This window comes from Bombina bombina, chromosome 9 (genome assembly GCF_027579735.1).
Source record: "Bombina bombina isolate aBomBom1 chromosome 9, aBomBom1.pri, whole genome shotgun sequence".
In the NCBI taxonomy this organism is placed as follows: Eukaryota; Metazoa; Chordata; class Amphibia; order Anura; family Bombinatoridae; genus Bombina; species Bombina bombina.
In genome coordinates this window covers 129,653,315-129,725,403 of record NC_069507.1, presented here as the reverse complement: position 1 = coordinate 129,725,403, position 72,089 = coordinate 129,653,315, and positions in this window count along the sequence as shown.

Below are 72,089 nucleotides of genomic sequence, written 5' to 3'. Positions count from 1 at the left end.
GAGCCACGAACTGATAATATTTGTCCAGAAAGGCGAACCTTAGGAACTGATGATGATCTTTGTGGATAGGAATATGTAGATACGCATCCTTTAAATCCACAGTAGTCATATATTGACCCTCCTGGATTGTAGGTAAAATTGTTCGAATGGTTTCCATTTTGAACGATGGAACTCTGAGAAATTTGTTTAGAATTTTTAAATCCAGAATTGGTCTGAAAGTTCCCTCTTCTTTGGGAACTACAAACAGATTTGAGTAAAAACCCCTGACCTTGTTCCACAGTTGGAACTGGGTGTATCACTCCCATCTTTAACATGTATTCTACACAATGTAAGAATGCCTGTCTACTTATTTGGTTTGAAGATAAGCGAGAAATGTGGAACCTTCCCCTTGTGGGTAGTTCCCTGAATTCTAGAAGATAACCCTGAGAGACTATTTCTAGTGTCCAGGGATCCTGAACATCTCTTGCCCTGAGCAAAGAGAGAGAGTCTGTCCCCTACTAGATCCGGTCCCGGATCAGGGGCTACCCCTTCATGCTGTCTTGGTAGCAGCAGCAGGCTTCTTGGCCTGTTTACCCTTATTCCAGCCTTGCATTGGTTTCCAAGCTGGTTTAGTCTGGGAAGCGTTACCCTCTTGTCTAGAGGTTGCAGAGTTGGAGGCCGGTCCGTTCCTGAAATTGCGAAAGGAACGAAAATTGGACTTATTCTTGGCCTTGAAAGGCCTATCTTGTGGGAGGGCGTGGCCCTTTCCCCCAGTGATGTCTGAAACAATTTCTTTCAATTCTGGCCCCAAAAAGGGTCTTACCTTTGAAAGGGATATTAAGCAATTTTGTCTTGGAAGATACATCCCCCGACCAAGACTTTAGCCAGAGCGCTCTGCGCGCCACAATTGCAAACCCTGAATTTTTCGCCGCTAATCTCGCTAACTGCAAAGCGGCGTCTAAAATAAAGGAATTAGCTAACTTAAGTGCGTGAATTCTGTCCATGACTTCCTCATACGGAGTCTCCCTACTGAGCGACTTTTCCAGTTCCTCGAACCAGAACCACGCCGCTGTAGTGACAGGAATAATGCACAAAATAGGTTGAAGGAGGTAACCTTGCTGTACAAAAATCTTTTTAAGCAAACCCTCCAATTTTTATCCATAGGATCTTTGAAAACACAATTGTCCTCAATGGGAATGGTTGTGCGTTTGGCTAGTGTAGAAACCGCCCCCTCGACCTTAGGGACTGTTTGCCATATGTCCTTCCGGGGGCCGACCATAGGGAACAATTTCTTAAATATAGGAGGAGGGACAAAAAGGTATGCCTGGCTTCTCCCACTCCTTATTCACTATGTCTGCCACCCGTTTAGGTATCGGAAAGGCATCAGGGTGCACCGGGACCTCTAGGAACTTGTCCATCTTGCACAAGTTTTCTGGGATGACCAGATTGTCACAATCATCCAGAGTAGATAGCACCTCCTTAAGTAATGCGCGGAGATGCTCTGATTTAAATTTAAATGTCACAACATCAGGTTCTGCCTGCTGAGAAATTCTTCCTGTATCAGAAATTTCTCCATCTGAGAAACCCTCCCTCACTGCCACTTCAGACTGGTGTGAGGGTATGACAGAAAAATTATCATCAGCGCCCTCCTGCTCTACAGTGTTTAAAACAGAGCAATCGCGCTTTCTCTGAAATGCTGGCATTTTGGCTAAAATATTAGCTATGGAGTTATCCATTACTGCCGTCAATTGTTGCATAGTAACAAGCATTGGCGCGCTAGAAGTACTAGGGGTCGCCTGCGCGGGCATAACTGGTATAGACACAGAAGGAGAAGATGTAGAACTATCTCTACTTCCTTCATCTGAGGAATCATCCTGGGCAACCTTACGATTTGTGACAATACTGTCCTTACTGTGTTTGGACGCTATGGCACAATTATCACATATAATTGAAGGGGGAACCACATTGGCTTCCATACATACAGAACATGATCTATCAGAAGGTACAGACATGTTTAACAGGCTTAAACTGGTTAATAAAGTACAAAAACCGTTTTAAAACAAAACCGTTACTGTCTCTTTAAATGTTAAACAGGGCACACTTTATTACTGAATATGTGAAAAACTATGAAGGAATTATCCAATCTTTACCAAATTCACCACAGTGTCTTAATGCATTCAAAGTACTGCACTCCAATTTTCAAGCTGTTAACCCTTAAAATGTGGAAACCGGAGCCATTTGCAATTTTAACCCCACTACAGTCCCAGCCACAGCCTTTGTTGTGACTTCAACTATTCCAGGGGGGTATTTCAAGCCTTCTAGGAACTTTTTCAGTTGACACCAGACCCTCTCACATGCATCTGCATGCACTGTACTTAAAAGAAACTGTGCAAAAATGGCGCGAAAATGAGGCTCTGCCTAATACAGTGAAAGGCCCTTCCTGACTGGGAAGGTGTCTTAACTAGTGCCTGGCGATAAAAAACGTTCCCCAAATAATAAAAGTGTGAAATCCACTTCAAACTTTAAATAAAAACTTAAATAAACAATCGATTTAGCCCTTAAGAGTGTCCACCAGTTAATAGCCCATAATAAGCCCTTTATTCTATCTGAGTCTAAGAAAATGGCTTACTGATCCCCATGAGGGAAAAATGACAGCCTTCCAGCATTACAGTCTTGTTAGAAAATGGCTAGTCATACCTTGAGCAGAAAAGTCTGCAAACTGTTCCCCCCAACTGAAGTTCTCTCATCTCAACAGTCCTGTGTGGGAACAGCAATCGATTTTAGTTACTGCTGCTAAAATCACACTCCTCTTTTAAACAGAACTCTTCATCTCTTTCTGTTTCAGAGTAAATAGTACATACCAGAATTTTTTTATAATAAACTCTTGATAGAAGAAATAAAAAACTACAACTAACACCACAAACTCCTCACCATCCCCGTGGAGATGCTACTTGTTCAGAGCGGCAAGGAGAATGACTGGGGGGCGGAGCCAGAGGGGGAGCTATATGGACAGCTCTTGCTGTGTGCTCTCCTTGCCTTTTCCTGTAGGGGAGGAGAATATCCCACAAGTAATGGATGACGCCGTGGACCGGACACACCAATGTTGGAGAAATAGGGGGGGGGGGGAACAAAAGGGACACCTGGTCTATCCCACTCCCTAGTAACAATATCCGCAACCCTTTTGGGGATCGGAAACGCATCAGTGTACACAGGGACCTCTTGGTACTTGTCCATTTTACACAATTTCTCTGGGACCACCATAGGGTCACAATCATCCAGAGTGGCTAATACCTCCCTGAGCAATACGCGGAGGTGTTCCAGTTTAAATTTAAACGCAAATGAATCCGACTCTGCCTGATGAGCAATCTTTCCTAAGTCGGAAATTTCTCCCTCAGACATCAAATCCCTCACCCCCACTTCGGAGTGTTGTGAGGGTACATTAGATAAGGCTACCAAAGCTTCAGACTGCTCATAATCTGTTCTTAAAACAGAGCTATCGCGCTTTGCAGGAAAAACTGGCAGTTTGGATAGAAAGGCCGCAAGGGAATTATCCATGACTGTCGCTAGTTGTTGCAATGTAATAGGGGCAGACGCACTAGAGGTACTAGGCATCGCTTGAGCGGGCGTAACTGGTTGTGACACATGGGGAGAGGTAGGCAGACTACCCTCATTACCTTCAGTCTGAGAATCATCTAGGGCCACACTTAAGTGCAACAATATGATCTTTAAAGTGTATAGACGTATTAGTGCAATTGGGACACATTCTGAGAGGGGGTTCCACCATAGCCTCTAAACAAATTGAACAAGGATTTTCCTTAGTGTCAGACGTGTATACTACTAGTCTGTTAAACATAAGCAAGCTTGGAAAACACTTTAATCAAATAAAAAACACAATTTGAAAAAAACGTTACTGTGCCTTTAAGAAAAGAGCACACAATTTTACAAAACAGTGAAAAATGCACCAATCTTTTTGAAATGTTCACAGTATGTACCCAAGCCTGTAATATGATGGCACCACAAGTTTCAGAAAGATTAACCCCTTAATGCCCAAACCGGAGCCGCCTAAAGCCAACCACCGTTTAATTAACTACAGCACCTTGCCACAGCTTAGTGCTGTGGCCCTACCTGCTCTTAGGGATCAGATTTGGGGGAATAAAGCTTCTTTTAGGCCCTCAATCAGCAGCTGGACCCTCCATGTGAAGCAGCATGAACAGTCTTTCAATTCTAACTGCGCATCTGAGGCGCGAAATTAGGCCCCTCCCACTCCAGAGTTGTGAGGCCTACAAAAAACATAATTTATGTAAGAACTTACCTGATAAATTCATTTCTTTCATATTAGCAAGAGTCCATGAGCTAGTGACGTATGGGATATACATTCCTACCAGGAGGGGCAAAGTTTCCCAAACCTCAAAATGCCTATAAATACACCCCTCACCACACCCACAATTCAGTTTAACGAATAGCCAAGAAGTGGGGTGATAAAAAAGTGCGAAAGCATATAAAATAAGGAATTGGAATAATTGTGCTTTATACAAAAATCATAACCACCCCAAAAAAAGGGCGGGCCTCATGGACTCTTGCTAATATGAAAGAAATGAATTTATCAGGTAAGTTCTTACATAAATTATGTTTTCTTTCATGTAATTAGCAAAAGTCCATGAGCTAGTGACGTATGGGATAATGTCTACCCAAGATGTGGATCTTTCCACGCAAGAGTCACTAGAGAGGGAGGGATAAAATAAAGGCAGCCAATTCCTGCTGAAAATAATCCACACCCAAAATAAAGTTTAATGAAAAACATAAGCAGAAGATTCAAACTGAAACCGCTGCCTGAAGTACTTTTCTACCAAAAACTGCTTCAGAAGAAGAAAATACATCAAAATGGTAGAATTTAGTAAAGGTATGCAAAGAGGACCAAGTTGCTGCTTTGCAAATCTGATCAATCGAAGCTTCATTCCTAAACGCCCAGGAAGTAGAAACTGACCTAGTAGAATGAGCTGTAATCCTTTGAGGCGGAGTTTTACCCGACTCAACATAGGCAAGATGAATTAAAGATTTCAACCAAGATGCTAAAGAAATGGCAGAAGCTTTCTGGCCTTTTCTAGAACCGGAAAAGATAACAAATAAACTAGAAGTCTTTCGGAAAGACTTAGTAGCTTCAACATAATATTTCAAAGCTCTAACAACATCCAAAGAATGCAATGATTTCTCCTTAGAATTCTTAGGATTAGGACATAATGAAGGAACCACAATTTCTCTACTAATGTTGTTAGAATTCACAACTTTAGGTAAAAATTCAAAAGAAGTTCGCAACACCGCCTTATCCTGATGAAAAATCAGAAAAGGAGACTCACAAGAAAGAGCAGATAATTCAGAAACTCTTCTAGCAGAAGAGATTGCCAAAAGGAACAAAACTTTCCAAGAAAGTAATTTAATGTCCAATGAATGCATAGGTTCAAACGGAGGAGCTTGAAGAGCCCCCAGAACCAAATTCAAACTCCAAGGAGGAGAAATTGACTTAATGACAGGTTTTATACGAACCAAAGCTTGTACAAAACAATGATTATCAGGAAGATTAGCAATCTTTCTGTGAAAAAGAACAGAAAGAGCAGATTTGTCCTTTCAAAGAACTTGCGGATAAACCTTTATCTAAACCATCCTGAAGAAACTGTAAAATTCTCGGAATTCTAAAAGAATGCCAAGAAAAATGATGAGAAAGACACCAAGAAATATAAGTCTTCCAGACTCTATAATATATCTCTCTGGATACAGATTTACGAGTCTGTAACATAGTATTAATCACAGAGTCAGAGAAACCTCTTTGACCAAGAATCAAGCGTTCAATCTCCATACCTTTAAATTTAAGGATTTGAGATCCTGATGGAAAAAAGGACCTTGCGACAGAAGGTCTGGTCGTAGCGGAAGAGTCCATGGATGGCAAGAGGCCATCCGGACAAGATCCGCATACCAAAACCTGTGAGGCCATGCCGGAGCTACCAGCAGAACAAACAAGCATTCCTTCAGAATCTTGGAGATTACTCTTGGAAGAAGAACTAGAGGCGGAAAGATATAAGCAGGATGATACTTCCAAGGAAGTGATAATGCATCCACTGCTTCCGCCTGAGGATCCCTGGATCTGGACAGATACCTGGGAAGTTTCTTGTTTAGATGAGACGCCATCAGATCTATTTCTGGAAGCTCCCACATTTGAACAATCTGAAGAAATACCTCTGGGTGAAGAGACCATTCGCACGGATGCAACGTTTGGCGACTGAGATAATCCGCTTCCCAATTGTCTATACCTGGGATATGAACCGCAGATATTAGACAGGAGCTGGATTCCGCCCAAACCAGAATTCGAGATACTTCTTTCATAGCCAGAGGACTGAGTCCCTCTTTGATGATTGATGTATGCCACAGTAGTGACATTGTCTGTCTGAAAACAAATGAACGATTCTCTCTTCAGAAGAGGCCAAGACTGAAGAGCTCTGAAAATTGCACGGAGTTCCAAAATATTGATCGGTAATCTCACCTCCTGAGATTCCCAAACTCCTTGTGCCGTCAGAGATCCCCACACAGCTCCCCAACCTGTGAGACTTGCATCTGTTGAAATTACAGTCCAGGTCGGAAGCACAAAAGAAGCCCCCTGAATTAAACGATGGTGATCTGTCCACCACGTTAGAGAGTGTCGTACAATCGGTTTTAAAGATATTAATTGAGATATCTTTGTGTAATCCTTGCACCATTGATTCAGCATACAGAGCTGAAGAGGTCGCATGTGAAAACGAGCAAAGGGGATCGCGTCCGATGCAGCAGTCATAAGACCTAGAATTTCCATGCATAAGGCTACCGAAGGGAATGATTGTGACTGAAGGTTTCGACAAGCTGAAATCAATTTTAGACGTCTCTTGTCTGTTAAAGACAGAGTCATGGACACTGAATCTATCTGGAAACCCAGAAAGGTTACCCTTGTCTGAGGAATCAATGAACTTTTTGGTGAATTGATCCTCCAACCATGATCTTGAAGAAACACCACAAGTCGATTCGTATGAGATTCTGCTAAATGTAAAGACTGAGCAAGTACCAAGATATCGTCCAAATAAGGAAATACCACAATACCCTGTTCTCTGATTACAGACAGAAGGGCACCGAGAACCTTTGTAAAAATTCTTGGAGCTGTAGCTAGGCCAAACGGCAGAGCCACAAACTGGTAATGCTTGTCCAGAAAAGAGAATCTCAGGAACTGATAATGATCTGGATGAATTGGAATATGCAGATATGCATCCTGTAAATCTATTGTGGACATATAATGCCCTTGCTGAACAAAAGGCAAGATAGTCCTTACAGTTACCATTTTGAACGTTTGTATCCTTACATAACGATTCAATATTTTTAGATCCAGAACTGGTCTGAAGGAATTCTCCTTCTTTGGTACAATGAAGAGATTTGAATAAAACCCCATCCCCTGTTCCAGAACTGGAACTGGCATAACTACTCCAGCCAACTCTAGATCTGAAACAATTCAGAAATGCTTGAGCTTTCACTGGATTTACTGGGACACAGGAAAGAAAAAATCTCTTTGCAGGAGGTCTCATCTTGAAACCAATTCTGTACCCTTCTGAAACAATGTTCTGAATCCAAAGATTGTGAACAGAATTTATCCAAATTTCTTTGAAAAAACGTAACCTGCCCCCTACCAGCTGAGCTGGAATGAGGGCCGCACCTTCATGTGGACTTAGAAGCAGGCTTTGCCTTTCTAGAAGGCTTGGATTTATTCCAGACTGGAGATGGTTTCCAAACTGAAACTGCTCCTGAGGATGAAGGATCAGGCTTTTGTTCTTTGTTGAAACGAAAGGAACGAAAACGATTATTAGCCCTGTTTTTACCCTTAGATTTTTTATCCTGTGGTAAAAAAGTTCCTTTCCCACCAGTAACAGTTGAGATAATAGAATCCAACTGAGAACCAAATAATTTGTTACCCTGGAAAGAAATGGAAAGTAGAGTTGATTTAGAAGCCATATCAGCATTCCAAGTTTTAAGCCATAAAGCTCTTCTAGCTAAAATAGCTAGAGACATAAACCTGACATCAACTCTGATAATATCAAAAATGGCATCACAGATAAAATTATTAGCATGCTGATGAAGAATAATAATATTATGAGAATCATGATCTGTTACTTGTTGCGCTAAAGTCTCCAACCAAAAAGTTGAAGCTGCAGCAACATCAGCCAATGATATAGCAGGTCTAAGAAGATTACCTGAACACAGATAAGCTTTTCTTAGAAAGGATTCAATTTTCCTATCTAAAGGATCTTTAAACGAAGTACCATCTGACGTAGGAATAGTAGTACGTTTAGCAAGGGTAGAAATAGCCCCATCGACTTTAGGGATTTTGTCCCAAAATTCTAATCTGTCAGACGGCACAGGATATAATTGCTTAAAACGTTTAGAAGGAGTAAATGAATTACCCAATTTATCCCATTCTCTGGAAATTACTTCAGAAATAGCATTAGGAACAGGAAAAACTTCTGGAATAACCACAGGAGATTTAAATACCTTATCTAAACGTTTAGAATTAGTATCAAGAGGACCAGACTCCTCTATTTCTAAAGCAATTAGTACTTCTTTAAAGGGACACAGAAAAGATTTTTTTGCGCCAAAAAAGTCCGCGCCAAGAATGACTCAATAAAATGAAGCATTTTCAGCCCCCGCGAGCCTAACAGCCCACAGGGAAAAAAGAGTCAAATTTTAAGGTAAGAAAAAAAGATTGATTCAAATGCATTATCCCAAATATGAAACTGACTGTCTGAAAATAAGGAATGTTGAACATCCTGAGTCAAGGCAAATAAATGTTTGAATACATATATTTAGAACTTTATAAATGAAGTGCCCAACCATAGCTTAGAGTGTCACAGAAAATAAGATTTACTTACCCCAGGACACTCATCTACATGTTTGTAGAAAGCCAAACCAGTACTGAAACGAAAATCAGCAGAGGTAATGGTATATAAATAAGAGTATATCGTCGATCTGAAAAGGGAGGTAAGAGATGAATCTCTACAACCGATAACAGAGAACCTATGAAATAGACCCCGTAGAAGGAGATCACTGCACGCTGAGAGGAAAACCAGGCTCCAACTTGCTGCGGAGCGCATATCAACGTAGAATCTAGCACAAACTTACTTCACCACCTCCATAGGAGGCAAAGTTTGTAAAACTGAATTGTGGGTGTGGTGAGGGGTGTATTTATAGGCATTTTGAGGTTTGGGAAACTTTGCCCCTCCTGGTAGGAATGTATATCCCATACGTCACTAGCTCATGGACTCTTGCTAATTACATGAAAGAAATCACTTCTAAGTGACTAAATTTATGCCATGTGGATAATAACCCCAGTAAAACACTCCAAAGTGCTTAAAAAAGTGTCACCAACGAGTATTTCTTAAATAAATAATCGATTGCCCTGCATTAGTGTCAACCAGCCTGTTTAGCCCTGTTATGTAAGCATTCAATTCTATACTAAGTCTCAGAACATAGCTTACCCTCCCCACATGGGGATCTTGTCAGTCTTCTAGCATTATCTCAGTCTTGTCTAGAAATAATTGACTGAACCTACCTCATTGCAGTCAAGCCTGCAAACTGTTCCTCCCAACTGACGTTTTCTGGTACTCCTCAGTCCTGTGTGGGAACAGCAGTGGATTTTAGTTACAACATGCTAAAATCATTTTCCTCTCAGCAGAATTCTTCATCACTTTTCTGCTAGAGAGTAAATAGTACAAACCGGTACCATTTAAAAATAAACTCTTGATTGAAGATATAAAACTACAATTCTAACACCACATTCACTTTACCCTCCCGTAGAGAGACCCTAGTGCTTAGAGCTGGCAAAGAGAATGACTGGGGGGTGGAGCTAGCGGGGGAGCTATATGGACAGCTTTGCTGTGTGCTCTCTTTGCCACTTCCTGTAGGGAATGAGAATATCCCACAAGTAAAGGATGAATCCGTGGACTGGATACACCTTGCAAGAGAAATCCAGACCCTGTTCCAGAATTGGAACTGGTACAATTACTCCTGAAATCTCTAGATCTGAAACAAACTTCAGAAAAGCCTGAGCTTTCACAGGATTTGTTGGAACGCGAGAGAGAGAAAAATCTTCTCACAGGAGGTCTTATTCTGAAACCTAAGGTATTCATATGAGCCTCCCACAAATAAGAACTATTAAACTACATATAGGATGTAACATCACCAACAGCAATTCTTGGGAATTAGACATTTAAGCATTATTTTATTTCTACTTAATATTAAGATAGTATCATAGTCATCCCAAGAATATGTCTGATCAATAGCACTATTAATAACTATTATTGAGGGCACTTATATGGATGAATATTCATTATAATATCCATCCCCCCTTTTTGGAATGACGGAAATATTTTTTTATATATTTTTTATGTATCCAACCTGACAAAATGGAATCCACTGGTAAGTCCGGTGGATTTACCTTTGACAATGAATTTATCACACTTTGGTTTAGGTTTTAGGGTATAGCACTTATAAGATATTGTGACTACGGGCACACACCCATTCACACTTATGTACATTATCCAAGATATTATAGAGCATGATCTAGGAAACAGATCTGCTATTTCACGAATACAAATAACATTTTTATTTTATTCATATATATTTTTTCCAACACTATTTGTAACTTATCGAGTAACACCAGGATATCCTTCCATTATTTCCACTTAGTCATCACCAAATCTCACTACGTATAATATGACTATACATTTTAATTTTATTTTTCATACAATTCACACACACTGATTGCACAGTGGTTTTATATATTTTTCACACTTTTCATTAGCATTTTCACAACACATTCAGATAACACTTTTAATACATGAGAGAGATATAATGTAGGTATTCACATACACGTAAGATTTATGTAATCATTTTACTACATTCCATAGTACTTTATTTCAAGCTTATTCAATAGATTTTTATAAAGTCAATATTTATACATTTATTACCAACATTGAGTATGTTACTGGAATTAGAATATCAATTTTAATTTACAGATCCCACGCTATTGCCATATATATGGCCGTACTCATATTTACGGACTTAAGAAGCAAGCCAATTCTGATAGATTGATATACATTTACTTCTTTCTTTGCTTCACGATAATTGATTTTAATACTAATAATTCTCAAGTATCTTGATGGTTAATATATTGTCAGGCTTATTCCAAGCCACGAACCTGAGTACTAGACTTTGGTCCTTACAGATGCTTAATACAAAAATTTTTTTATTGACGTTCTCATAACCTATATCAATATTGAGTATGTTACTGGAATTAGAATATCAATTTTATTTTACTGATCTCATGCTATTGCCATATAAATGGCCGTACTGATCATATTTACTGACTTAAGAGACAAGTCATTTCTGATAGATTGACATACATTCACTTTTTTGCTTCACGATAATTGATTTCAATACTAATAATCCTCAAGCAGCCTGATCCCCAATAAGATACTGGTAGGCTTACTTGAATCTACGAATTTAACTACCAGACATTGGTCCTTACAGATGTCCATCCCATATTTTCTATTGACGTTCTCATAACCTATTAGGACGGAGCTAGGGTGGGACTTCCGGTTCACAGGATATATATTCCCAAAGATCCGGAGGCTCGCTGCCTTTGATAAAGCCCAATTGGGCGAAACGCGTCAGGGGAGAATAGTGAATACGTTCACACTCTGTCTTTATGTTATTTTATTAGCCCGGTATGATTAATATGTTTTCCGCACTAAACACACAATTATAGTTAACATGTTTATGGCCTGGGTTGTGCCAGACCTAGCATAGCTGATTCATACACTCTTATGACTAAACCGGTGACTGAGTTTGGTAATGCCTCAGAGGTCTCATACTTCTAACCTGTCATAACATAGGGTTGCAATCGACTCGCTGACACTGTGTGCATGAATAGTGACTTTAGCCTAACAGCTTAGACTGTGTTAATTTGGAAATAATGTGTATAATACTTTCTGTGTTGAGATAGAAGCATTAATACGCTACATTGTTACTATTGGATACTTGAATGAAAGCGCTGCTTTATTAAACACCTAGAGTTAATGTGCCCACAGTCTGGGTTGTGCCAGACTTAATAGAGCCGGTATGAATGAGTGACCGCAGATCATATGCTAATGCCGTGGGGTATTATTAAATGATTCCAGCTTGAACCCTTAATTTAGAATGAGAAGTAATATTACGTCTGCACCAAGACTCAAGCTCAGCATACTTCACTTTTACTCAGATACTATATTGCAACAGAATTGAATACGCTAACCGATGTGATTTACTTTTGGAACAATTTATTCCAATATCGGTATATTTAATTCACTCCCATAGCGGTGGTTATTGTACCTCCGATTACGGAGCAGTGCTACCAGAGGGCTCTATATCCAAACCTCTTAGACGTCATATGCAGAGACATTTAATGGGTTATTTTGCTGAGTTAGATATCTATTGTGAATAAATCATTTATAATAAGACAGCATTTACCTATGTTTGGCCTAATTAACCCTTTACCTGAATGGTGCTTAGATTAATTTATTCACATCTATATTCACAACATTTACTCAGCCCCTTTGCCTTCAGACTGATTGGAAGGAACACGTTGATTGTAGACAGACTAACTACTTAGTAAATAATCCTTGATCTAGGACGTTCCTAACACAGGACAAGTGACACAAGTGACACTTGGGCTATAGCCCCTAATGCGCTATACTGTTACCATCTGACAAATTTGAATGAATGCACTGTCCTATTACACACTGGGAGTTAATTTGCTCACGTTCTGGGTTGCGCCAAACTTAACATAGCCTAGCTATTTGCATAATCCAGCTTCTACCAACGATATAAATGATCGCAGCTCATATGTTGATGCCGAATAATATTATAATTGAGTATTTGAAGACATATCACGTCTGCATATAGACTCAAGCATAATACATGCCACATCACTTCTACTAAGATACCATATTGTAGCTGAGTGCAATACGCCAATTTATTGAATCCATAATTGGAGCATTCCATTTAATACCGATTTATTTAGTTTACCTCTATAGCGTTGCTTACTATACTCCGATTAAATAGAAGAGTTATTAGACGATCTTATACTCTAGTCGTACAGACGTCATAGGTAGAGGTATCTAAGGGGTCATTTTTGTTGAGTCAGATATAAGTACTACCTATAATATATCAAACAGATAGTATCAATTTATATTTGGGCCAACTAACCCTTTATTAATAAGGTGCCCAGAACTTTTTACCTGCATCTGTAATAACGGCATCTATTTAGTTTAATACACCCTATATAAGTATTACATAATTTTGTAATTTAACCCTGGGGATTACACATCTCAGACCAGAACCTTGAGATCTTTACAACATTTAATAGAGCTTTCAGCAGAATTATTTGTTGGAATACTACATTACTGGGGAAATTTCTTTCCCTTATCTATCCTGTGTGTTTTAGTTATATGAATTGGAAATTAGAATTTATATTTAGATCACTATTACCATGTAGATATATAGGCCTAATCCTAGTATTGAGTGATCTAATTTATTCAGCACATCTTATAATTTTACCGGTGCAATTTTTATTTTGTATTTCACTCAACCAAACGATTTTGGTTTTTTAAATTCATTAATAAAAGTTATATTTTATTTATCCTGTTCGTGCAAATCCCACCATTTAGTCAGGGCACAGAGTGCTCTCTATGCATACTTTTGGAATATGGTTACTCCCTTATAACCATTTTCCTATGTGTCAGTGTCTTATTCTGAAACCTATTCAATACTCCTGAGAGACAATATTCTGAATCCAATTATTCTGAATGGAACCTGCCCAAACGTCTTGAAATAATTTCAATCTGCCCCCCACCAGCAGAACTGGATCACGGGCCGCACCTTCATGCAGTCTTGGGGGCTGGCTTTGTTTTTTTTATAAGGCTTGGATTTAGTCCAACTCGAGGATGGCTTCCAATTGGAGACAGTCTTTAGGGGAAAACAGAATTTATGTTTACCTGATAAATTACTTTCTCCAACGGTGTGTCCGGTCCACGGCGTCATCCTTACTTGTGGGATATTCTCTTCCCCAACAGGAAATGGCAAAGAGCCCAGCAAAGCTGGTCACATGATCCCTCCTAGGCTCCGCCTACCCCAGTCATTCGACCGACGTTAAGGAGGAATATTTGCATAGGAGAAACCATATGTTACCGTGGTGACTGTAGTTAAAGAAAATAAATTATCAGACCTGATTAAAAAAACCAGGGCGGGCCGTGGACCGGACACACCGTTGGAGAAAGTAATTTATCAGGTAAACATAAATTCTGTTTTCTCCAACATAGGTGTGTCCGGTCCACGGCGTCATCCTTACTTGTGGGAACCAATACCAAAGCTTTAGGACACGGATGAAGGGAGGGAGCAAATCAGGTCACCTAAATGGAAGGCACCACGGCTTGCAAAACCTTTCTCCCAAAAATAGCCTCAGAAGAAGCAAAAGTATCAAAGTTGTAAAATTTAGAAAAAGTGTGCAGTGAAGACCAAGTCGCTGCCTTACATATCTGATCAACAGAAGCCTCGTTCTTGAAGGCCCATGTGGAAGCCACAGCCCTAGTGGAGTGAGCTGTGATTCTTTCAGGAGGCTGCCGTCCGGCAGTCTCATAAGCCAATCGGATAATGCTTTTAATCCAGAAGGAGAGAGAGGTAGAAGTTGCTTTTTGACCTCTCCGTTTACCAGAATAAACAACAAACAAAGACGAAGTTTGTCTGAAATCCTTAGTAGCTGCTAAGTAAAATTTGAGAGCACGAACTACATCCAAGTTGTGCAACAAACGTTCCTTCTTTGAAACTGGATTAGGACACAAAGAAGGCACAACTATCTCCTGGTTAATGTTTTTGTTAGAAACAACTTTTGGAAGAAAACCAGGTTTAGTACGCAAAACCACCTTATCTGCATGGAACACCAGATAAGGAGAAGAACACTGCAGAGCAGATAATTCTGAAACTCTTCTAGCAGAAGAAAATGCAACCAAAAACAAAACTTTCCAAGATAATAACTTAATATCAACGGAATGTAAGGGTTCAAACGGAACCCCCTGAAGAACTGAAAGAACTAGGTTGAGACTCCAAGGAGGAGTCAAAATTTTGTAAACAGGCTTGATTCTAACCAGAGCCTGAACAAAGGCTAGAACATCTGGCACAGCTGCCAGCTTTTTGTGAAGTAACACAGACAAGGCAGAAATCTGTCCCATCAAGGAACTTGCAGATAATCCTTTTTCCAATCCTTCTCGAAGGAAGGATAGACTCTTAACCTTGTCCCAAGGGAATCCTGCAGATTCACACCAACAGGTATACCAAATTATGTGGTAATTTTTCTGGTTACAGGCTTTCAGGCCTGAACAAGAGTATTAATAACAGAATCTGAGAACCCTCGCTTTGATAAGATCAAGCGTTCAATCTCCAAGCAGTCAGCTGGAGTGGGTCGAACGGACCTAGAACAAGAAGGTCTCGTCTCAAAGGTAGCTTCCATGGTGGAGCCGATGACATATTCACCAGATCTGCATACCAAGTCCTGCGTGGCCACGCAGGAGCTATCAAAATCACCGACGCCCTCTCCTGATTGATCCTGGCTACCAGCCTGGGGATGAGAGGAAACGGCGGGAACACATAAGCTAGTTTGAAGGTCCAAGGTGCTACTAGTGCATCCACTAGAGCCGCCTTGGGATCCCTGGATCTGTACCCGTAGTAAGGAACTCTGAAGTTCTGACGAGAGGCCATCAGATCCATGTCTGGAATGCCCCACGGTTGAGTGACTTGGGCAAAGATTTCCGGATGGAGTTCCCACTCCCCCGGATGCAATGTCTGACGACTCAGAAAATCCGCTTCCCAATTTTCCACTCCTGGGATGTGGATAGCAGACAGGTGGCAGGAGTGAGACTCCGCCCATAGAATGATTTTGGTCACTTCTTCCATCGCTAGGGAACTCCTTGTTCCCCCCTGATGGTTGATGTATGAACTTGGCCCTCGCTAGCTGAGGCCAAGCTTTGAGAGCATTGAATATCGCTCTCAGTTCCAGAATATTTATCGGTAGAAGAGATTCTACCCGAGACCAAAGACCCTGAGCTTTCAGGGATCCCCAGACCGCGCCCCAGCCCATCAGACTGGCGTCGGTCGTGACAATGACCCACTCTGGTCTGCGGAAGGTCATCCCTTGTGACAGGTTGTCCAGGGACAGCCACCAACGGAATGAGTCTCTGGTCCTCTGATTTACTTGTATCTTCGGAGACAAGTCTGAATAGTCCCCTGAGCATGAACAATTGTAATGGTTTTAGATGAATGCGCACAAAAGGAACTATGTCCATTGCCGCTACCATCAAACCTATCACTTCCATGCACTGCGCTATGGAAGGAAGAGGAACGGAATGAAGTATCCGACAAGAGTCTAGAAGTTTTGTTTTTCTGGCTTCTGTCAGAAAAATCCTCATTTCTAAGGAGTCTATTATAGTTCCCAAGAAGGGAACCCTCGTTGACGGAGATAGAGAACTCTTTTCCACGTTCACTTTCCATCCGTGAGATCTGAGAAAGGCCAGGACAATGTCCGTGTGAGCCTTTACTTGAGGAAGGGACGACGCTCGAATCAGAATGTCGTCCAAGTAAGGTACTACAGCAATGCCCCTTGGTCTTAGCACCGCCAGAAGGGACCCTAGTACCTATGAGAAAATCCTAGGAGCAGTGGCTAATCCGAAAGAAAACGCCACGAACTGGAAATGCTTGTCCAGGAATGCAAACCTTAGGAACCGATGATGTTCCTTGTGGATAGGAATATGTAGATACGCATCCTTGAAATCCACCTTGGTCATGAATTGACCTTCCTGGATGGAAGGAAGAAGTGTTCGAATGGTTTCCATCTTGAACGATGGAACCTTGAGAAACTTGTTCAAGATCTTGAGATCTAAGATTGGTCTGAACGTTCCCTCTTTTTTGGGAACTATGAACAGATTGGAGTAGAACCCCATCCCTTGTTCTCCTAATGGAACAGGATGAATCACTCCCATTTTTAGCAGGTCTTCTACCCAATGTAAGAATGCCTGTCTTCTTATGTGGTCTGAAGACAACTGAGACCTGTGGAACCTCCCCCTTGGAGGAAGCCCCTTGAACTCCAGAGAATAACCTTGGGAGACTATTTCTAGCGCCCAAGGATCCAGAACATCTCTTGCCCAAGCCTGAGCGAAGAGAGAGAGTCTGCCCCCCACCAGATCCGGTCCCGGATCGGGGGCCCGCATTTCATGCTGTCTTGGTAGCAGTGGCAGGTTTCCTGGCCTGCTTTCCTTTGTTCCAGCCTTGCATAGGTCTCCAGGCTGGATTGGCTTGAGAAGTATTACCTTCCTGCTTAGAGGACGTAGCCCTTGGGGCTGATCCGTTTCTGCGAAAGGGACGAAACTTAGGTTGAAAAGACCTATCCTGAGGAAGGGCGTGGCCCTTGCCCCCAGTGATATCAGAGATAATCTCTTTCAAGTCAGGGCCAAAGAGTGTTTTCCCCTTGAAAGGAATGTCAAGCAATTGTTCTTGGAAGACGCATCCGCTGCCCAAGATTTTAACCAAAGCGCTCTGCGCCACAATAGCAAACCCAGAATTTTTTCGCCGCTAACCTAGCCAATTGCAAGGTGGCGTCTAGGGTGAAAGAATTAGCCAATTTAAGAGCACGAATTCTGTCCATAATCTCCTCATAAGAAGAAGAATTACTAATAATCGCCTTTCCTAGCTCATCAAACTAGAAACACGCGGCTGCAGTGACAGGGACAATGCATGCAATTGGTTGTAGAAGGGAACCTTGCTGAACAAACATCTTTTTTAGCAGACCTTCTAATTTTTTATCCATAGGATCTTGGAAAGCACAACTATCTTCTATGGTATAGTGGCGCGCTTGTGTAGAGTAGAAACCGCCCCCTCGACCTTGGGGACTGTCTGCCATCAGTCCTTTCTGGGGTCGACTATAGGAAAACAATTTTTTAAATATGGGGGGAGGTACTAAAGGTATACCGGGCCTGTCCCATTCTTTACTAACAATGTACGCCACCCGCTTGGATATAGGAAAAGCTTCGGGGGGCCCCGGGGCCACTAAGAACTTTTCCATTTTACATAATGGTTCTGGAATGACCAGATAATCCCAATCATCCAAATTGGATAACACCTCCTTAAGCAGAGCGCGGAGATGTTCCAACTTAAATTTAAAAGTAATCACATCAGGTTCAGCTTGTTGAGAAATGTTTCCTGAATCTGAAATTTCTCCCTCAGACAAAACCTCCCTGGCCCCCTCAGACTGGTGTAGGGGCCCTTCAGAAACCATATCATCAGCGTTCTCATGCTCTACAGAATTTTCTAAAACAGAGCAGTCGCGCTTTCGCTGATAAGTGGGCATATTGGCTAAAATGTTTTTGATAGAATTATCCATTACAGCCGTTAAATGTTGCATAGTAAGGAGTATTGGCGCACTAGATGTACTAGGGGCCTCCTGTATGGGCAAGACTGGTGTAGACGAAGGAGGGGATGATGCAGTACCATGCTTACTCCCCTCACTTGAGGAATCATCTTGGGCATCATTTTTACTAAATTTTTTTATGACATAAAATACATATAGTTAAATGAGAAGGAACCTTGGTTTCCCCACAGTCAGAACACAATCTATCTGGTAGTTCAGACATGTTAAACAGGCATAAACTTGATAACAAAGCACAAAAAACGTTTTAAAATAAAACCGTTACTGTCACTTTAAATTTTAAACTAAACACACTTTATTACTGCAATTGCGAAAAAGTATGAAGGAATTGTTCAAAATTCACCAAAATTTCACCACAGTGTCTTAAAGCCTTAAAAGTATTGCACACCAAATTTGGAAGCTTTAACCCTTAAAATAACGGAACCGGAGCCGTTTTTATATTTAACCCCTTTACAGTCCCTGGAATCTGCTTTGCTGAGACCCAACCAAGCCCAAAGGGGAATACGATACCAAATGATGCCTTCAGAAAGACTTTTCTATGTATCAGAGCTCCACACACATGCAGCTGCATGCCATGCTGTCCTCAAAAACAAGTGCGCCATACCGGCGCGAAAATGAGGCTCTGACTATGATTAGGGAAAGCCCCTAAAGAATAAGGTGTCTAAAACAGTGCCTGCCGATATAATCATATCAAAATACCCAGAATAAATGATTCCTCAAGGCTAAATATGTGTTAATAATGAATCGATTTAGCCCAGAAAAAGTCTACAGTCTTAATAAGCCCTTGTGAAGCCCTTATTTACTATCTTAATAAACATGGCTTACCGGATCCCATAGGGAAAATGACAGCTTCCAGCATTACATCGTCTTGTTAGAATGTGTCATACCTCAAGCAGTAAGAGACTGCACACTGTTCCCCCAACTGAAGTTAATTGCTCTCAACAGTCCTGTGTGGAACAGCCATGGATTTTAGTTACGGTGCTAAAATCATTTTCCTCATACAAACAGAAATCTTCATCTCTTTTCTGTTTCTGAGTAAATAGTACATACCAGCACTATTTTAAAATAACAAACTCTTGATTGAATAAGAAAAACTACAGTTAAACACTAAAAAACTCTAAGCCATCTCCGTGGAGATGTTGCCTGTACAACGGCAAAGAGAATGACTGGGGTAGGCGGAGCCTAGGAGGGATCATGTGACCAGCTTTGCTGGGCTCTTTGCCATTTCCTGTTGGGGAAGAGAATATCCCACAAGTAAGGATGACGCCGTGGACCGGACACACCTATGTTGGAGAAAGAGTGGTTTCCTGTTCTCTATTCTGACGAAAGGAACAAAACCCGATTAGAAGCTTTAGATTTGCCCTTAGACTTTTTATCTTAAAGCAAAAAAAAAAAACTCCCTTCCCCCAGTAATAGTGGAAATAATAGAATCCAATTGGGAACCAAACAAATTTTTACCCTGGAATGATAGAGATAGTAACCTAGATTTAGATACCATGTCAGCATTCCATGATTTGAGCCATAAAGCTCTTCTAGCTAAAATAGCCAAAGACCGATTTAACATTAATCTTGATATCAAATATAGCATCACAAATAAAATGAGTAGCATGTTGAAGCAAACAATGCTATGCAAATGAGAGTCTTTTTCTCATTGTGCTAAGCTATCCAACCAAAACGTTGATGCAGCTGCAACATCAGCCATAGAAATGGCAGGTCTGGGAATATAGTCAGAATGCAAATTAGCTTTCCTTAGATAAGATTCAATCTTCCTATCTAAAGGATCCTTAAAATAAGTACTATCTTCCATAGGAATAGTAGTATGTTTAGCAAGAGTAGAAATAGCCCCATCAACCTTAGGGACTTTTTCCCAAAAATCTAATTTAGCCACTGGCAAAGGATACAACTTTTTAAACCTTGAAGAAGGAACAAAAGAAGTACCAGGCTTAGACCATTCCTTAGATATAACATCAGAAATAGCATCAGGAACAGGAATAACCTCAGGAGTAGTCACAGGAGGTTCGTAGACAGAATTTAAACATTTACTGGATTTATTATCAAGAGGATCAGACTCCTCAATATCCAACGTTATCAACACTTCTTTTAACAAAGAAAGAATATATTCAATCTTAAAAAGATAAGATGATTTATCAGTGTCAATGCCTGAAGTAGGATCTTCTGAATCAGAGAGATTCTCATCAGAGGAGGATATATCAGTATGTTGTTGGTCATTACAAATTTCATCAGTATTATGAGAAGTTTTAAAAATACCTTTTACATTTATTTGAAGGCGGTATAACAGCCATGGCCTTCTGTATCGCATCAGCAATATCATTTTTCATATCAACAGGGATATCATGTACTTTAGATGTTGAATGAACAACAGATACTGTACTAGCACTAATAGAAACCTTTTCTGCATGCAAAAGCTTATCATGATTAATGTTACACACTACAGCTGGAGATATAATCTCCAGTAGCTTACAACAGATGCACTTAGCTTTGGTAAGACTGTTCAAGCAGCATGTTTCCTACAGCAACTTGTGAGACAGGATCAGATTGAGACATCTTGTAAAATGTAAAAAAGAAAAATAACATTTAAACAAAAATATCTTATTTCCACATATAGCAATTTCAGGATTTAGGAAAAAAAAGCAAATGCTAAAATTGGCAAAAAAAAAGAAAATAGCATAGCCCTCTGAGCATAAAGAAGGCAAGGAGCATATAGGAAGTGAGGTAAAATAAAACAATTTTTTGAAAACAAGTATGACGCAAAAGGAAGTTGGATTTTTTTTGCGCCAAACACACGGAAATGATGCAACTCGCGTTATAACAAACAATTTTTCGCCAAACAACCTAGCTTCAACTAAGACGCAGGAAATGACGAACATGCGTCATTACAGACGCACATTCGCGCCAAAATTTTTTTATTGCGCCAAGAATGACGCAATAAAGAGCATTTTGCGCCCTCGCAAGCCTAATGTGCACGCAAGTTTAACAAGTCAAAGTGAAAAAAAAAAAAAAAAAGACTATACCCCAGGTAAGACAAACTTCCTAAAACATGATCCCCATAACGAAACTGCTAGACTGCAAAGGGAAATACACATAGACCCAACTCATGGCAAATATAAAATACATATATTTAAAACTTTATAATAATACATAAAGCACCAAACCATAGCTGAGAGTGTCTTAAATAATGATACATACTTACTGAAAGACACCCATCCACATATAGAAGATAGCCAAACCAGTACTGAAAACTATCAGCAGAGGTAATGGTATAAGAGTATATCGTCGATCTGAAAAGGGAGGTAGGAGATGAATCCCTACGACCGATAACAGAGAACCCTTGAAAAAATTTCCTGCGAGGGAAACCATAAAATCAAATAGGCAATACTCACTCTGACAAACACTGTAATAAGAGGAATTGGGCTTCAGAATGCTTAGAAGCGCTTATCATAGAAAAAAAATCATAAAAATCAAGCACAAACTTACTTCACCACCTCCAAAAAAGAGACAAAGTTTGTAAAACTGAATTGTGGGTGTGGTGAGGGGTGTACTTACAGGCATTTTGAGGTTCGGGAAACTGTGCCCCTCCTGGTAGGATTGTATATCCCATACGTCACTAGCTCATGGACTCTTGCCAATTACATGAAAGAAATTGATCATCCAACCATGCTGTTGAAAAAACAATTTATGCTTACCAGATAAATTCCTTTCCTTCCTGGCAGGGAGAGTCCACAACTTCATTCCTTACTGTTTGGAAAAACAACACCTGGCCACAAGGAGGCGGCAAAGACCCCACAGCCAAAGGCTTAAATATCCCTCCCACTTCCCCTATCCCCCCAGTCATTCTGCCAAGGGAACAAGGAAAAGTAGGAGAAACATCAGGGTATAAAAGTGCCAGAAGAAATATATAAAGGGAGCCACCCACCAAAAAATAAATTACAGGGCCTGGTCGTGGACTCTCCCTGCCAGGAAGGAAAGACATTTATCTGGTAAGCATAAATCTGTTGGGAAAACTATACCCAAGCTCCAGAGGGCACTGAAGGAATAATGGGAGGGAACAAAAAGAGGCGGACCCTATTCTGAGGGCACCACAGCCTGCAAAATTTTTCTCCCGAAAGCTGCTTCAGCTGAAGCAAACACATCAAAACTTGTAAAATTTAGAAAAAGTGTGTAAGGAGGATCAGGTAGCCGCCTTACAAATCTGATCCATAGATGCTTTGTTCTTAAAAGCCCAGGAGGAAGCCACTGCTCTAGTGGAATGAGCCGTCCCAGGAGGCTGTCTCCCCATTGTCTCTTAAGCTAAGCGGATGACACTCCTCAACCAGAAAGATAGGAAAGTCGTAGTAGCCTTCTGCCCCTTATAGATGTCAAAGAGGAAGATTGTCTGAATTCCTTAGTAGCCTGAATATAGAACTACAAGGTACGAACCACATCTAGATTGTGAAGCAAACTGAAGAAGGATTAGGACACAAGGAAGGAACAACAATTTCTTGATTAATGTTACGATCCGACACCACCCTAATTTAATGCGTAAAACCGCCTTAGCATGGAAAACAAGATAACGGGGGTCACATTGCAAAGTAGAAATCTCAGAAACTCTGCGCACAGAGGCAATAGCCAACAAAGCCAACTTCCAAGCTAACAATTTAATGTCAACAGTATGCATAGGCTCAAACGGAGCCTGCTGCAAAACACTAAGAACAAGATTGAGGTTCCAAGGTGGAGCCCCAGCTCTAAACACAGGTCTGATCCTAGTCAGAGCCTTAAAAAAGGACTGAACATCTGGAAGCTCAGCCAATCTCTAGTGCAGTAACACCGACAGGGACGATATCTGTCCCTTCAGGGAACTAGCAGATATGCCCTTCTCCAGTCCATCCTGGAGAAAAAGTAAATTTATGCTTACCTGATAAATTAATTTCTTTTACGATATGACGAGTCCATGGATTTCATCCTTACTTGTGGGATATTAACCTCCTGCTAACAGGAAGTGGCAAAGAGCACCACAGCAGAGCTGTATATATAGCCCATCCCTTCCCCTCAACCCTCAGTCATTTGGCCGAAGGTATAGGAAGAGAAAAGGAAAGGCTAAAAAAGGTGCAGAGGTGACTGAGGTTTACAAAAAATATAAAGAAAAAAAAAAATCTATGCTTACCTGATAAATTTCTCTCTTTTGCGATGTACCGAGTCCACGGTTTCATCCTTACTTGTGGGATATTATCCTTCCTAACAAAAAGTGGCAAAGAGAGCACCCACAGCAGAGCTGTCTATATAGCTCCCCCCTTAACTCCACCCCCAGTCATTCGACCGAAGGCCAAGGAAGAAAAAGGAGAAACTATAAGGTGCAGAGATGATTGAAGTTTTCAACAAAAAATACTATCTGTCTTGAATAGACAGGGCGGGCCGTGGACTCGGTACATCGCAAAAGAAAGAAATTTATCAGGTAAGCATAAATTTTGTTTTCTTTTGCAAGATGTACCAAGTCCACGGTTTCATCCTTACTTGTGGGATACCAATACCAAAGCTTTAGGACACGGATGAAGGGAGGGACAAGACAGGAACCTAAATGGAAGGCACCACTGCTTGCAAAACCTCTCCCCCAAAAATAGCCTCCGAAGAAGCAAAAGTATCAAATTTGTAAAATTTGGAAAAAGTATGAAGCGAAGACCAAGTCGCAGCCTTACAAATCTGTTCAACAGAAGCATTTTTAAAAGCCCATGTGGAAGCCACCTCTAGTAGAGTGAGCAGCAGTCTCATAAGCCAAACGGATGACGCTTTTCAACCAAAAGGAAAGAGAGGTAGCCGTAGCCTTTTGACCCCTACGCTTTCCAGAATAGACAACAAACAGAGAAGATGTTTGACGAAAATCTTTGGTTGCCTGCAAATAAAACTTCAAAGCACGAACCACATCTAAGTTGTGCAACAAACGTTCCTTCTTAGAAGAAGGATTAGGGCACAAAGAAGGAACAACAATATCCTGATTGATATTCCTGTTAGTAACAACCTTAGGGAGGAACCCAGGTTTGGTACGCAAAACCACCTTATCAGCATGGAAAACAAGATAAGGCGAATCACATTGTAATGCAGATAGTTCAGAAACTCTTCGAGCTGAAGAGATAGCAACTAGAAACAGAACTTTCCAAGATAGAAGCTTAATATCTATGGAATGCATGGGTTCAAACAGAACCCCCTGAAGAACTCTAAGAACTAAATTTAAACTCCATGGCGGAGCAACAGGTTTAAACACAGGCTTGATTCTAACTAAAGCCTGACAAAAAGCCTGAACGTCTGGAACATCTGCCAGACGCTTGTGCAATAGAATAGACAAAGCAGATATCTGTCCTTTTAAGGAACTAGCTGACAATCCTTTTTCCAATCCCTCTTGGAGAAATGACAAAATCCTAGGAATCCTGATCTTACTCCATGAGTAGCCTTTGGATTCGCACCAAAAAAACAGAATTTATGCTTATCTGATAAATTACTTTCTCTTGTGATGTATCGAGTCCACGGATTCATCCTTTACTTGTGGGATATTCTCCTTCCCAACAGGAAGTAGCAAAGAGAGCACACAGCAAAGCTGTCCATATAGCTCCCCCTCTAGCTCCACCCCCCAGTCATTCGACCGAAGGTTAGGAAGAAAAAGGAGAAACCATAGGGTGCAGTGGTGACTGTAGTTTAAACAAAAAAGCTACCTGACAATAGCCAGGGCGGGCCGTGGACTCGATACATCACAAGAGAAAGTAATTTATCAGGTAAGCATAAATTCTGTTTTCTCTTGTAAGATGTATCCAGTCCACGGGTTCATCCATTACTTGTGGGATACCAATACCAAAGCTTTAGGACACGGATGAAGGGAGGGACAAGAGAGGTACCTTAAACGGAAGGCACCACTGCTTGTAGAACCTTTCTCCCAAAAATAGCCTCCGAAGAAGCAAAAGTATCATATTTTTAAAATTTGGAAAAAGTATGAAGCGAAGACCAAGTCGCCGCCTTACAAATCTGTTCAACAGAAGCCACTGCTCTGGTAGAATGAGCAGTAATTGTTTCGGGAGGCTGCTGGCCAGCAGTCTCATAGGCCAAACGGATTATGCTTTTCAGCCAAAAGGAAAGAGAGGTAGCAGTCGCCTTCTGACCTCTCCTCTTACCAGAATAGATAACAAACAAAGAAGATGTTTGTCTGAAATCCTTAGTTGCTTGTAAATAGAACTTTAAAGCACGAACCACATCAAGATTGTGTAACAGACGTTCCTTCTTCGAATGAACAACAATATTCTTATTAGACACAACCTTAGGAAGAAAACCGGGTTTGGTACGCAAAACTACCTTATCTGCATGGAAAACCAGGTAAGGTGAATCACACTGTAAAGCAGATAACTCTGAAACTCTTCCAACAGAAGAGATAGCTACCAAAAACAAAACTTTCCAAGATAAAAGCTTAATATCTATGGAATGTAAAGGTTCAAACTGAACCCCTTGCACAACTGCAAGAACTGAATTCAGACTCCATGGCGGAGCCACAGGTCTATAAACAGGCTTGATTCTGACTAAAGCCTGACTAAACGCTTGAATGTCTGGTACCTCAGCCAGACGTTTGTGGAAAAGAATAGACAAAGCAGATATCTGTCCTTTTAAGGAACCAGCTGATAAACCTTTCTCCAATCCTTCTTGGAAAAAGGGCAATATCCTGGGAATCCTAACCTTACTCCATGAGTAACCCTTGGATTCACACCAAAAGAGATACTTTTGCCAAATCTTATGGTAGATTTTGCTGGTGACAGGCTTTCTAGCCTGAATCAGGGTATCAATAACCGACTCAGAGAAACCACGCTTTGATAGAATTAGGAGTTCAATCTCCAAGCAGTCAGACGCAGAGAAATTAGATTTGGATGCTTGAAAGGACCTTGTATTAGAAGGTCCTGCCTCATTGGTAGTGTCCATGGTGGGACAGATGACATGTCCACTAGGTCTGCATACCAGGTCCTGCGTGGCCACGCAGGCGCTATCAGAATCACCGAAACCCTCTCCTGCTAGATTCTGGCAACCAGACAAGGGAGGAGAGGAAACGGTGGAAAAACATAGGCCAGATTGAAGGACCAAGGCGCTGCTAGAGCATCTATCAGCACCGCCTGAGGATCCCGGGACCTGGACCCGTAAAGAGGAAGTTTGGTGTTCTGACGGGACGCCATCAGATCCAATTCTGGAGTGCCCCATAGCTGAGTCAGCTGGGCAAATACCTCCGGGTGGAGTTCCCACTCCCCGGGTGAAAAGTCTGACGACTTAGAAAATCCGCCTCCCAGTTGTCTACTCCTGGGATGTGAATTGCTGAGAGATGGCAAGAGTGATCCTCCGCCCACCTGATTATTTTGGTTACTTTCGTCATTGCTAGTGAACTCCTTGTTCCCCCTTGATGACTGACGTAAGCTACAGTCGTGATGTTGTCCGACTGAAATCTGATGAATTTGGCCGCGGCTAGCTGAGGCCATGCCTGAAGCGCGTTGAATATCGCCCTCAGTTCCAGAATGTTGATCGGGAGAATAGCTTCTTCCCGAGACCATAAGCCCTGAGCTTTCAGGGAGTCCCAGACTGCACCCCAGTCCAACAGACTGGCGTCTGTCGTTACGATGATCCACTCTGGTCTGCGGAAACACATTCCCTGAGACAGGTGATCCTGAGACAACCACCAGAGAAGAGAATCTCTGGTCCCCTTGTCCAGCTGTATTTGAGGAGACAAATCTGCATAATCCCCATTCCACTGTTTGAGCATGCATAGTTGCAGTGGTCTGAGGTGTATCCGTGCAAAAGGGACTATTGTCCATTGCCGCTACCATTAGTCCGATTGTCTCCAGCACTGAGCTACAGATGGCCGAGGAATGGAATGAAGGGCTCGGCAAGTGGTTAAGAATTAACTTTCTGACCTTCGTCAGAAATATTTTCATTTCTACCGAGTCTTATCAGAGTTCCTAGGAAGGAAAATCTTGCGAGGGGGGAGAGAGAACTCTTTTTGATGTTCACCTTCCACCCGTGAGACTTCAGAAAAGCCAATACAATTTCCGTGTGAGACTTGGCTCTTTGGAAAGTCGACGCCTGAATTAAGATGTTGTCTAGATAAGGCGCCACTGCTATGCCCCACCAGAAGGGACCCTAGCACCTTTGTGAAAATTCTGGGAGCAGTGGCCAACCCGAAAGGAAGAGCCACAAACTGGTAATGCTTGTCCAGAAAGACGAACCTGAGAAACTGGTGATGATCTTTGTGGATAGGAATGTGCAGATACGCATCCTTTAAATCCACGGTGGTCATATATTGACCCTCCTGGATCATTGGTAAGATTGTCCGAATGGTCTCCATCTTGAATTATGGGACTCTGAGGAATTTGTTTAGAATTTTGAGATCCAGGATTGGTCTGAAAGTTCCTTCTTTCTTGGGAACCACAAACAGGTTTGAGTAAAAACCCAGCCCCTGTTCCGCAACTGGAACTGGGCGGATCACTCCCATTGTATGTAGGTCTTCTACACAGCGTAAGAACGCCTCTTTCTTTGTCTGGTCTGTAGACAGATGAGAAATGTGGAACCTTCCCCTGGAGGGGAGTCCTTGAATTCTAGAAGATATCCCTGGGATACAATCTCTAAGGCCCAGTGATCGTGTACATCTCTTGCCCAGATGAGAGAGAGAGTCTGCCCCCTACTAGATTCGGTCCCGGATCTGGGGCTACCCCTACATGCTGTCTTGGAGACAGCTGCAGGCTTCTTGGCCTGTTTACCCTTGTTCCAGCCCTGGTAAGGTTCCCAGGCTGACTTGGGTTGGGAAGCGGTACCCTCTTGCTTTGCAGCAGGGGAGCATGAAGCGAGACCGCTCCTGAAATTCCGAAAGGAACAAAAATTATCTTGTTTGTTCTTTATCTTGAAGGTCTGAAATAATCTTTCAATTCAGGCCCGAAGAGGGTCTTTCCTTTTAAAGGGATGTTCAAAAGTTTGGATTTTGACGACACATCGGCCGACCAGGACTTTAGCCATAGCGCCCTGCGCGCTAAAATGGCGAAACCTGAATTCTTTGCCGCTAACTTAGCTAGTTGTAAAGCGGCATCTGTGATAAAAGAATTATCCAGCTTAAGAGCCTTAATTCTGTCCATAATATCCTCATATGAGGTCTCCGTCTGGAGCGCTTCTTCCAGCGCCTCGAACCAGAAAGCAGTTGCAGTAGTTGCAGGAACCATGCACGCAATGGGTTGGAGAAGAAAACTTTGTTGAACAAAAATTTTCTTAAGTAAACCCTCTAATTTTTCATCCATAGGGTCTTTGAAAGCACAACTTTCTTCAATTGGTATGGTTGTGCGTTTAGCAAGTGAAGAAATGGCCCCCTCCACCTTAGGGAGGGTCTGTCACGAGTCCCGCGTGGGGTCAGATATAGGCAACATTTTCTTAAAAACAGGAGGGGAAACAAAGGGAATACCTGGTCTATCCCACTCCCTAGTAACAATATCCGCAATCCTCTTAGGGAACGGAACACATCAGTGTAAACAGGAACTTCTAGGTACTTGTCCATTTTACACAATTTCTCTGGAACCACCATAGGGTCGCAGTCATCCAGAGTAACTAATACCTCCCTGAGCAATAAGCGGAGGTGTTCTAGTTTAAATTTAAAAGCCGACATATCTGAATCTGTCTGAGGAGAAACCTTTGCTGAATCGGAAATTTCTCCCTCAGACAGCACATCCCTCACCCCAACTTCAGAGCATTGTGAGGGTATATCGGATACGGCTACTAAAGCGTCAGAATGCTCAGTATCTGCTCTTAAAACAGAGCTATCACGCTTTGCAGGTAACACGGTCAGTTTAGATAAGAACTCTGAGAGGGTATTATTCATAACTGCCGCCAAGTCTTGCAAGGTAAAAGAGGTAGACGCACTAGAGGTGCTAGGCGTCGCTTGAGCGGGCGTAACTGGTTGTGACACTTGGGGAGAGGTTGACGGCTGTCTGAGTATCATCTTGGACCACATTTTTAAGTGCAACAATATGTTCTTTAAAGTGTATAGACATATCAGTACAAGTGGGACACATTCTGAGAGGGGGTTCCACCATGGCTTCTAAACACATTGAACAAGGATTTTCCTTGGTGTCAGACATGTGTCACAGACTAGTAGTAAAACAAGCAGGCTTGGAAATCACTTTAATCAAGTAAAAACACACTTTGAAAAAAAAAAAAACGTTACTGTGCCTTTAAGAGATAAAAAAGGCACACAATTTTGCAAAACAGTGAAAAAATGCAGCAAACTTTTCGAAATTTTTACAGTATGTACCTAAAGCATTAGTAAGATTGCACCACTAGCAATAAAAACGATTAAACCCCTTCATGCCCAAACCGGATCGACAGTAAGCCAAAAGACTGGTTAAAAAACGTTCAGCACCTTGCCTCAGCTTTCTGCTGTGGCCCTACCTGCCCTTAGGAACCAGATTTGTGGGGAAAAAGCTTCTTATAGGCCCTCAAACTGCAGCCGGGCCCTCCATGTGAAACAGCCTGAACTTCTAGTCAAATATAACTGCGCATCTGAGGCGCGAAATTAGGCACCCCCCGCCTCACTACGGCACTTGTGAGGCCTAAAGAAACACTCGAGTGTTTTAATAATAGCCATGTGGGTAACAACCCCTGAAAGAAAACCAAAGGAACCTTCAAAGTGTCTCAAAAAAAACGATATTTTCAATAAAAACCGTTTGCCAAGAAAGTAGTGTCAACCAGCATAAACCAGCCAGTTATGTAAGCTTGAAATTCCATACTTAGTCTCTGAATACAGCTTACCCTTCCCTCATGGGAATATTATCAGCCTTTTCTAGCATTATCACAGTCTTGTCTAGAAATAAATGACTGAACATACCTTATTGCAGCCTAACCTGCAAACCGTTCCCCCCCAACTGAAGTTTTCTTGCACTCCTCAGTCCTTTGTGGGAACAGCAGTGGATTTTAGTTACAACATGCTAAAATCATCTTCCTCCCTGCAGAATTATTCATCTCCTTTCTGCTAGAGAGTAAATAGTACACACCGGTATTTAAAATAAACTCTTGCTTGTAGAAATTAAAAACTAAATTTTTTACACCACATTCACTTTACCCTTCCGATTGCTTAGAGCCGACAAAGAGAATGACTGGGGGGTGGAGCTAGAGGGGGAGCTATATGGACAGCTCTGCTGTGTGCTCTCTTTGCCACTTCCTGTTGGGAAGGAGAATATCTCACAAGTAAAGGATGAATCCGTGGACTCGATACATCTTACAAGAGAAAGATATTTATGCCATATCTTATGATAGATTTTCCTGGTGACAGGCTTTAGAGCCTGAATCAAGGTATCTATGACCGACTCCTTGAAACCTTCAATCTCCAAGCAGTCAGTTGCAGAGAAATTAGATTTGGATGCTTGAACGAACCTTGAATCAGAAGGTCCTGTCTCAGTGGCAGAGTCCATGGTGGCAGAGATGACATGTCCACCAGGTCTGCATACCAAGTCCTGCGTGGCCACGCAGGTGCTATCAAAATCACTGAAGCTCTCTCCTGTTTGATTCTGGCAATCAGATGCGGAAAGAGAGGGAATGGTGGAAACACATAAGCCAGGTTGAACAACCAGGGTACTGCTAGAGCATCTATCAGTACTACCTGAGGATCCCTTGACCTGGACCCGTAACGAGGAAGTTTGGCGTTCTGACGAGACGCCATCAGATCCAATTCTGGTGTGCCCCAAAGCTGAACCAGTTGAGCAAAAGCCTCCGGATGGAGTTCCCACTCCCCCGGATGAAAAGTCCGACGACTTAGAAAATCTGCCTCCCAGTTCTCTACCCCTGGGATATAAATTGCTAATAGATGGCAAGAGTGAGTCTCTGCCCATCGGATTATTCTGGAAACTTCTATCATCGCTAAGGAACTCCTTGCTCCCCCCTGATGATTGATATAAGCCACAGTCATGATGCTGTCCGACTGAAATCTGATGAATCTGGCCGAAGCCAGCTGAGGCCACGCCTGAAGAGCATTGAAGATTGCTCTTAATTCCAGAATATTTATCGGTAGGAGGGCCTTCTCCTGAGTCCACAAACCCTGTGCTTTCAGGGAATTCCAGACTGCACCCCAGCCCAGTAGGCTGGCGTCCGTCACAATAACCCACGCTGGCCTGCGGAAACACATTCCTTGGAACAGGTGATCCTGTGACAACCACCAGAGAAGAGAATCTCTGGTCTCCTGATCCAGATTTATCAGAGGAGATAAATCTGCATAATCCCCATTCCACTGATTGAGCATGCATAGTTGCAGTGGTCTGAGATGTAAACGAGCAAACGGAACTATGTCCATTGCCGCTACCATTAGTCCGATTACCTCCATACACTGAGCCACTGACGGCCGAGGAATGGAATGAAGAGCTCGGCAGGTGGCTAAAATTTTTGATTTCCTGATTTCCGTCAGAAATATTTTCATGTCCACCGAGTCTATCAGAGTTCCCAAGGAATGAAACTCTTGTGAGAGGGGAAAGAGAACTCTTTTTTATGTTCACCTTCCACCCATGATATCTTAGAAAGGCCAACACGAAGTCCGTGTGAGACTTGGCTAGTTGGAAAGTCGACGCTTGAATTAGAATGTCGTCTAGATAAGGCGCCACTGCTATGCCCCGCGGCCTTAAAACCGCCAGAAGGGACCCTAGCACCTTTGTGAAAATTTAATAAACGGTACTGTGCCTTTAAGAGGAAAAAAAGGCATACACAAACTGCAAAACTGCTTAAAAATACCTCAAATTTCTTGAAATTTTTTACAGCAGATCACTTAAGCTTTAATAAGATTGCACCACAAGCAAATTAAACAATTAACCCCCAAATATGGAAACCGGATTGACAAAGTGTCAAAAACCGGTAAAAACCCTGTTAGCACCTTGCCACAGCACTGCTGTGGCGCCTACCTGCCTTTAGGGATTGGTAATGTGGGGATAAAGCTTCGATTTGGCCCAAGAAGTTCACCAGGACCCTCCGGTGTTGTAGCTTGCTGCTTGTTCAGAGAAAACAACTGCGCAACTGAGGCGTGAAAATAGGCCCCGTCCATTTCACTCGATGTTACAGAGGCCTTAAAAAAAAAAAAAAAAAACACACACCAAGCGTTTTACCAGCCATGTGGGTTCTAAAAACCCCAAAAAGCCAAGTGTACCCTCAATACAGTTGTCCCTTAAAGTATAATTAACAGCACTCCCAGAACACACAACCGTTTGCTATAAATCATTCAAACTGAGTGTCAACCATAAGTTAAGCCCTTATGCAAGCTTAGTAATGCCACTATAAATCTAGGATTACTGCTTACCCTTCCCCTCATGGGGATACTGTCAGCCTTTCTGAAATATCACAGTCTCTCCAGAAAAAATGACTGAACATACCTCATTGCTGTATAGCAAGAAACCGTTCCTCACACTGAAGTTTTCCTGACTCCTCAGCTTCTCTGGGAACAGCAGTGGACCTTAGTAACAAATGCTAAGATCATCATCCTCTAGGCAGAAATCTTCATCCATCTCCTGCCTGAGAGTAAATAGTACACACCGGTACGATTTAAAAATAAACTCTTGCTTGAAGAAAAATAAAAACTAACAGTTTATCACCTCTTTCACTTTACCCTTCCTGCTTAGAGCCGGCAAAGAGAATGAATGGGGGGTGGAGTTAAGGGGGGAGCTATATAGACAGCTCTGCTGTGGGTGCTCTCTTTGCCACTTCCTGTTAGGAAGGATGATATCCCACAAGTAAGGATGAAACCGTGGACTCGGTACATCTTGCAAAAGAAACTGTCTTAAAAAGAACAGGGTGGGCCGTGGACTCGTCATATCGTAAAAGAAAGTAATTTATCAGGTAAGCATAAATTTACTTTTCTTTTACAAAGATATGACGAGTCCACGGATTTCATCCTTACTTGTGGGAAACCAATACCAAAGCAAAAGGAAACGGATGAAAGGGAGGGACAAGACAGGAACCTAAACAGAAGGCACCACTGCTTGAAGAACCTTTCTCCCAAAAATAGCCTCAGAAGAAGCAAAAGTATCAAATTTGTAAAATTTGGAAAAAGTGTGAAGGGCCGACCAAGTCGCAGCCTTACAAATCTGTTCAACAGATGCATCGATTTTAAAGGCCTATGTGGAAGCCACAGCCCTAGTAGAATGAGCCGTAATTCTTTCAGGAGGCTGCTGTCCAGCAGTCTCATGCCAGGCGGATGATACTTCTCAGCCAAAAAGAAAGAGGTAGCCGTAGCTTTCTGACCCCTACGCTTTCCAGAATAAACAAACAATGAATAATGAAGATGATTGACGGAAATCCTTAGATGCCTGTAAGTAAAACTTTAAGGCACGGACCACATCCAAATTATGCAACATACGCTCATTCTTAGAAGAAGGGTTAGGACACAAGAAAGGAACAACAACTTCCTGATTAATATTCTTTTTTGAAACAACCTTAGGAAGGAATCCAGGTTTGGTACGCAACACCACCTTATCAGAATGAAAAATGAGATAAGGAGAATCACACTGTAGCGCTGAAAGCTCAGAAACTCTTCGAGCAGAAGAAATAGTAACTAAAAACAGAACTTTCCAAGATAACAATTTGATATCTATGGAATGCATGGGTTCAAACGGAACCCCTTGAAGAACTCGAAGAACTAAATTCAAACTCCAGGGAGGGGTAATGGGTCTAAATACAGGCTTAATTCTAGATAGAGCCTGACAAAAAGACTGAACATCTGGCACATTTGCCAAACGTTTGTGAAACAGAATTGACAAAGCTGAAATTTGTCCCTTTAAGGAACTTGCTGATAACCCTTTCTCCAATCCTTCTCGGAGAAAAAACAGAATCCAAGGAATCCTAACTTTACTCCATGAGTAACCCTTGGATTCACACCAATAGATATTTACGCAATATCTTATTATAGATTTTTCTAGTGACAGGCTTTCTAGCCTGTATCAAAGTATTGATGACCGAATCAGAGAATCCTCGCTTCGATAAAATCAAGCGTTCAATCTCCACGCAGTCAGCTGCAGAAAAATTAGATTTGGATGTTGAAAAGGACCTTGAATGAGAAGGGTCCTGTCTCAATGGAAGTTTCCACGGTGGCAGAGAGGACATGTCCACTAGATCCGCATACCAAGTCCTGCGTGGCCACGCAGGCGCTATCAGGATCACTGAAGCTCTCTCCTGTTTGATTCGAGCAATCACGCGTGGGAGGAGAGGAAACTGTGGAAACACATAAGCTAGGCTGAACTGCCAAGGCATCTATCCGTATCTTGGAAGCTTGGCATTCTGTCGAGATGCCATCAGATCCAATTCTGGTCTGCCCCATCTGAGAATAAATGAGGCAAATACCTCCGGGTGAAGTTCCCACTCCCCCGGATGAAAAGTCTGTCGACTTAGAAAATCTGCTTCCCAGTTCTCTACTCCTGGGATGTAGATCGCTGACAGATGACAAGAGTGGGCCTCTGCCCAACGGATTATTTTGGATACTTCTATCATCGCTAAGGAACTCCTTGTTCCCCCCCCCTGATTGATATATGCAACAGTCGTGATGTTGTCTGACTGGAATCTGATGAATTTGGCCGAAGCCAACTGAGGCCATGCCTGAAGCGCATTGAATATTGCTCTCAGTTCCAGAATATTGATTGGAAGTAGAGACTCAGGGAGTTACAAACTGCACCCCAGCCCAGAAGGCTGGCATCCGTTGTTACTATCACCTACGAGGGTCTGCGGAAACAAGTCCCCTGGGACAGATGATCCGACGACAACCACCAAAGAAGAGAGAGTTTCTGGTCTCTTGATCCAGATTTATCTGAGGAGATAAATCCGCATAATCCCCATTCCACTGTCCGAGCATGCACAGTTGCAGTGGTCCGAGATGAAAGCGAGCAAACTGAACGATGTCCATTGCCGCTACCATTAATCCAATTACCTCCATACACTGAGCCACTGATGGCCGAGGAATGGACTGAAGTGCTCGGCAAGTTTTTAGAATCTTTGATTTTCTGACCTCTGTCAGAAATATTTTCATGGCTACCGAGTCTATCAGAGTTCCCAAGAAAGGAACCCTTGTCTGTGGAACAAGTGAACGGTCTGAGAACCGCCAAAAGAGATCCTAGAACCTTTGTTAAGATTCTGGGTGCTGTGGCCAACCCGAAGGGAAGAGCCACAAACTGATAATGTTTGTCCAGGAAGGCAAACCTTAGAAACTGATGATGATCCTTGTGGATAGGAAAATGAAGGTAAGCATCCTTCAAGTCCACAGTAGTCATATATTGACCCTACTGGATCATTGGTAAAATTGTTCGTATAGTCTCCATCTTGAACAATGGGACTCTGAGAAATTTGTTTAGACACTTGAGGTCTAAGATGAGTCTGAAAGTTCCCTCTTATTTGAGAACCACAAATAGATTTGAGTAAAACCCCTGTCCTTGTTCTGATTTTGGAACTGGACAAATTACTCCCATGGTAACAAGGTCTTTTACACAGCTTAAGAACGCCTCTCGTTATCTGGTCTGCAGATAATCTTGAAAGATTAAACCTCCCTCTTGGGAGAAAATCCTTGAAATCCAACTGATAACCGTGGGTCACTATTTCTAGTACCCAGGTGTCCTGAACATCTCTTACCCAAGCCTGGGCAAAGAAAGAAAGTCTGCCCCCTACTAGATTCGGTCCCGGATGAGGGGCCACCCCTTCATGCTGTCTTAGTAGCAGCAGCGGGCTTCTTAGATTGTTTACCTTTTATACCAATTTTGGCTGGGTCTCCAGACTGACTTAGATTGGGTAAAATTCCCTTCCTGCTTTGTGGAGGAAGAGGAAGAAGGTCCTCCACTAAAATTCCAAAAGGAACGAAAATTATTCTGTTTACCACTCATCTTAACATACTTATCCTGAGGTAGGGCATTGCCTTTACCTCCTGTAATGTCAGAAATGATTTCCTTCAATTCTGGCCCGAAAAGGGTCTTACCGTTAAAGGGAATAGCTTAAAGCTTATGTTTTGATGACACATCAGCAGACCAAGATTTGAGCCACAACGCTCTAAAATAGCAAATCCTGCATTTTTCGCCGCTAATTTAGCATTTTGAAAAGCGGCATCAGTAATAAAAGAATTAGCTAACTTGAGAGCCTTAATTCTATCCAAAACGTCATCTAACGGAGTCAACTTTCATGGACTCTTCCAGAGCTTCAAACCAAAAGGCTGCTGCAGTAGTTACTGGAACAATGCAAGCAGTAGGTTGTAAAAGAAAACCCTGATTAATAAACAATTTCTTTAGAAGACCCTCTAACTTCTTATCCATAGGGTCTTTGAAAGCACAACTGTCCTCAATGGGTATAGTTGTACACTTAGCCAAGGTAGATATAGCTCCCTCCACCTTAGGGACCGTTTGCCACAAGTCCCGAATGGTGTCCGATATGGGAAACATTTTCTTAAAAGTAGGAGGGGGAGAAAATGGTATACCTGGTCTATCCCATTCCTTTTTAATAATTTCCGAAATTGTTTTAGGAACCGGAAAAACATCCGTATAAGTAGGCACTTCTAGATATTTGTCCATTTTACACAATTTCTCTGGTGGTATCATAATAGGATCACAATCATCCAGAGTCGCTAAGACCGCCCGAAGTAACAGACGGAGGTGTTCAAACTTAAATTTAAAGGATATAATGTCTGAATCTGTCTGAGGTAACACACTCCCCGAGTCTGAAATTTCTCCCTCAGACAGCAATTCCCTGACCCCCAACTCAGAACACTGAGGGTACATCGGAAATAGCCAATAAAGCATCAGAGGATTCAGTATTCACATTAATACCTGACCTACTGCGTTTACCCTGCAACACTGGTAATTTAGATAATACCTCTGTAAGGGTAGTTGACATAACTGCAGCTATCTCCTGCAAAGTAAAGGAATTAGACGCACTAGAGGTACTGGGCGTCGCTTGTGTGGGCGTTAAAGGTTGTGACACTTGGGGAGAATTGGATGGCATAACCTGATTCTCTTCAGATTGAGAATCATCCTTAGGCCCACTATCTTGACCTAAAATATTGTTCTTTACAATGTAAGGCCCTTTCAGTACAAGAGGTACATAATGTAAGAAGGGCTTCCACAATAGCTTCTAAACACATTGAACAATGAGAATCCTCAATGTCAGACATGTTGAACAGACTAATAGCCACAAAAGTCGTTTAAACACTTTATTTATTGTTTTAAATAAAACTTTGAACAACGTGTATTGCGCCTTGAAGAAAGAAAAAGTGAACAATTTTTCCAAAACTGCTTAAATAACATTAATTTGCTACCAAAATCCACTAAAACTAATTAGTATATCCAAAAATTATGCTCTAAAGTGAAAAATATATCAGTTTACACAAAAAGCACCCTCTGCACCTCGCCACAGCACTGCTGTGGCGCCTCCCTGCCCCCAGGATACTTCGGAATCAATAGCCAACACTCCAGGCCAGAGACTACTGTCCAGGAGCAACCAGAGTTACTGCTTGCTGCTCCTCTGTCAGAAGGAAGTGCGCATCTAGCCACGCCACTTATGGCCAAAGTTGGAGTAGGCCCAAACACAACTGCATGGGAAGCAGTTTAACATACAGCTAAATGGAACAAAGAACACACCCCAAACACATCCCAGCAAGTCATGCTGGATATATAATAAAAAATAACTTAATCGTTTTAACAGCTTATCGATTAAAAGTTTTTATGCCTCTCCCAGAGTGTCATATCATGCCCTTATGTCAAATATAAAATAATAAAATAATAACAGGGGACTCTAGTAATACCCTTCTGTGAAACAGGTCTACTGCTTACCCCATTCCCATATAGGGAAATAAATGCCAGCCAGTCCTGAAATATCAAGTCTCTTCAGAAATAAAAGGCTGCACATACCTTAATGCTGCTTGTAGCATGAAACCGGTCTCCACACTGAAGATGTCTCATGGTTACCTTCAGAAGTCTTGTGGGAACCAGCGTTGATCTTAGTTACAATTGCTAAGATCATTAACCTCCGGGCAGAAATCTTCTTCCATATCCCCCTGAGGAAAATAGTACACACCGGTACCATTTAAAATAAACTTCTTGAGTGAAGAAAAAGTAAATTTATGCTTACCTGATAAATTAATTTCTTCTATGGTACGACGAGTCCACAGATTCATCCTTTACTTGTGGGATATTATCCTCCTGCTAACAGGAAGTGGCAAAGAACACCACAGCAGAGCTGTCTATATAGCTCCTCCCTTAGCTCCACCCCCAGTCATTCGACCGAAGGTACAGGAAGAAAAAGGAGAAACCAAAAGGTGCAGAGGTGACTGAAGTTTAAAAAAAAAAAAAAACAGAATTTATGTTTACCTGATAAATTACTTTCTCCAACGGTGTGTCCGGTCCACGGCGTCATCCTTACTTGTGGGATATTCTCTTCCCCAACAGGAAATGGCAAAGAGCCCAGCAAAGCTGGTCACATGATCCCTCCTAGGCTCCGCCTACCCCAGTCATTCGACCGACGTAAAGGAGGAATATTTGCATAGGAGAAACCATATGATACCGTGGTGACTGTAGTTAAAGAAAATAAATTATCAGACCTGATTAAAAAACCAGGGCGGGCCGTGGACCGGACACACCGTTGGAGAAAGTAATTTATCAGGTAAACATAAATTCTGTTTTCTCCAACATAGGTGTGTCCGGTCCACGGCGTCATCCTTACTTGTGGGAACCAATACCAAAGCTTTAGGACACGGATGAAGGGAGGGAGCAAATCAGGTCACCTAAATGGAAGGCACCACGGCTTGCAAAACCTTTCTCCCAAAAATAGCCTCAGAAGAAGCAAAAGTATCAAACTTGTAAAATTTGGTAAAAGTGTGCAGTGAAGACCAAGTCGCTGCCCTACATATCTGATCAACAGAAGCCTCGTTCTTGAAGGCCCATGTGGAAGCCACAGCCCTAGTGGAATGAGCTGTGATTCTTTCAGGAGGCTGCCGTCCGGCAGTCTCATAAGCCAATCTGATGATGCTTTTAATCCAAAAAGAGAGAGAGGTAGAAGTTGCTTTTTGACCTCTCCTTTTACCAGAATAAACAACAAACAAGGAAGATGTTTGCCTAAAATCCTTTGTAGCATCTAAATAGAATTTTAGAGCGCGAACAACATCCAAATTGTGTAACAAACGTTCCTTCTTTGAAACTGGATTCGGACACAAAGAAGGCACGACTATCTCCTGGTTAATGTTTTTGTTAGAAACAACTTTCGGAAGAAAACCAGGTTTAGTACGTAAAACCACCTTATCTGCATGGAACACCAGATAAGGAGGAGAACACTGCAGAGCAGATAATTCTGAAACTCTTCTAGCAGAAGAAATTGCAACCAAAAACAAAACTTTCCAAGATAATAACTTAATATCAACGGAATGTAAGGGTTCAAACGGAACCCCCTGAAGAACAGAAAGAACTAAGTTGAGACTCCAAGGAGGAGTCAAAGGTTTGTAAACAGGCTTGATTCTAACCAGAGCCTGAACAAAGGCTTGAACATCTGGCACAGCTGCCAGCTTTTTGTGAAGTAACACAGACAAGGCAGAAATCTGTCCCTTCAAGGAACTTGCAGATAATCCTTTCTCCAATCCTTCTTGAAGAAAGGATAGAATCTTAGGAATTTTTACCTTGTCCCAAGGGAATCCTTTAGATTCACACCAACAGATATATTTATTCCATATTTTGTGGTAAATTTTTCTAGTTACAGGCTTTCTGGCCTGAACAAGAGTATCAATAACAGAATCTGAGAACCCTCGTTTTGATAAGATCAAGCGTTCAATCTCCAAGCAGTCAGTTGGAGTGAGACCAGATTCGGATGTTCGAACGGACCTTGAACAAGAAGGTCTCGTCTCAAAGGTAGCTTCCATGGTGGAGCCGATGACATATTCACCAGATCTGCATACCAAGTCCTGCGTGGCCACGCAGGAGCTATCAAGATCACCGATGCCCTCTCCTGATTGATCCTGGCTACCAGCCTGGGGATGAGAGGAAACGGCGGGAATACATAAGCTAGTTTGAAGGTCCAAGGTGCTACTAGTGCATCTACTAGAGTCGCCTTGGGATCCCTGGATCTGGACCCGTAGCAAGGAACCTTGAAGTTCTGACGAGAGGCCATCAGATCCATGTCTGGAATGCCCCACAGTTGAGTAATTTGGGCAAAGATTTCCGGATGGAGTTCCCACTCCCCCGGATGTAATGTCTGACGACTCAGAAAATCCGCTTCCCAATTTTCCACTCCTGGGATGTGGATTGCAGACAGGTGGCAGGAGTGAGTCTCCGCCCATTGAATGATTTTGGTCACTTCTTCCATCGCCAGGGAACTCCTTGTTCCCCCCTGATGGTTGATGTACGCAACAGTCGTCATGTTGTCTGATTGAAACCGTATGAACTTGGCCTTTGCTAGCTGAGGCCAAGCCTTGAGAGCATTGAGTATCGCTCTCCGTTCCAGAATATTTATCGGTAGAAGAGATTCTTCCCGAGACCAAAGACCCTGATTGAATAATAAAAACTACAGTTAAACACTAAAAAACTCTAAGCCATCTCCGTGGAGATGTTGCCTGTACAACGGCAAAGAGAATGACTGGGGTAGGCGGAGCCTAGGAGGGATCATGTGACCAGCTTTGCTGGGCTCTTTGCCATTTCCTGTTGGGGAAGAGAATATCCCACAAGTAAGGATGACGCCGTGGACCGGACACACCTATGTTGGAGAAATATAATCCGTCTTAAAATGACTGGGCGGGCCGTGGACTCGTCGTACCATAGAAGAATTTAATTTATCATGTAAGCATAAATTTACTTTTCTTCTATAAGGTACGACGAGTCCACGGATTCATCCTTTACTTGTGGGATACAATACCAAAGCTACAGGACACGGATGAACGGGAGGGACAAGACAGATGGCTAAACAGAAGGCACCACTGCTTGAAGAACTTTTCTCCCAAAAATAGCCTCCGAAGAAGCAAAAGTATCAAATTTGTAAAATTTGGAAAAGGTATGAAGCGAAGACCAAGTCGCAGCCTTACAAATCTGTTCAACAGAAGCATCATTTTTAAAAGCCCATGTGGAAGCCACCGCTCTAGTAGAGTGAGCTGTAATTCTTTCAGGAGGCTGCTGTCCAGCTTGAAGAACTTTAAGAACTAAATTCAAACTCCATGGCAGAGTAACAGGTTTAAACACAGGCTTGATTCTAACTAAAGCCCGACAGAACGTTTGGAACATCTGCCAGACGCTTGTGCAGTAAAATTGATAAAGCAGATATCTGTCCCTTTAAGGAACTAGCTGATAGCCCCTTCTCCAATCCTTCTTGGAGAAAGGACAAAATCCTAGGAATCCTGATCTTACTACATGAGTAGCCTTTGGATTCGCACCAATAAAGATATTTACGCCATATCTTATGATAAATTTTCCTAGTGACAGGCTTTCGAGCCTGAATCAAGGTATCTATAACCGACTCAGAGAATCCCCGCTTGGATAAAATCAAGCGTTCAATCTCCAGGCAGTCAGCCGCAGAGAAACTAGATTTGGATGCTGGAACGGACCTTGAATCAGAAGGTCCTGTCTCAGTGGCAGAGTCCATTGTAGAAGAGATGACATCTCCACCAGGTCTGCATACCAAGTCCTGCGTGGCCACGCAGGTGCTATCAAAATCACCAAAGCTCTCTCCTATCAGTACTGCTTGAGGATCCCTTGATCTGGACCCGTAACAAGGAAGTTTGGCGTTCTGACGAGACGCCATCAGATCCAATTCCGGTGTGCCCCATTGATGAATCAATTGTGCGAACACCTCCGGATGGAGTTCCCACTCCCCTGGATGAAAAGTCTGACTTAGAAAATCCGCTTCCCAGTTCTCCACTCCGGGGATATAGAATGCTGATAGATGGCAAGAGTGAGTCTCTGCCCATCAAATTATTTTGGTAACCTATCATCGCTAGAGAACTCTTTGTCCCCCCCTGATTGATATATGCTACAGTCGTGATATTGTCCGACTGGAATCTTATGAATCTGGCCGAAGCCAGCTGAGGCCACGCCTGAAGTGCGTTGAATATCGCTCTCAGTTCTAGAATATTGATCGGGAAGAGAGCCTCCTGTGCTTTCAGGGAATTCCAGACTGCACCCCAGCCCAATAGGCTGGCGTCCGTCGTCACTATGACCCATGCTGGCCTGCGGAAACACATTCCCTGGGACAGATGATCCTGTGACAACCACCAAAGAAGAGTCTCTGGTCTCTTGATCCAGATTTATCCGAGGAGATAAATCCGCATAATCCCCATTCCACTGTTTGAGCATGGATAGTTGCAGTGGTCTGAGATGCAAGCGAGCAAACTGAACTATGTCCATTGCCGCTACCATTAGTCCGATTACCTCCATACACTGAGCCACTGACGGCCGAGGAATGGAATGAAGAGTTCGGCAGGTGGTTAAAATCTTTGATTTCCTGACCTCGTCAGAAAAATTTTCATGTCCACCGAATCTATCAGAGTTCCCAGGAATGGAACTCTTGTGAGAGGGATAAGTGAACTCTTTTTTACGTTCACCTTCCACCCGTGAGATCATAGAAAAGTCAACACGATGTCCGTGTGAGATTTGGCTAGTTGGTAAGTTGACGCCTGAATTAAGATATCGTCCAGATAAGGCGCCACTGCTATGCCCCGCGGCCTTAGAACAGCCAAAAGAGACCCTAGCACTTTTGTGAAAATTCTGGGAGCTGTGGCCAACCCGAAGGGAAAAGCCACAAACTGGTAATGCTTGTCCAGGAAGGCGAACCTGAGGAACTGGTGATGATCTTTGTGGATAGGGATGTGTAGATACGCATCCTTTAAGTCCACGGTGGTCATATATTGACCCTCCTGGATCATTGGTAAAATAGTCCGAATGGTCTCCATCTTGAAGGATGGGACTGAGGAATTTGTTTAGGATCTTGAGATCTAAAATTGGTCTGAAGGTTCCCTCTTTCTTGGGAACCACAAACAGATTGGAGTAAAACCCCTGCCCATGTTCTGTTTTCGGAACTGGGCAGATCACTCCCATGGTATAAGTCTTCTACACAGTGTAAGAATGCCTCTCTTTTTGTCTGGTTTACAGACAAATGAGAAAGATGGAATCTCCCCCTTGGAGGAGAATCTTTGAAATCTAGAAGATACCCCTAGGTTACGATTTCTAACGCCCAGGAGTCCTGAACGTCTCTTGCCCAAGCCTGAGCAAAGAGAGAAAGTCTGCCCCCTACTAGATCCGGTCCAGGATCGGGGGCTACCCCTTCATGCTATCTTGGTGGCAGCAGCGGGCTTCTTAGCCTGTTTACCTTTGTTCCAAGTCTGGTTAGGTCTCCAGACTGACTTGGATTGAGGAAAATTCCCCTCTTGTTTTGCAGCAGGGGAAGAGGTAGAGGGACCACCTTTGAAGTTTCGAAAGGAACGAAAATTATTTTGTTTGGTCCTCATCTTATTTGTCCTGAGGAAGGGCATGGCCTTTACCTTCAGTGATGTCTGAAATGATCTCTTTCAGCTCAGGCCCGCCAGTTGAAAAGCGGCATCTGTAATGAAAGAATTAGCTAGCTTGAGAGCCCTAATTCTATCCAGAATATCATCTAATGGGGTCTCAACCTGAAGAGCCTCAAACCAAAAAGAAGCTGCAGTAGTTACAGGAACAATGCACGCTATAGGTTGGAGAAGAAAACCCTGATGAACAAATATTTTCTTTAGGAGACCCTCTAATTTTTTATCCATAGGATCTTTGAAAGCACAACTGTCCTCAATAGGTATAGTTGTACACTTAGCAAGGGTAGAATCAGCTCCCTCCACCTTAGGGACCGTCTGCCACGAATCCCACATGGTGTCTGATATGGGAAACATTTTCTTAAAAGTAGGAGGGGGAGCAAACGGAATACCTGGTCTATCCCACTCCTTAGTAACAATGTCCGAAATCCTCTTAGGGACCGAAAAAACATCAGTGTAAGCAGGAACCTCTAGAAATCTGTCCATTTTACACAATTTCTCAGGAACTACAATAGGGTCACAATCATCCAGAGTCGCTAAAACCTCCCTGAGCAACAAGCAGAGGTGTTCTAGTTTAAATTTAAAAGCCGTCATATCTGAGTCTGAGGGAACATCTTTCCTGAATCAGAAATCTCTCACTCAGCCAGCAAATCCCTCACCCCCAACTCAGAACATTGTGAGGGTACATCGGATATGGCTAATAAAGCGTCAGAGGGCTCAGCATTTGTTCTCACACCAGACCTACTGCGCTTCCCCTGCAATCCAGGCAGCTTAGATAAAACCTCTGTGAGGGTAGTATTCATAACTGCGGCCATATCTTGCAGGGTGAAAGAATTAGACGCACTAGAAGTACTTGGCGTCGCTTGTGCGGGCGTTACTGGTTGTGACACTTGGGGAGAATTAGATGGCATAACCTGATTCCCTTCTGACTGAGAATCATCCTGCGACATACCTTTTAGTAGCTAAAATATGTTCTTTGCAATTTATTGACCTTTCAGTGCATGAGGGACACATTCTAAGTGGGGGTTCCACAATGGCTTCTAAACATATTGAACATTGACTTTCCTCAATGTCAGACATGTTGAACAGGCTAGTAATGACTACAAACAAGCTTGAAAACACTCTATTTAGTGAAAAAATAATCTTAAAAAAATGGTACTGCGCCTTTAAGAGAAAAAAAGCATACACGTTCTGCAAAACTGCTTTAAAATACACCAATCTTTTCAAATTTTTGATATTAGGCTCAATTTGTGTAGTTAAGTTTGCCCCACAAGAAAAACAAACATTTAACCCTTTATTGTGCAAACCGGATTGATAAGGCCTAAATCCGGAATAAACACCCCCAGCACCTCGCCACAGCCCTGTTGTGGCACCTACCTGACCTCAGGGATTGGATAAATGGGGTTAAAGTTTCGATTTGGCCCAATACTTCCACAAGGGCCCTCCGGAGTTGGAGCTTGCTAAGTAAATACAACTGCACATCTGAGGCGCGAAAATAGGCCCCGCCCATCTCTTGATGTTTTTACAGCCTCAAAGAACCGCACCAGAGCGGTTTTAAACTAGCCATGTGGGTTCTGAGACCCAAAAAAAAAAGCCAAGTGTACCCTCAATAAAGTTGCCAAAAAACGTTAACAGCACTCCCAGTTCACAAAACGTTTGCCCACAAACATTCAAAAACTCAGTGTCAACCATTTTTTTAATTAGCCCCTTATGCAAGCTTAGTAATACCCTTCTAAAGCTCTTAGGATTACTGCTTACCCTTAACCTCATGGGGATACTGTCGGCCTTTCAGAAATACACAGTCTCTCCAGAAAAAATGACTGAACATACCTCACTGCTAAATAGCATGAAAACGTTCCTCACACTGAAGTTTCTTGTACCCCTCAGCCTCTGTGGGAACTGCTCTGGATCTTAGTGACAAATGCGTAGATCATCATCCTCCAGGCAGAAGTCTTCATCCATCTGCTGCCTGAGAATAAATAGTACACACCGGTACCATTTAAAATAAACTCTTGCTTGAAGAAAATAAAAACTAATATTTTATCACCTCTTTCACTTTACCCTTCCTAGTACTTAGAGTAGGCAAAGAGAATGACTGGGGGGTGGAGCTAAGGGAGGAGCTATATAGACAGCTCTGCTGCTCTTTGCCACTTCCTGTTAGCAGGACGATAATATCCCACAAGTAAAGGATGAATCCGTGGACTTGTACCTTATAGAAGAAATAAAACTAGCACCTCACTTTACCTCTTCCTAGTATAACACAGGCAAAGAGAATGACTGGGGGTGGAGGGGAAGGGAGGGGCTATATATACAGCTCTGCTGTGGTACTCTTTGCCACTTCCTGTTAGCAGGAGGTTAATATCCCACAATTAAGGATGAAATCCATGGACTCGTCATATCTTTGTAAAAGAAATACATACATTTTAATAAAAAATGTAAACACAAAAAAAAGTTACTGTCACTTTAAATTTTAAAACTTTTCTTTTAATTATCTGCCGTAAGCAACTGAATAGTTATACAGATGTGTTTAACTGCTCTGCTGACAACGGATAATCTTTCTAAGACTCTCCGGAACTCGCAATAACCCTCATGCTGCCTTAACCACATAGCGTCTGCAGCCTAGAGAGCAGCTGTCCGGTCCCCAGAGCGCAGCCTGTTTAAACTTATTATGCGCTCTCTAGAGAATTACTACCCAGACAAAGCAGAGCAGGGGAAATGGCGTGCACTATGAAACAAACCGCCGCCTCAGATAGCCCCGCCCATCGTGGGCATCTGCAAAATGAAACTCCCGGTTGGCATTTTTATTATAAAGAAGTGGCACCAAATAAAATGAGCCTTATTTCTTCAGCCCCAGTGCCTGCTATAACGTACTGCCAAATATGTTCCCCTTAATATATGAGGGAAAAACTGTGTGTCCCTTAATCAAGTGCCCACTTTTTCCTGATCGTTATCCCAGGAAATAAAGTCAGCACTTACCTCATAAACCTGCCAGACAGCATGGTAGCTCACTAGGTATGAAAGGTCCTCTCACTCACATGGACCTGTGGAAAAAGGAGATAAAGACTGAGTAATCTTAGCCCGACTGTCAGAATTAGGGCAGCATTAATTATATGGGAGGCGCAGTGAGAATTATGTCCCACAAGTTCCCATTGCTCTAAAGCCACCACTGCTCTACTGAAGAGACTGATATGGACTACGGCTACACCCCAGAACAAAGCAGTACAATCTTGCACTACTTTAAAAATAATAAACTCTTGATTGAAGAATCTTTTACCAACACCTAACTTTACCACTTCCTTGCTCTAACGTAGGCAAAGAGAATGACTGCGGTGGGAGGGAACGGAGGTGATATCTAACAGCTTTGCTGTGGTGCTCTTTGCCGCCTCCTGCTGTGGAGGAGTGATATTCCCAACAGTAATCAATGATTAATATAGACTGCTTAACCTCCAAGACAGAGGACACTCTCCATGCAATCCAGGCCGCCAAGCCTACTCACAGATCTCAAAAGGGGGAGAGGCACAGAACCTCAAAAAAAAAAAAAAAAAGTCCACCGTCACCCACAAGACCTGAGGATGAACAACAAATCTCAGATCCTACACCTAGCCGGACCAGCCCAATCAACGGCAGATCTGAAAGCAAGGGAAATGAAGGAACCCCAAGACCGGTCCCCAAAAGGGCAGAAGAATGGACACAGCCACTTCAACCTAAAGACAATCGAGCAGGCGTCCGATCCAAGGAGATCTAGCAAGGCCACCCGACTAAATCGCCAGCAGCTCCGCAGATGGAAAGGAACAACTCAAAGAGCAGACCAATCCCCGAACCAGATAAACATCTGTTCCAACCTCCCGAACACAGGAGAGGCCCCTAAAATGGAAACTACACCTCCGTAAGGAGAACGACCCCCCTGAAGAGGAGAGCATCGATAAACACCTGCCCATAAGACAGGAAGTCATAGGAAGAACCGAGAGGACACAAGGCCACGTCACTGACAAACACGGAAGAACCCCTTAAAACACCATTGTGCTAGCACACATACCAGGCACAAAAGTGACTGCTGAGCAACCGCAAACCTTTCCGTTTGCTAGGCAGGAAAGCCCACCATCAGGTCACGTCAGTTGGCTGTCCCAAGAACACCGTATTGTCTGGCACATGACAAGCCCCAACTCTCAGTAAATCTGGCAAAGTTGTAAAACAGAACAGCCAGAACAAGGGCTAAGCCCAAGCACCCCGGAAACTGGAACCCCCCGGCCATTCCTAGGATCATAAGGTCCGGCAATATCCCACAGCGGGATCCACAAAGAGAAAACAGAGAGTAAAACCCTCGACAACTGGAAGATCAGGACAAGAAGCCCGGGCCCCACAAATGTTTAGGATTAAACAATCTTCCAGGCACATAAATTCCTCGTCTGATATAAAAAAAAAAAACAGACCTCCCAGGGAAAAAATCCAGAATAACCCGAACAACAAGAGCAAGAAGCCCTTGCAAGTCCCGACCCAAAGGGAAGAGACCACCCCTTGCAGGAGTCCAACACTCCAAAGAGCCAGGGACATAAAAGGACACTAGAACTAACAGGCATCTAAGCAACAATAACATGACTGTGCAGCTAATCCCCCTAAGGGAGGCAAGGCGCTGTTGATTTTATCAACCTCAAAAGGAGGAAAGGCTGAGTAGACCTCGCCGGGGATCGAACTAGCAACCCTTGGTTTGCTACAGTACAGAGTAGCCACAGAACATTAGTATGCTGAGCTAGTTGTCAAACTAGCCACGAGCTCCAGACACAAGGGGAACAGTGAGGACAAGTCACCCGAACAGAGCAACATCAATCCTCCACATCACCTCAGAATCAAAGTCAGAGGACAGTAAAACTTGGGTTTGGATGGCAATACCTGAACCATATGAGTGGAAAACCACTAGGACCTCTTCTATCCCATGAAATAGATGCAGAGCATTCCCAACACCGGGGAAGGACCCCTAACAGGAGCCCAAAAAGAACTCACTGTCTAATGTCCCAAAAAAGGAACAACCAACTACCGAAGGGAATCCAAGTCCCCTGAAGGCGACCCATCTACAAGGAGAAAAGGACAATACAAGAGATTTCAATGAAAAAACATAACTTTGGTTACCCGCATGTGTAGTAGTAGGGAGTGGTAGGGAACTCGCCTCCCGGAGGGGAGGGGAGGGCAGGGCCCCCCCCCCGAGGCGGATGGCTTAGCAGTCCCTTAAATCCCTGAGCCTGAGGAACAAGGTGCTCTAGAATGGCCTAAAGAACATAACTGACTAACTTGAGTCAATGGGACCAATTCGCTTTCGTCACAGGACGAAGAATCTGAATCAGAAAGTTGAACAATCTCAAAATCAGCATCCTCCATAACAAGGTAAAGGATATAAAAAAAAAATGTACTAAATATAAAACAATTTAAACGGCACCTGACACCCACAATGGCTGGGGTGCTCACCACCTCCTATTAACCAGACACCAGCAGACCAGAATTCTCTGTCGAAACAGTCAGGAATGCGGAAATAGGAGACTAGAACGTAAACACGCCCAGTCACAAGGTGAAACGTACAGTCCAAAAAAAGCGCACCCGACCGTAAGGTCTCGTCACTTCAAAAGGCAATGTTAAAAAAAGCCATGAGCCCATTTAACACTACACATAAGCAGATTGAATCCCAAACATGATTAAACCCCCCCCGTTCAATAATTCCTCTTTAGGAAATATTAACCATTGGTTCCAAGATACTAAAGGAGTCCCACTGAGACCCTGTATTTTTCATGCGAGTTTGCAGGAACAAATGAGTTGCAGTACAATCGAAGTAAAATTAAATGATCTTACCGGAATCTACGCTGTGGAACAGGAACACAGCCCTTCAACTGTCACGGATAGTAGCCTCGCCTCCGCCATGGACTTTAGAGAAGAAAGCAGGCAGCAAAGCGATGTTAGACAACGCAGTGTGCTTGTGGAGTTGTTAAAATGAGTTGGGATGGTTTTGCAGAAAGACTCTTCCTGCATCTCCGGACTCTAACTTTCATCCAAGCCCTCTGTCAATGTTATGAGGCCCCCCCCCCCCCCAAAAAATAAAACCTTACACACGTGCTCCGGTTGGCAAGGAGCTAAGCAGCACACAGATTGGCCCCAACTGCTCAGTAAATAACTTCCATATTATAAAAGGTATTAAATGTCCCCATATCCGGGAAATTTTCTCTCATGATTCAGGTACAGAATACAATTTTTAAATAACATTCCAATTTACTTCTATTATCTAATTTGCTTCATTCTTTAGATATTCTTTTAGAAATAGCAATGCATATGGGTGAGCCAATCACACGAGGCATCTATGTGCAGCTTCCAATGAGCAGCTACTGAGCATATCTAGATATGCTTTTCAGCAAAGGATATCAAGAAAATTAAATAAACAAAGTAAATTAGAAAGTTTTTAAAATTGCATGCACTTTCCAAATCATGAAAAAAAAAATTGGGTTTCATGTCCCTTTAAGTCTAGATAGTGGTCAGAGATCGTTCACTGCGACGTCTAGATCCAGCGTTCACCATAACTCTCACTGAGAGGATTACATGGTTACTCAAACACCCCAGTCCATACGTGAAGGGAACATACCCATTAACGGACTACAATTTTCTTCTAAAACTTCGCTGGGGTGATAGGGAAAGTGGGAGGGATATTTAAAGCCTTTGGCTGGGGTGTCTTTGCCTCCTCCTGGTGGCCAGGTGTTGATATTCCCAAAAGTAATGAATGAAGTCGTGGACATTCCCTGCCTTTGGAAAGAAATAACATGCTGAAATATTGCTCAATAGTTAATAGTTTCTAAACTGCTAGTGAGAAAAATAAAGAAATTTGATGTACAATACAAGCAACCTGTTCTATAATATAAACTAAATGTAAGCTCTATGTCTAACATACTGAAATGTGTAAAATTCCTGCCTTTACCCGATTTTGTATTCTATTGAATTATAACTGGTCCATGTGAGCTGACCAAATGCAGCATATCATCTTCTGTAGAGCGGCGTTTTCCTGTAAGAGTAAAAGGAGAGTAAAAGGATTGGAAAACAAAGTAAAACCATTGCATATACACTAGGTAAAAAAGTCACTTACTGCGTGAGCCAGATGAACAGTCTGAAATACATGTGTCAGAGTCAGCTTGACAGATGGATACACTGCATAAAAAATAAACCTGAGGAGAGAAGATTCTCATATATGAAAATAAATATTAAAAGGAAATCCAGAAATCTGTCTTTATTAACCGTATACATATTTTTTCCCCTCAAACATTTCCCATGGAAAGCTTTCCTACAAAATGATTATCAACAATGTGCTGAAGTAGGTTTGCTTATTTTTGTTGGTTAAACTATTTTTTTTATCAGTCTCCTAGCAATCTGAATGTGTTAAATTATCACAACTGTTTACTGCTTGTATTACAAGTTGAAAGTAAATGCGAACACGTGAACTCTGGCTGTTTCGCCAAAACAAAAAAAAGTTGCATATACAGTATATCACAAAAGTGAGTACACCCCTCACATTTTTGTAAATATTTTATTATATCTTTTCAGGTGACAACACTGAAGAAATGACACTTTGATACAATATAAAAGTAGTGAGTGTACAGCCTGTATAACCGTGTAAATTTGCTGTCCCCTCAAAATAACACACAGCCATTAATGTCTAAACTGTTGGCAACAAAAGTGAGTACACCCCTAAGTGGAAATGTCCAAATTGGGCCCAAAGTGTCAATATTTTGTGTGGCCACCATTATTTTCCAGCACTGCCTTAACCCTCTTGGGGATGGAGTTAATCAGAGCTTCACAGATTGCCACTGGAGTCCTCTTCCACTCCTCCATGACGACATCATGGAGCTGGTGGATGTTAGAGACCTTGATCTCCCCCACCTTTCGTTTGAGGATGTCCCACAGATGCTCAATAGGGTTTAGGTCTGGAGACATGCTTGTCCAGTCCATCACTTTACCCTCTACTTCTTTAGCAAGGCAGTAGTCTTGGGGGTGTGTTTGGGGTCGTTATGTTGGAATATTGCCCTGCGGCCCAGTCTCCGAAGGAAGGGGATCATGCTCTGCTTCAGTATGTAACAGTATATGTTGGCATTCATGGTTCCCTCAATGTACTGTAGCTTCCCAGTGATGGCAGCACTCATGCAGGCCCAGACCATGACACTCCCACCACCATGCTTGACTGTAGGCAAGACACACTTGTCTTTGTACTCCTCACCTGGTTGCCGCCACACATGATTGTCACCATCTGAACCAAATAAGTTTATCTTTGTCTCATCGGACCACAGGACATGGTTCCAGCAATCCATGTCCTTAGTCTGCTTTTCTTCAGCAAACGTGTGCATCATTATAATAGGCTTCCTTCTGGGACGACAGCCATGCAGACCAATTTGATGCAGTGTGCAGCATATGGTTTGAGCACTAACAGGCTGTACCCCCACTGCTTCAACTTCTGCAGCAATGCTGGCAGCACTCATACGTCTATTTCCCAAAGACAACCTCTGGCTATGATGCTGAACACCTGCACTCAACTTCTTTGGTCAACCATGGCGAGGCCTGTTCTGAGTGGAACCTGTCCTGTGAAATCGCTGCATGGTCTTGCCCACCGTGCTGCACCTCAGTTTCAGGGTCTTGGCGATCTTCTTATAGCCTAGGCCATTCTTATGTAGAGCAACAATTCTTTTTTTAAGATCCTCAGAGTTCTTTGCCATGAGGTGCCATATTTTACTTCTAGTGACCAGTATGAGCGATAAATTTCACACACCTGCTCCCCATTCACACTTGAGACCTTGTAACACTAACGAGTCACATGACACCGGAGAGGGAAAAACATAATTTATGTAAGAACTTACCTGATAAATTAATTTCTTTCATATTAGCAAGAGTCCATGAGCTAGTGACGTATGGGATATACATTCCTACCAGGAGGGGCAAAGTTTCCCAAACCTCAAAATGCCTATAAATACACCCCTCACCACACCCACAAATCAGTTTAACACATAGCCAAGAAGTGGGGTGATAAGAAAAAAGTGCAAAAGCATAAAAAAAATAAGGAATTGGAATAATTGTGCTTTATACAAAAAAATTATAACCACCACAAAAAGGGTGGGCCTCATGGACTCTTGCTAATATGAAAGAAATTAATTTATCAGGTAAGTTCTTACATAAATTATGTTTTCTTTCATGTAATTAGCAAGAGTCCATGAGCTAGTGACGTATGGGATAATGACTACCCAAGATGTGGATCTTCCACGCAAGAGTCACTAGAGAGGGAGGGATAAAATAAAGACAGCCAATTCCACTGAAAATAATCCACACCCAAAACAAAGTTTAAATCTTATAATGAAAAAAACTGAAATTATAAGCAGAAGAATCAAACTGAAACAGCTGCCTGAAGTACTTTTCTACCAAAAACTGCTTCAGAAGAAGAAAACACATCAAAATGGTAGAATTTAGTAAAAGTATGCAAAGAAGACCAAGTTGCTGCTTTGCTAATCTGATCAACCGAAGCTTCATTCCTAAATGCCCAGGAAGTAGAAACTGACCTAGTAGAATGAGCTGTAATCCTTTGAGGCGGAGTTTTACCCGACTCGACATAAGCATGATGAATCAAAGACTTTAACCAAGACGCCAAAGAAATGGCAGAGGCCTTCTGACCTTTCCTAGAACCGGAAAAGATAACAAATAGACTAGAAGTCTTTCGGAAATTTTTAGTAGCTTCAACATAATATTTCAAAGCTCTAACTACATCCAAAGAATGCAACGATCTTTCCTTAGAATTCTTAGGATTAGGACACAATGAAGGAACCACAATTTCTCTACTAATGTTGTTAGAATTCACAACCTTAGGTAAAAATTTAAAAGAAGTTCGCAACACCGCCTTATCCTGATGAAAAATCAGAAAAGGAGACTCACAAGAAAGAGCAGATAATTCAGAAACTCTTCTAGCAGAAGAGATGGCCAAAAGAAACAAAACTTTCCAAGAAAGAAATTTAATGTCCAGCGAATGCATAGGTTCAAACGGAGGAGCTTGAAGAGCCCCCAGAACCAAATTCAAACTCCAAGGAGGAGAAATTGACTTAATAAAGCCTGTACAAAACAATGAATATCAGGAAGACTAGCAATCTCTCTGTGGAAAAGAACAGAAAGAGCAGAGATTTGTCCTTTCAAGGAACTTGCAGACAAACCTTTATCCAAACCATCCTGAAGAAACTGTAAAATTCTAGGAATTCTAAAAGAATGCCAAGAAAAATGATGAGAAGAACACCAAGAAATGTAAATCTTCCAGACTCGATAATATATCTTCCTAGATACAGATTTACGAGCCTGTAACATAGTATTAATTTCTGAGTCAGAGAAACCTCTATGACTGAGAATCAAGCGTTCAATCTCCATACCTTCAAATTTAAGGATTTGAGATCCTGATGGAAAAAAGGACCTTGCGATAGAAGGTCTGGTCTTAATGGAAGAGTCCACGGTTGGCAAGTGGCCATCTGGACAAGATCCGCATACCAAAACCTGTGAGGCCATGCTGGAGCCACCAGCAGAACAAACGAGCACTCCTTTAGAATCTTGGAAATCACTCTTGGAAGGAGAACTAGAGGCGGAAAGATATAGGCAGGATGATACTTCCAAGGAAGTGACAATGCATCCACTGCCTCCGCCTGAGGATCCCTGGATCTGGACAGATACCTGGGAAGTTTCTTGTTTAGATGAGAAGCCATCAGATCTATTTCTGGAAGTCCCCACATTTGAACAATCTGAAGAAATACCTCTGGGTGAAGAGACCATTCGCCCGGATGTAACGTTTGGCGACTGAGATAATCCGCTTCCCAATTGTCTATACCTGGGATATGAACTACAGAAACTAGACAGGAGCTGGATTCCGCCCATACCAGTATTCGAGATACTTCTTTCATAGCCAGAGGACTGTGAGTCCCTCCTTGATGATTGACATATGCCACGGTTGTGACATTGTCCGTCTGAAAACAAATGAACGACTCTCTCTTTAGAAGAGGCCATGACTGAAGAGCTCTGAAATTGCACGGAGTTCCAAAATGTTGATTGTAATCTCACCTCCTGAGATTCCCAAACCCCTTGTGCTGTCAGAGACCCCCAAACAGCTCCCCAACCTGTCAGACTTGCATCTGTTGAAATCACAGTCCAGGTCGGAACAAAAAAACATAATTTATGCTTACCTGATAAATTCCTTTCTTCTGTAGTGTGATCAGTCCACGGGTCATCATTACTTCTGGGATATTACTCCTCCCCAACAGGAAGTGCAAGAGGATTCACCCAGCAGAGCTGCACATAGCTCCTCCCCTCTACGTCACTCCCAGTCATTCGACCAAGGACCAACAAGAAAGGAAAAGCCAAGGGTGAAGTGGTGACTGGAGTATAAATTAAAAAATATTTACCTGCCTTAAAAACAGGGCGGGCCGTGGACTGATCACACTACAGAAGAAAGGAATTTATCAGGTAAGCATAAATTATGTTTTCTTCTGTTAAGTGTGATCAGTCCACGGGTCATCATTACTTCTGGGATACCAATACCAAAGCAAAAGTACACGGATGACGGGAGGGATAGGCAGGCTCTTTATACAGAAGGAACCACTGCCTGAAGAACATTTCTCCCAAAAATAGCCTCCAATGAAGCAAAAGTGTCAAATTTGTAAAATTTGGAAAAAGTATGAAGCGAAGACCAAGTTGCAGCCTTGCAAATCTGTTCAACAGAGGCCTCATTCTTGAAGGCCCAAGTGGAAGCCACAGCTCTAGTAGAATGAGCTGTAATTCTTTCAGGAGGCTGCTGTCCAGCAGTCTCATAAGCTAAACGAATTATGCTACGAAGCCAAAAAGAAAGAGGTAGCGGAAGCTTTTTGACCTCTCCTCTGCCCAGAGTAAATGACAAACAGAGAAGACGTTTGTCGAAATTCCTTAGTTGCCTGTAAGTAAAATTTTAGAGCACGGACTACATCCAGGTTGTGCAGTAGACGTTCCTTCTTTGAAGAAGGATTTGGGCATAAAGAAGGAACAACAATCTCTTGATTGATATTCCTGTTAGTAACTACCTTAGGTAAGAACCCAGGTTTAGTACGCAGGACTACCTTATCCGAATGAAAAATCAAATAAGGAGAATCACAATGTAAGGCTAATAATTCAGAGACTCTTCGAGCCGAGGAAATAGCCATTAAAAATAGAACTTTCCAAGATAACAACTTTATATCAATGGAATGAAGGGGTTCAAACGGAACGCCCTGTAAAACATTAAGAACAAGGTTTAAACTCCATGGTGGAGCAACAGTTTTAAACACAGGCTTAATTCTGGCCAAAGCCTGACAAAAAGCCTGGACGTCAGGAACTTCTGACAGACGTTTGTGTAACAGAATGGACAGAGCTGAGATCTGTCCCTTTAATGAACTAGCAGATAAACCCTTTTCTAAACCTTCTTGTAGAAAAGACAATATCCTAGGAATCCTAACCTTACTCCAAGAGTAACCTTTGGATTCACACCAATATAGGTATTTACGCCATATCTTATGGTAAATCTTTCTGGTAACAGGTTTCCTAGCCTGTATTAAGGTATCAATAACTGACTCAGAAAATCCACGTCTTGATAAAATCAAGCGTTCAATTTCCAAGCAGTCAGCTTCAGAGAAGTTAGATTTTGATGTTTAAAGGGACCCTGTATCAGAAGGTCCTGTTTCAGAGGTAGAGACCAAGGTGGACAGGATGACATGTCCACCAGGTCTGCATACCAAGTCCTGCGTGGCCACGCAGGTGCTATTAGAATCACTGATGCTCTCTCTTGTTTGATTCTGGCAATCAATCGAAGAAGCAACGGGAAGGGTGGAAACACGTAAGCCATCCTGAAGTCCCAAGGTGCTGTCAGAGCATCTATCAGGACTGCTCCTGGATCCCTGGATCTGGACCCGTAACGAGGAAGCTTGGCGTTCTGTCGAGACGCCATGAGATCTATCTCTGGTTTGCCCCAACGTCGAAGTATTTGGGCAAAGACCTCCGGATGAAGTTCCCACTCCCCCGGATGAAAAGTCTGACGACTTAAGAAATCCGCCTCCCAGTTCTCCACTCCCGGGATGTGGATTGCTGACAGGTGGCAAGAGTGAGACTCTGCCCAGCGAATTATCTTTGATACTTCCATCATAGCTAGGGAGCTTCTTGTCCCTCCCTGATGGTTGATGTAAGCTACAGTCGTGATGTTGTCCGACTGAAACCTGATGAACCCCCAAGTTGTCAACTGGGGCCAAGCCAGGAGGGCATTGAGAACTGCTCTCAATTCCAGAATGTTTATTGGCAGGAGACTCTCCTCCTGACTCCATTGTCCCTGAGCCTTCAGAGAATTCCAGACGGCACCCCAACCTAGAAGGCTGGCGTCTGTTGTTACAATTGTCCAGTCTGGTCTGCTGAATGGCATCCCCCTGGACAGATGTGGCCGAGAAAGCCACCATAGAAGAGAATTTCTGGTCTCTTGATCCAGATTCAGAGAAGGGGATAAGTCTGAGTAATCCCCATTCCACTGACTTAGCATGCACAGTTGCAGTGGTCTGAGGTGTAAGCGTGCAAAGGGTACTATGTCCATTGCCGCTACCATTAAGCCGAATACCTCCATGCATTGAGCCACTGACAGGTGTTGAATGGAATGAAGGGTGCGGCAAGCACTTTGAAGTCTTGTTAGCCTGTCCTCTGTCAGGTAAATCTTCATTTCTACAGAATCTATAAGAGTCCCCAGGAAGGGAACTCTTGTGAGTGGAACGAGTGAACTTTTCTTTTCGTTCACCTTCCATCCATGTGACCTTAGAAATGCCAGCACTAACTCTGTATGAGACTTGGCAGTTTGAAAGCTTGAAGCTTGTATCAGAATGTCGTCTAGGTATGGAGCTACCGAGATTCCCCGCGGTCTTAGTACCGCCAGAAGAGCACCCAGAACCTTTGTGAAGATTCTTGGAGCTGTAGCCAATCCGAATGGAAGAGCCACAAACTGGTAATGCCTGTCTAGGAAGGCAAACCTTAGGTACCGATAATGATCTTTGTGAATCGGTATGTGAAGGTAAGCATCTTTTAAATCTACAGTGGTCATGTACTGACCCTCTTGGATCATAGGTAAAATTGTCCGAATAGTCTCCATCTTGAACGATGGAACTCTTAGGAATTTGTTTAGGATCTTTAAGTCCAGGATTGGTCTGAAAGTTCCCTCTTTTTTGGGAACCACAAACAGATTTGAGTAAAACCCCTGTCCCTGTTCCGATCGTGGAACTGGATGGATTACTCCCATTAACAAGAGCTCTTGTACGCAGCGTAGAAACGCCTCTTTCTTTGTCTGGATTGTTGACAATCTTGACAGATGAAATCTCTCTCTTGGAGGAGAGTATTTGAAGTCCAGAAGGTATCCCTGAGATATTATCTCTAGCGCCCAGGGATCCTGAACATCTCTTGCCCAAGCCTGGGCGAAGAGAGAAAGTCTGCCCCCCACTAGATCCGATCCCGGATCGGGGGCCCTCAATTCATGCTGTTTTAGGGGCAGCAGCAGGTTTCCTAGTCTGCTTGCCCTTGTTCCAGGACTGGTTAGGTTTCCAGCCTTGTCTGTAGCGAGCAACAGCTCCTTCCTGTTTTGGTGCAGAGGAAGTTGATGCTGCTCCTGCTTTGAAATTACGAAAGGAACGAAAATTAGACTGTCTAGTCTTGGCTTTGTCCTGAGGCAGGGCATGGCCTTTACCTCCTGTAATGTCAGCGATAATCTCTTTCAACCCGGGCCCGAATAAGGTCTGCCCTTTGAAAGGTATATTAAGCAATTTAGACTTAGAAGTAACATCAGCTGACCAGGATTTTAGCCACAGCGCCCTGCGTGCCTGAATGGCGAATCCTGAATTCTTCGCCGTAAGTTTAGTAAGATGTACTACGGCCTCCGAAATGAATGAATTAGCTAGTTTAAGGACTCTAAGCCTGTCCGTAATGTCGTCCAGAGTAGCTGAACCAATGTTCTCTTCCAGAGACTCAATCCAGAATGCCGCTGCAGCCGTGATCGGCGCAATGCATGCAAGGGGTTGCAATATAAAACCTTGTTGAACAAACATTTTCTTAAGGTAACCCTCTAACTTTTTATCCATTGGATCTGAAAAAGCACAGCTATCCTCCACCGGGATAGTGGTACGCTTAGCTAAGGTAGAAATTGCTCCCTCCACCTTAGGGACCGTTTGCCATAAGTCCCTTGTGGTGGCGTCTATTGGAAACATTTTTCTAAATATCGGAGGGGGTGAGAACGGCACACCGGGTCTATCCCACTCCTTAGTAACAATTTCAGTAAGTCTCTTAGGTATAGGAAAAACCTCAGTACTCGTCGGTACCGCAAAATATTTATCCAACCTACACATTTTCTCTGGTATTGCAACTGTGTTACAATCATTCAGAGCCGCTAACACCTCCCCTAGTAATACACAGAGGTTTTCCAGTTTAAATTTAAAATTTGAAATATCTGAATCCAGTCTGTTTGGATCAGAACCGTCACCCACAGAATGAAGTTCTCCGTCCTCATGTTCTGCCACCTGTGACGCAGTGTCTGACATGGCCCTAATATTATGAGCGCACTCTGTTCTCACCCCAGAGTGATCACGCTTACCTCTTAGTTCTGGTAATTTAGCCAAAACCTCAGTCATAACAGTAGCCATATCCTGTAATGTGATTTGTAATGGCCGCCCAGATGTACTCGGCGCTACAATATCACGCACCTCCCTCTGAGCGGGAGATGTAGGTACTGACACGTGAGGCGAGTTAGTCGGCATAACTCTCCCCTCGTTGTTTGGTGAAATGTGTTCAATTTGTACAGATTGACTTTTATTTAAAGTAGCATCAATACAGTTAGTACATAAATTTCTATTGGGCTCCACTTTGGCATTGCAACAAATGACACAGGTATCATCCTCTGAATCAGACATGTTTAACACACTAGCAAATAAACTTGCAACTTGGAAATACAATTCAATTAGAATAATATTAAAACGTACTGTGCCTTTAAGAAGCACAGAAGATCTATGACAGTTGAAAATTAATAAATTGAAACAGTTATAGCCTCAATCCTTGTAAACAACACAACTTTAGCAAAGGTTTAATCCCATTAGCAAAGATAACAAATTCTGAAAGCAGGAAACAAATTACAGAATAAACGTTTTTTATCTCAGTCAAACTATAATTCTCACAGCTCTGCTGAGAGAAATTACCTCCCTCAAAATAAGTTTTGAAGACCCCTGAGCTCTGTAGAGATGAACCGGATCATGCAGGGAATACAATGAGTTGCTGACTGAAATATTTGATGCATAGTAAAAGCGCCAAAAAACGGCCCCTCCCCCTCACACACAGCAGTGAGGGAGAACAGAAACTGTCAGAAAACAGATTAAGCAACTGCCAAGTGGAAAAATAGTGCCCAAACATTTATTCACACAGTACCTCAGCAAATGAAAACGATTTTACATTCCAGCAAAAACGTTAAATATAATCTCTAATTATTAAACAGCTTTATGTCTTTCTTACAGTGTAATTCTAGTGAAGTACCATTCCCCAGAATACTGAAGTGTAAAGTATACATACATGACATTATATCGGTATGGCAGGATTTTCTCATCAATTCCATTGTCAGAAAATAAAAACTGCTACATACCTCTATGCAGATTCATCTGCCCGCTGTCCCCTGATCTGAAGTTTACCTCACTCCTCAGATGGCCGAGAACAGCAATATGATCTCAACTACTCCGGCTAAAATCATAGCAAAACTCTGGTAGATTCTTCTTCAAACTCTGCCAGAGAGGTAATAACACACTCCGGTGCTATTTTAAAATAACAAACTTTTGATTGAAGATATAAAACTAAGTATAATCACCATAGTCCTCTCACACATCCTATCTAGTCGTTGGGTGCAAGAGAATGACTGGGAGTGACGTAGAGGGGAGGAGCTATGTGCAGCTCTGCTGGGTGAATCCTCTTGCACTTCCTGTTGGGGAGGAGTAATATCCCAGAAGTAATGATGACCTGTGGACTGATCACACTTAACAGAAGAAAAGAAGCCCCCTGAACTAAACGATGGTGGTCTGTCCACCACGTCAGAGAGTGTCGTAAATCTGTTTTAAAGATATTAATTGAGATATCTTTGTATAATCCCTGCACCACTGGTTCAGCATACAGAGCTGAAGAGGTCGCATGTGAAAACGAGCAAAGGGGATCGCGTCCGATGCAGCAGTCATAAGACCTAGAATTTCCATGCATAAGGCTACCGAAGGGAATGATTGAGACTGAAGGTTTCGACAAGCTGAAACCAATTTTAGACGTCTATTGTCTGTCAGAGACAGAGTCATGGACACTGAATCTGGAAACCTAAAAAGGTTACCCTTGTCTGAGGAATCAATGAACTTTTTGGTAAATTGATCCTCCAACCATGTTTTTGAAGAAACAATACAAGTCGATTCGTATGAGATTCTGCTAAATGTGAAGACTGAGCAAGTACCAAGATATCGTTCAAATAAGGAAATACCACAATACCCTGTTCTCTGATTACAGACAGAAGGGCACCGAGAACCTTTGTAAAAATCCTTGGAGCTGTTGCTATGCCAAACGGCAGAGCCACAAACTGGTAATGGTTGTCTAGGAAAGAGAATCTCAGAAACTGAAAGTGATCTGGATGAATCGGAATATGCAGATATGCATCTTGTAAATCTATTGTGGACATATAATGCCCTTGCTGAACAAAAGGCAGAATAGTCCTTATAGTTACCATTTTGAATGTTGGTATCCTTACATAATGATTCAATATTATTAAATCCAGAACTGGTCTGAAGGAATTCTCCTTCTTTGGTACAATAAAGAGATTTGAGTAAAACCCCAGCCCCTGTTCCAGAACTGGAACTGGCACAATTACTCCAGCTAACTCTAGATCTGAAACACATTTCAGAAATGCTTGAGCCTTCACTGGATTTACTGGGACACGGGAAAGAAAAAATCTCTTTGCAGGAGGCCTTATCTTGAAGCCTATTCTGTACCCTTGTGAAACAATGTTCTGAATCCAAAGATTGTGAATCGAATTGATCCAAATTTCTTTGAAAAATCGTAATCTGCCCCCTACCAGCTGGGCTGGAATGAGGGCCGCACCTTCATGTTGACTTGGGAGCTGACTTTGGCTTTCTAAAAGGCTTGGATTTATTCCAGACTGGAGATGGTTTCCAAACTGATACAGCTCCTGTAGGGGAAGGATCAGGCTTTTGTTCCTTATTGTGACGAAAGGAACGAAAACGATTAGTAGACCTAAATTTACCTTAAGATTTTTTATCCTGTGGTAAAAAAGTTCCTTTCCCCCCAGTAACAGTTGAAATAATGGAATCCAACTGTGAACCAAATAATTTATTACCATGGAAAGAAAGGGAAAGCAAAGTTGACTTGGAAGACATATCAGCATTCCAAGTGTTAAGCCATAAAGCTCTTCTAGCTAAAATAGCTAGAGACATATACCTGACATCAACCCTAATGATATCAAAGATGGCATCACAAATAAAATTATTAGCATGTTGAAGATTAACAATGCTATGAGAATTATGATCTGTCACTTGCTGCGCTAAAGCTTCCAACCAAAAAGTTGAAGCTGCAGCAACATCCGCTAAAGATATAGCAGGTCTAAGAAGATTACCTGAACATAAGTAAGCTTTTCTTAGAAAGGATTCAATTTTTCTATCTAAAGGATCCTTAAAGGAAGTACTATCTGCCGTAGGAATAGTAGTACGTTTAGCAAGAGTAGAGATAGCTCCATCAACCTTAGGGATTTTGTCCCAAAACTCTAATCTGTCAGATGGCACAGGATATAATTGCTTAAAACGTTTAGAAGGAGTAAATGAATTACCCAAATTATTCCATTCCCTGGAAATTACTTCAGAAATAGCATCAGGGACAGGAAAAACTTCTGGAATAACTACAGGAGATTTAAAAACATTATTTAAACGTTTAGATTTAGTATCAAGAGGATCAGAAACCTCTATTTCTAATGCAATTAAGACTTCTTTAAGTAAAGAACGAATAAATTCCATTTTGAATAAATATGAAGATTTATCAGCATCAATCTCTGAGACAGAATCCTCTGAACCAGAGGAATCATTATCAGAATCAGAATGATGTTCATTTAAAAATTCATCTGAAAAATGAGAAGTTTTAAAAGACCTTTTACGTTTACTAGAAGGAGGAATAACAGACATAGCCTTCTTAATGGATTTAGAAACAAAATCTCTTATGTTAACAGGAACACTCTGAGTATTAGATGTTGATGGAACAGCAACAGGTAATGTAACATTACTAAAGGAAATATTATCTGCATTAACAAGTTTGTCATGACATTCATTACAAACAACAGCTGGAGGAACAGATACCATAAGTTTACAGCAAATACACTTAGCTTTGGTAGATCCAGCATCAAGCAGCGATTTTCCAGAAGTATCTTCTGATTCAGGCTCAATCTGAGACATCTTGCAATATGTAAAAGAAAAAACAACATATAAAGCAAAATTGATCAAATTCCTTAAATGAGAGTTTCAGGAATGGGAAAAAATGCCAGTGAACAAGCTTCTAGCAACCAGAAGCAATAAACAATGAAACTTAAATATTGTGGAGACAATAATGACGCCCATATTTTTTGGCGCCAAAAAAGACGCCCACATTATTTGGCGCCTAAATGCTTTTAGCGCCAAAAATGACGCCACATCCGGTAACGCCAACATTTTTGGCGCAAAAAACGTCAAAAATGACGCAACTTCCGCCGACAAGTACGACGCCGGAAATAACAAAGAAAATTTTTTTGCGCCAAAAAAGAATGACACAATAAAATGAAGCATTTTCAGCCCCCGCGAGCCTAACAGCCCACAGGGAAAAAAAGTCAAATTTTAAGGTAAGAAAAAAATTGATTTATTCAAATGCATTATCCCAAATAATGAAACTGACTGTCTGAAATAAGGAATATTGAACATCCTGAATCAAGGCAAATAAATGTTTAAACACAAATATTTAGAACTTTATATAAAAGTGCCCAACCATAGCTTAGAGTGTCACAAAAATAAGACTTACTTACCCCAGGACACTCATCTACATGTTGTAGAAAGCCAAACCAGTACTGAAACAAGAATCAGTAGAGGTAATGGTATATATGAGTATATCGTCGATCTGAAAAGGGAGGTAAGAGATGAATCTCTACGACCGATAACAGAGAACCTATGAAATAGACCCCGTAGGAGATCATTGAATTCAAATAGGCAATACTCTCTTCACATCCCTCTGACATTCACTGCACGCTGAGAGGAAAACCGGGCTCCAACCTGCTGCGGAGCGCATATCAACGTAGAATCTAGCACAAACTTACTTCACCACCTCAACAGGAGGCAAAGTTTGTAAAACTGATTTGTGGGTGTGGTGAGGGGTGTATTTATAGGCATTTTGAGGTTTGGGAAACTTTGCCCCTCCTGGTAGGAATGTATATCCCACACGTCACTAGCTCATTGACTCTTGCTAATTACATGAAAGAAATGGCTAATTGGGCCCAATTTGGACATTTAAACTTACGAGTGTACTCACCTTTGTTGCCAACGGTTTAGACATGAATGGCTGTGTGTTGAGTCATTTTGAGGGAAACAGCAAATTTACACTGTTTTACACTCACTACTTTACATTGTAGCAAAGTATCATTTCTTTCTTCAGTGTTGTCACAAAGATTTAAAAAACAGAATTTATGCTTACCTGATAAATTACTTTCTCCAACGGTGTGTCCGGTCCACGGCGTCATCCTTACTTGTAGGATATTCTCCTCCCCAACAGGAAATGGCAAAGAGCCCAGCAAAGCTGGCCATATAGTCCCTCCCAGGCTCCGCCTACCCCAGTCATTCGACCGACGGACAGGAGGAAATATATATAGGAGAAACCATATGGTAACGTGGTGACTGTAGTTAGAGAAAATAATTCATCAGACCTGATTAAAAAACCAGGGCGGGCCGTGGACCGGACACACCGTTGGAGAAAGTAATTTATCAGGTAAGCATAAATTCTGTTTTCTCCAACATAGGTGTGTCCGGTCCACGGCGTCATCCTTACTTGTGGGAACCAATACCAAAGCTTTAGGACACGGATGAAGGGAGGGAGCAAATCAGGTCACCTAAACGGAAGGCACCACGGCTTGCAAAACCTTTCTCCCAAAAATAGCCTCCGAAGAAGCAAAAGTATAAAATTTGTAAAATTTGGCAAAAGAGTGCAGTGAAGACCAAGTCGCTGCCTTACATATCTGGTCAACAGGAGCCTCGTTCTTGAAGGCCCATGTGGAAGCCACAGCCCTAGTGGAGCGAGCTGTGATACTTTCAGGAGGCTGCCGTCCGGCAGTCTCAAAATCCAATCTGATAATGCTTTTAAGCCAAAAGGAAAGAGAGGTAGAAGTTGCTTTTTTACCTCTCCTTTTACCAGAATAAACAACAAACGAAGAAGATGTTTGTCTGAAACCTTCAGTAACCTCTAAATAGAATTTTAGAGCACGGACTACATCCAAATTGTGTAACCAACGTTCCTTCTCTGAAACTGGATTCGGACACAAAGAAGGCACAACTATCTCCTGGTTAATATTTTTGTTGGAAACAACCTTCGGAAGAAAACCAGGCTCAGTACGCAAAACCACCTTATCTGCATGGACCAGATAGGGCGGAGAACACTGCAGAGCAGATAACTCAGAAACTCTTCTAGCAGAAGAAATTGCAACCAAAAAACAAAACTTTCCGCGATAATAACTTAATATCTACGGAATGTAAGGGTTCAAACGGAACCCCTTGAAGAACTGAAAGAACTAGATTAAGACTCCAGGGAGGAGTCAAAGGTCTGTAAACAGGCTTGATTCTAACCAGAGCCTGAACAAACGCTTAAACGTCTGGCACAGCTGCCAGCCTTTTGTGAAGTAAGACAGATAAAGCAGAGATCTGTCCCTTCAGAGAACTTGCAGATAATCCTTTCTCCAAACCTTCTTGTAGAAAGGAAAGAATCTTAGGAATTTTTATCTTGTTCCATGGGAATCCTTTAGATTCACACCAACAGATATATTTTTTCCATATTTTATGGTAAATTTTTCTAGTTACAGGCTTTCTAGCCTGAATAAGAGTATCTATTACAGAATCTGAAAACCCACGCTTTGATAGAATCAAGCGTTCAATCTCCAAGCAGTTAGTTGGAGGGAAACCAGATTCGGATGTTCGAATGGACCCTGAACAAGAAGGTCCTGTCTCAAAGGTAGCTTCCATGGTGGAGCCGATGACATATTCACCAGGTCTGCATACCAAGTCCTGCGTGGCCACGCAGGAACTATCAAGATCACCGAAGCCCTCTCCTGATTGATCCTGGCTACCAGCCTGGGAATGAGAGGAAACGGTGGGAATACATAAGCTAGGTTGAAGATCCAAGGTGCTACTATTGTATCCACTAGAGTCGCCTTGGGATCCCTGGATTTGGACCCGTAACAAGGGACCTTGAAGTTCTGACGAGAAGCCATCAGATCCATGTCTGGAATGTCCCATAATTGAATTATTTGGGCAAAGATTTCCAGATGGAGTTCCCACTCCCCCGGATGCTCCTCCATCACCAGGGAACTCCTTGTTCCCCCCTGATGGTTGATATATGTAACAGTCGTCATGTTGTCTGATTGACACCTTATGAATTTGGCCTTTGCTAGTCGAGGCCAAGCCTTGAGAGCATTGAATATCGCTCTCAGTTCCAAAATGTTTATCGGGAGAAGAGAGTCTTCCCGAGACCATAGACCCTGAGCTTTCAGGGGTTCCCAGACCGCGCCCCAGCCCACCAGACTGGCGTCGGTCGTGACAATGACCCACTCTGGTCTGCGGAAGCTCAATCCCTGTGACAGATTGTCCAGGGTCAGCCACCAACGGAGTGAATCTCTGGTCCTTTGATCTACTTGGATCGTCGGAGACAAGTCTGTATAATCCCCATTCCACAGTCTGAGCATGCACAGTTGTAATGGTCTTAGATGAATTCGTGCAAAAGGAACTATGTCCATTGCCGCAACCATCAAACCTATTACTTCCATGCACTGCGCTATGGAAGGAAGAAGAACAGAATGAAGTACCTGACAAGAGCTTAGAAGTTTGATTTTCTGGCCTCTGTCAGAAAAATCTTCATTTCTAAGGAAACTATAATTGTTCCCAAGAAGGGAACTCTTGTTGACGGGGACAGAGAACTTTTTTCTATGTTCACTTTCCACCTGTGAGATCTGAGAAAGGCTAGGACAATGTCCGTATGAGCCCTTGCTTTTGACAGACGACGACACTTGAATCAGGATGTCGTCCAAGTAAGGAACTACTGCAATGCCCCTTGGTGTTAGCACCGCTAGAAGGGACCCTAGTACCTTTGTGAAAATCCTTGGAGCAGTGGCTAATCTGAATGGAAGTGCCACAAACTGGTAATGCTTGTCCAGAAAGGCGAACCTTAGGAACCGAAGATGTTCCTTGTGGATAGGAATATGTAGGTACGCATCCTTTAATTCCACCGTGGTCATGAATTGACCTTCCTGGATGGTAGGAAGGATCGTTCGAATGGTTTCCATTTTGAACGATGAAACCCTTAGAAACTTGTTTAGAATCTTGAGATCTAAAATTGGTCTGAATGTTCCCTCTTTTTTGGGAACTATGAACAGGTTGGAGTAAAACCCCATCCCTTGTTCTCCTAATGGAACAGGATGAATCACTCCCATTCTGGACAGGTCTTCTACACAATGTAAGAATGCCTGTCTTTTTATTTGGTTCGAATATAATTGAGACCTGTGGAACCTTCCCCTTGGGGGTAGTTCCCTGAATTCCAGGAGATAACCTTGAGAAACTATTTCTAGCGCCCAAGGATCCTGAATATCTCTTGCCCAAGCCTGAGCAAAGAGAGAAAGTCTGCCCCCCACCAGATCCGGTCCCGGATCGGGGGCCAACACTTCATGCTGTTTTGGTAGCAGTGGCAGGTTTCTTGGCCTGCTTACCCTTGTTCCAGCCTTGCATCGGTCTCCAGGCTGGCTTGGTTTGAGAAGTATTACCCTCTTACTTAGAGGGTGTAGAATTTGAGGCTGGTCCGTTTCTGCGAAAGGGACGAAAATTTGGCTTATTTTTAGCCTTAAAAGACCTATCCTGAGGAAGGGCGTGGCCCTTTCCCCCAGTGATGTCTGAAATAATCTCTTTCAAGTCAGGGCCAAACAGTGTTTTACCCTTGAAAGGGATGTTAAGCAGTTTGGTCTTGGAGGACACATCCGCTGACCAAGATTTTAGCCAAAGCGCTCTGCGCGCCACGATAGCAAACCCTGAATTATTCGCCGACAATCTAGCTAATTGCAAAGCGGCATCTAAAATAAAAGAGTTAGCCAATTTAAGTGCTTGAACTCTGTCCATAACCTCCTCATACGAAGATTCTTTATTGAGCGACTTTTCTAGTTCTTCGAACCAGAAACACGCAGCTGTAGTGACAGGAACAATGCATGAAATTGGTTGTAGAAGGTAACCTTGCTGAACAAACATCTTTTTAAGCAAACCCTCTAACTTTTTATCCATAGGATCTTGAAAGCACAACTATCTTCTATAGGAATAGTAGTGCGTTTGTTTAGAGTAGAAACCGCCCCCTCGACCTTGGGGACTGTCTGCCATAAGTCCTTTCTGGGGTCGACTATAGGAAATAATTTCTTAAATATAGGGGGAGGAACAAAAGGTATGCCGGGCCTTTCCCACTCCTTATTTACTATGTCCGCCACCCGCTTGGGTATAGGAAAAGCATCAGGGGACACCGGAACCTCTAGGAACTTGTCCATCTTACCATCTTACATAATTTCTTTGGAATGACCAAATTGTCACAATCATCCAGAGTAGATAGTACCTCCTTAAGTAGTGCGTGGAGATGTTCTAATTTAAATTTAAATGTTACAACATCAGGTTCAGCTTGTTGAGAAATTTTCCCTGAATCTGAAATTTCTCCCTCAGACAAAACCTCCCTCCTGGCCCCTTCAGATTGGGGTGAGGGCATGTCAGAACAGTTATCATCAGCGTCCTCTTGCTCTTCAGTGTTTAAAACAGAGCAATCGTGCTTTCTCTGATAAGTAGGCATTTTGGATAAAATGTTTGCAATAGAATTATCCATTACAGCCGTTAATTGTTGCATGGTAATAAGTATTGGCGCACTAGATGTACTAGGGGCCTCTTGTGTGGGCAAAACTGGTGTAGACACAGAAGGGGATGATGCAGTACCATGCTTACTCCCCTCATTTGAGGAATCATCATGGGCAATATCATTATCTATGGCATTATTGTCCCTACTTTGTTTGGACACTATGACACAATTATCACATATATTTAAATGGGGAGAAACCTTGGGTTTCATACCTATAAAACATCGTTATCTGATGGTTCAGACATGTTAAACAGGCTTAAACTTGTCAACAAAGCACAAAAAACGTTTTACAATAAAACCGTTACTGTCACTTTAAATTTTAAACTGAACACACTTTATTACTGAATATGTGAAAAAGTATGAAGGAATTGTTCAAAATTCACCAAAATTTCACCACAGCGTCCTCTTGCTCTTCAGTGTTTAAAACAGAGCAATCGTGCTTTCTCTGATAAGTAGGCATTTTGGATAAAATGTTTGCAATAGAATTATCCATTACAGCCGTTAATTGTTGCATGGTAATAAGTATTGGCGCACTAGATGTACTAGGGGCCTCTTGTGTGGGCAAAACTGGTGTAGACACAGAAGGGGATGATGCAGTACCATGCTTACTCCCCTCATTTGAGGAATCATCATGGGCAATATCATTATCTATGGCATTATTGTCCCTACTTTGTTTGGACACTATGACACAATTATCACATATATTTAAATGGGGAGAAACCTTGGGTTTCATACCTATAAAACATCGTTATCTGATGGTTCAGACATGTTAAACAGGCTTAAACTTGTCAACAAAGCACAAAAAACGTTTTACAATAAAACCGTTACTGTCACTTTAAATTTTAAACTGAACACACTTTATTACTGAATATGTGAAAAAGTATGAAGGAATTGTTCAAAATTCACCAAAATTTCACCACAGTATCTTAAAGCCTTAAAAGTATTGCACACCAAATTTGAAAGCTTTAACCCTTAAAATAACGGAACCGGAGCCGTTTTTACATTTAACCCCTATACAGTCCCAGGTATCTGCTTTGCTGAGACCCAACCAAGCCCAGAGGGGAATACGATACCAAATGATGCCTTCTATAAGCTTTTTCAGTGGTTCTTAGCTCCTTACACATGCATCTGCATACCTTGCTTTCCAAAAACAACTGCGCATTAGTGGCGTGAAAATGAGGCTCTGCCTATGACTAGAAAAGGCCCCCAGTGAAAAAGGTGTCCAATACAGTGCCTGCCGTTTTTTTAAAACAATCCCCAAGATTATAATAACTATTAATAGTTATAATCTGCCAAATATGCTTAGTAAAGTAATCGTTTTAGCCCAGAAAAATGTCTACCAGTTTTTTAAGCCCTAATGAAGCCCTTTATTCTTATACTGAACTAAGAAAATGGCTTACCGGTTCCCATAGGGAAAATGACAGCTTCCAGCATTACCAAGTCTTGTTAGAAATGTGTCATACCTCAAGCAGCAAAAGTCTGCTCACTGTTTCCCCCAACTGAAGTTAATTCATCTCAACAGTCCTGTGTGGAAACAGCCATCGATTTTAGTAACGGTTGCTAAAATCATTTTCCTCTTACAAACAGAAATCTTCATCTCTTTTCTGTTTCAGAGTAAATAGTACATACCAGCACTATTTTAAAATAACAAACTCTTGATTGAAGAATAAAACTACATTTAAACACCAAAAAAAACTCTTAGCCATCTCCGTGGAGATGTTGCCTGTGCAACGGCAAAGAGAATGACTGGAGTAGGCGGAGCCTGGGAGGGACTATATGGCCAGCTTTGCTGGGCTCTTTGCCATTTCCTGTTGGGGAGGAGAATATCCTACAAGTAAGGATGACGCCGTGGACCGGACACACCTATGTTGGAGAAATATTTACAAAAATGTGAGGAGTGTACTCACTTTTATGAGATACTGTGTATATATCTATATATATCTATCTATCTACATACACACACTATATATATATATATATATATATGTGTATGTATGTGTGTGTGTGTGTGTGTATGTATGTGTGTGTGTGTGTGTATGTATGTGTGTGTGTGTGTGTGTGTATGTATGTGTGTGTGTGTGTGTATGTGTGCGTGTGTATATATGTATGTGTGTATATATGTATGTGTGTGTATGTGTGTGTGTGTGTATGTATGTATGTGTGTGTATATGTACGTATGTATGTATGTGTGTGTATATGTACGTATGTATGTATGTGTGTGTATATATATATGTGTGTGTGTGTGTGTGTGTGTGTGTATATATGTGTGTGTATATATGTGTGTGTATATATGTGTGTGTATATATGTGTGTGTATATATGTGTGTGTATATATGTGTGTGTATATATGTGTGTGTATATATGTGTGTGTATATATGTGTGTGTATATATGTGTGTGTATATATGTGTGTGTATATATGTGTGTGTATATATGTGTGTGTATATATGTGTGTGTATATATGTGTGTGTATATATGTGTGTGTATATATGTGTGTGTATATATATGTGTGTATATAGATATAGATATATACATACACACAATTTTTTGAGCATGACAAAAAAGTTACCACTTTTAACTGGTGTGTAATTGAACGTATACAAGTAGGTCCCAGGGGTGGAGATAAAACAGCGAGAATGTTTTATAGAGAAGCCTTTTGGATATTTCTATTGAGAACCAGAAGACCTCAAGGGTTCAATATCAGTGGTGACATAATTTTTGGAAAAGAGTTTAACTATCTGTGTCATTAGAAAATATCCTAAGACAAGAAATATTTCTCCTTATACCCATTTTTGCATAACT